Here is a 71,074-nt window from a genome sequence, read left to right on the forward strand (position 1 = left end):
TTTAAAAAAGCAGAGACTGAAGAACACCCACCATGGACAAGGGGAAGTTCCCGGAATGGTTTTTCTGCTATGTAGATTCTTAGTTTTTGAGAACTCAAGAGTCTGGAGATAAAATCTCAAAACGTGGAAGTACCTCCTCCTCCAGAACTGTCGGCTGCCGGTCTGGGTCAAACCGCCCACATCTCCCGCTCCTGGGGAATCCAAAACTGGCCTACCCTCCGGACGAAGCCTTGAAGAGCTTTTAGAAGCCACCCGCCCACCTGTCGTTCCTGTGTGCGAGCGTGTGTCAGTAAGTGGTCTAGGCCCAAACTTCTGTTATAGTTTGTTTATCAAAGCCATCCAACCTGGGTTTCCTGAATGAATGACAACATTCTCCAACCTTCTTAGCTCTGACTTCCTCAATCTCTTCTTGATTGTCTTGTCTATTTTAAACCTGTTTATTCTGAAACGTAGCGGCTGGACTTCAGCCCAGCATCTGCCCTGGGGACTGGGTAGAGTGCCGACGGATGCCCACAGGGCTTTTGTGTGTCTGTTTCATTCTAGTTTTATGAAGCTGGTCTCTTCTAAACCCTGTCATGAGAGTACTGCCCAAAACTGTTAATCTGATGGGATTGAGTCTGTCATGCCTTTTCTCATTTGAGTGAGTTTGCTTAAGGCTAGCAAATGTGCCCTTGCCTGGGCTTAGAGCCTGGGGTGGAGTTTTTGGACTGGATGTCTGAACAGGGTAGGGGCCAGGGGTGTGGGTGCTAGCCATAGAAACCAATGAGTTGGTCCATCTCTCACTCTCAGTCTGCCCCCTCCGCACTTTCATTCTTCCCCCACCCTCCCTGCATAAGCTAGTCGCTTACCCAGAGCATACATGTGTGTAAGCATGCTCTCAAGCTTAGAAACTGTCCTTTCCCCTGTCCCTGTCCTTCTCTCTCCCCCGTTAGAAGGTTCATGTCTATAATATCAACCGAAGGGCTTAAGGGTCCACCACTGCTGTCCTGTAGAGCACTTGGGCCACCATTGTCCTGAGGATGCTGAGGGACAGCCACAGTCACTCATGCAGCCCTCTCCCATGGTCACCCATCTTCCTCAGGTGTCTGTCATAGTCTGCCCTTCCCACCCCCACCCCTAATTTCTCCTCCTCCTCACTGCTCCCTACTGAAGCCCAGGCCTGTCTTGCCGTCCTCTTTTCTCCGCCTCCCAAGTTTCCTTGCCTGTCTCCCAGGGCCTACTCCTAAAGGACCAGCTCTCCTGTAGTCTTGCTGGCTGCTCTTCCATGCTGGGCTCTTGCAGGCTGTCTGATAACCTTTCCCAAGGCTCCTGCTGCCCTAGGCTGCCCAGTTCCACCACCTCCCAGCTTCCTTTTGTAACCCAGAAGCCACAGCCCAGCTTCCTTGCTTGAAGGCCTCCGCAGCTTCTGCAGGAGGGGGGAACTCCATGATGGACAGTTCTCACTGTTCCCACTGAGCCCACTGCTGTCTTCCTGGTGCTCAAGCCCGTGTCCAGACAGTCGTGTGTCGACTGACTGCCTGGTGTACCCAGCCTGCACCTTTATAAAAGCCTTGCTTGCATCCTGTCACCATGCCTTTGACCACGTTAGCAGATGTAAATCTCTCTCTCCCTCTCCCTCCCTCCCTCCCTCCCTCCCTCCCTCTCCGTCTCGCTCCCTCCCTCGCTCCCTCTCTCTCTCTCCATCCTGTTTGGCTTTCCTCAGAGCACTTAACCAGATGAGGTCATCTTTTATTTTTGAACACGTTGTGTGTGCAGAGGAATGCTACACACAGGAATGAGAAAAGGCCTTAGTCCACTTTGTTCACCGCCCCTTCCCTGCTCCTAGGACAGGCCCACCACACACCAGGCACCCGTGTGGTCTTGAAAATAAAGAATGTGCAAAACCCACAAAAAGCAAAACAAAACCTTGCTGCTGGTTCTTCTCCGAAGGCAGGCTCAGTCTCCCTGTCTCTTACCTCAGTGGGAGCAAGGCATCTTCTTTCTTTCCCTGTCTGTGGCCTAGCTGGCATCCCCCTGCTGCAGAACTTACTCCCACACTATGTTTTATGCTCACACACCCCCTCCCCCCTAGGTAGACTGCTCTGTAAGGGAGTGAGCTCCCCAGTTCGAGAGTTGTTCATGGAGAAACTGACACGTGTTTTACATTGGGTTCTGTCCATATGATCTGTGGGTTCTGGTGTCTGCTGAAGTACTAAGTACTTCTCTCCCTCTTTGGCCTGACATAGAGCTCAGAGCAGATAGCCAAAGAGAACTTCCCCACACAGGGAAGCCCACTTACTATCCTTCAGTTCCAGGGTCCAAAACAGCTCTGAGCTGTCAGACCCTGTTATCTGGGAGACCTCTGGCCAGACTGAGGGAGTCAGGACCCAGGAGTGAATGACAAAGGACAGACCACAGACCCTAGAGAATGTGACCCTAGCCGGTGCCACATGCCTGTCATCCAAGCACTTGGGGGGCGGAGGCAGGAGGATGGAAGATTAGTGTTAGCCTCAGCAAGTTTGAGGTCAGCCTGGGCTACTTGAGACTCTGTCTCAAAAATAAACTAACTTAAAAACTTGTTTTCGGGTTTTTAAAAAGATGGCTCCTTGGTTAAGAGCACTGGCTGCTCTTCCAGAGGACCTGGGTTTGATTCTCAGCACCCACATGGTGGCTGACAACTGTCTGTCACTATAGTTCCAGGGGATCCAATGTTTTCCTCTGACTTCCGTGGCACTGGGCATGCCTGTGCTACCAGACATACACACAGGCACACAGCCATACACATAAAACAAAGAATAGAGACAATTGTCCAAAGGATTGCCTAACATGTTCTCCAAGTAGGAAAAATTAGAAGAGAGTAGGCCCAGGGCCTCAGGAAGGCCTGAGAGGGCCAGAAGAAAATGGAGAACTCGGTGACTCTCAGGGAGGGAGGGGAAGCGTGGGAGTCTGGCTGGAGTCTTGTCTGAGGCAGTGATGTGAGTGTCGGGCTATTGCCCAGAAGAGCTGGATGGGCTTAGAGGGCCAGCTTGGGACAGAACGGATGGTTTGTTTTCCTTGCCCTAAGGAGGATGTATTCCCATCAGTGGCAACCATAGACTTGGTAAGTGGGGTCCAAATGTCCCCCCAGAAGCATTGTTTGGAGACAGGGAGGTGGCCAAACTGATCTGCTGGAAGCTTTGAGAAAGGCTCCAGGTTTGAACTGACTGGGACTAGCCAGCTCTGCTTTCCGAACATACTGCCTACCTCCCTTCCCCCCCCCCCCATTCAAAGATGAAAACTGAGCCTTTTGTCAGGAGAGAGACCTGTAGGCAACCTCCTCCACCCCCACCTGCCTTGCCTTTTCTCCAGGAGATAACCCCTGAAGAGTTGGGACCAGCTAGCTGGACATGGTGGCACACACCTTTAATCCCAGCACTTAGGAGGCAGAGCAGGCCAAAGTCTGAGTTCAAGGCTAGGCTGGTCTACAGAGCTAGTTCCAGGATAGCCAAAGCTACACAGAAAGGCCCTGTCTTACTGCCCTCCCCCCCACCAAAAAAAAAAAAAAAGAAAAAAAAAAAAGAAAAACAGAGTTGGGACCAGACTGAGCTCCACCTGCCTGGCTGAGCTGCCATAATCCAAAGCCAGTCACACCTGCTTAGCTTTGGCGGCTACCACAGGGGTCCTGCTGATCTTCTGGTAGAATCATCTCCTGGAGCAACATATGTGTACATACTCTCATGCACGCATGTGCACAGACACACAGACACACATACAGACACACATACAGAGATACACACACAGAGACCACAGACACACGCACACACAGAGACACATACACAGACACATACACACCACACACAGACACATACAGAGATACACACAGACACCACACACAGACACATACAGAGATACACACACACAGACACCACACACAGACACATACAGAGATACACACACAGACACTATACACAGACACACACAGAGACACAAACACAGACACACACACAAACAGACACACAGACACATACACAGACACACACACAGACACATACACAGACACACACACAGACACATATACAGTTATACACACAGACACAAACACAGACACACACACAAACAGACACACAGACACACATACATAGGCACATACACAGACACACACAAACACACACATACTTTGCATTGATCTGATTGTCCAGAAGCCTGCCTGTTCCATCCTCTGCAGCACTGGCCGCCTGGCTGCCTGGGTCTTTGGGGATGCTAATTGGAGACTTTCTGTCTCTCACTGTCTCTAGAAGAAGCTAACCTGGAACATTATCTCAGAACCTAGGCAGTTAAAACACAGCTTCGCCCATCCAGCTCTACCGGGCTGAGACTCAGTGGGCTGATTGGCGTTTGCTTTGCTTTGTTTAGAAAGCACGCAGGTTTATTTAATACACTGCAGAGAGCAGCAGGCAGGCCAGCAACAGAAACGCCTGTGAGGTGATTGGCTTTGAGCCTCAGTCAGGCCTGCTGGGGGACCAGCCAGGATGACTGTGTTACACCCTCTAGTTTCCCTCAGGTTGGTTTACTGTCACCGGAATATGGGCCTGCAAGAGTTACTGCAGTAAAATGCCGTGGGCCGGGAACCTAAACAACAGCAATTTCTTTTCTCTCTCTCTCTCTTTTTTTTTTTTTCTGGTCTTTTCCAGACAGGGTTTCTCTGTGTAGCCCTGGCTGTCCTGGAACTCATTCTGTAGACCAGGCTAGCCTCGAACTCTTGAACTCCGAAATCAGCCTGCCTCTGCCTCCCAAGTGCTGGGATTAAAGGCGTGCGCCACCACCGCCTGGCTAGCAATTTCTTTTCTCATAGCTCTGGGGTCCAAAGTTCAAGACCAAGGTGCTGGCAGAGTGCGTCTCTCCTGGAGCCTCTCTTTGGCGTGCACGGGAGCGTTTGTGTGTGCTGGTGTGTCTCTGTGTGTGTGTGTGATAAGGACGGTGGACCTTGGATTAAGACACATCCTAGAGTCTGGGCAGATAGCTCAGTGGCTAAGAGCCTTGCTGCACATGCTTGATTGAGGACCTGAGTTTGAATCCCCAGCATCATGTAAAAACAAAGTGAACACATATACCTGTAACTCTGAAACTGAGGAGATCAGAGGCAGGAGGATCACTGGGGTGTAATGGCTGCCAATCTAGCTCCAGGTTCAGTAAGAGGCTTTGTCTTAAGAGAACAAAGCAGAGTGGTGGGGCACAACACCTGACATGCGTCTTTGACCTCCATGCGCGCGCGCACACACACACACACACACACGCACACACACACAGATGCGCATGCACAGACACGCAGGCATGTGTGCATAGGCACACATGTGCATAGACACACACATACATACACACAGATACATGTGCATAGACACACACACATATATACACACACATACACACACACATAGGCACACCCATGGGCCCACATGTGCATAGATACACACAGACACACAGGCAGACAGACAGACAGACAGACAGACAGACAGACACACATCTATCCTGATGACTTTATTTTATTTTTGAGACAAGAATCTTGCTATGTAGCTCTGGTTGACCTGGAACTCACTAAGTAGATCAGGCTGGCCAAGAACTCATAGCAATCCTCCTGCTTCTGTCTTTCGAGTGCCGGCATTAAAGGCTGTGACTGGATGCCCAGCTCCACCTTCTCTTTTGAGACAGGATCTCTCACTGAATCCAGAGTTCCCAGGTTGCCTAGGCTGGCTAGCTGGTCAACCCTGAGGATCTGCCTCTGTCCAGCCCCCACAAACTCTGCACTAGAGTTACTGACATTGCACAACCATACCCTTCCTTTTCATGGCCGCTGGGGATCCAAACCCAGTTCCTCGGACTTGTGTGCTTTGCCCATCCGCCCAGCTCCTTTATAATCCCTCCTGACCCCTCAGCACAGTCAGCACGTGCACACGCCTCCTCTGGATTCCCTGCGAGGTATACATGCACGTATAGGCACGTGCCCGGTGACTTTGGACTGGTTGACATTATAGCCAGCTGTAGGTAGCTAATAGGTGCTGATGTCACTGCCAGTCTCTAGCACTGTTGTATAGAAGTCCCAGATAGGTGGTTTCAGTCTGGATAACAATCCCTTTGGAAAGAGTCCTCTGCGTCCTTTGTCAACCTGCTCACCTCCCTTAGCCACAAAGATACTACTTTGTTGGGCAAAAATGGAGGTGTGTCTGGTCCCCCAGGACACAGGCTTGTCAGTGCTGGGGAGTGTGGTTTCTAGGCACAAAGTCTTCAAGATGCTAAGTAGTGGGTGCTGGCTCCCATGGGGAGCTCAAGGCCTCAAAATTCACCGCTTGGGACCCCGTTACTTGTGAAAGCTTTGTTTCCAGGCTCAGCTTGCTGTTCTGTTGTAGAGCCTCCCCGCTGTAGAGGCTGGCTGCTTCTCGAGGTATTTGGGGCACCCCAGACCCGCGCCAGTGTTTGTCTCTACTGAGGCAGTTCACTTCCACCCATGCCCTCCCTCCCCCTCAAACCTCAAGCCTCCACTGTGGCCCGCTAGGCTTCCAAGCCAGATCCTCGGGGCCTCTCTTCGCCCGCCCACACCCTCCAGTCCCACATAGCTAGCCGGTCACATGACTCTCTCATCCTCAAACATTCCTGAAGCTGAAGTCACTCCTTCCTTCCACCAAGGCCATCCCAGGACGGGATGCCTCTCTCCAGCCATCTGTTTATTGAATCCATGTGTGGGAGAGACCAGGAGAAGGGGGCAGAGCTCCAGTTTGGGGTAAATGGTCACTAAACTGACTGGAGACAGAAATGATGTTGGAAGAAGCAAGGAAAGGCTCCCATCTTGGAATAGCTGGGCTGTGGAGCTGGCCTTACCTGGGTAGTACATCCAGCTTTCTCAGTGCTGTGGTTTACTTACTAAGAGCGGGAATTCCACTTTCCAAAATGGTACCTGGGGCTGGAGAGATGGCTCAGCGGTTAAGAGCACTGGCTGCTATTCCAGAGGACCTGGGTTCAATTCCCAGCACCCTCATTGTGGCTCGCAACTTCTATCCTCCAGTTCCAGGGGATCTGACACTCTCACACAGACAGATATGCAGGCAAAACTCCAGTGCACATAAAATAAAAATCAGTCATCTTTAAAAAGGTACCTAAAGCTGGGTGGTGGTGGTACCCAAGCTGGGTGGTGGTGGTACACGCCTTTAATCCCAGCAGTTGGGAGGCAGAGGCAGGTGGATTTCTGAGTTCGAGGCCACCCTGGTCTACAGAGTGAGCTCCAGGACAGCCTGGGCTATACCGAGAAACCCTGTCTCAAAAAAACCAAAATAAATAAATAAATTAATTTAATTAAATTAAAAAATAAAAATAAAAAGGTACCTAAATGCCTGGACAGGCGCTACCTGGGAACAGCCAGATTTTGAGGGCTTGCGGTACCCAGAGTTCCCCATCACCTCCTCCTCCTTACCCCTGAGTTTGCCCTGGCATCCAGATTCCTCCATGGCAGCTGGTCATGCCCACATTGGACCTCAGAGATGTTTCAGCTGGTCAAACAGCACTGACCTCTATTCTCCCGCAGGATGAAGACTCAGACAGTGAGATGGGGCCACCCACTGAAGAACCCGAGGAAGAAGATGGTGAGCGTCCCCCTCTCCCTCCTGGGCTGCAATCTTTGTCTTCCCCTGGGCCAGTCTTGGGGCAGTGGTGGGATCTGAGAACTGGGGGACTAAGAGGGTGAGAGGGGCTATGGAGGATGAGATCAAGGCTCTGCTCCCCCTTCCCTTCCCCTCCTCAGCTCCCCCTTCCTTTCCCCCTCATCTCCCTGCCCACCCTCCCCTCTCCTCCCTGCTCCGCCTCCTTCTCCCCTTCCCCTCCCCTCATCTCCCTGCCCACCCTCCCCTCCTCCTCCTTCTCCCCTCCCTCCCCCCCTCCCCCTCCCCTCCCTCCATTCCTTGTTTGAACTTTTGTTCTTTGCTTTTCTGTCTGCAATATAAGTATCTTTGGGTGTGGGAGGACCCCTCCCTCCTTAGAAGTAAAAGCTCCTTAGCTTTCCCTGGCTGCCGGTTGTCTTCTCCCCTCTCCCAACCATATCTGCTGTCTTTCTCTGGTACATTTTGTTGAGGGGCCTTCCGGAACATGGGGCTGCTTCTCCAGAGCCTGGGGTAGCTCAGATGGGGAGCCACAGGAACACAGGAACCAAGAGGCCCCAATGTGTCTTAGACAGACAGACAGACAGACAGACTGGTTGGCTCATCTGCCAGATTTTATTTCCTTCAAAAAGAAACCGGAGCAAAACCAAACCAAAACAACAAAAAAGTAAACAAACAAACAAAAAAAAACAAAAGAAAAAAGGAAGATATTAATATTAATTTAATTAATATTTATTAGATCTGTACAGCTAGTGCCCAGAGATATTCCTTTTTGCGTGTTTTCTTCTTTTTAAGGGAGAACTGGCTGTAGCTTTAAGCCAACGGCTGGCAGGATCCATGGGAAGCAGGGGGTTCAGGAATGTGGTGACTGAGGCTCCTGTGGGTGTCACAGCCAAGAAAGTCCCCAGGCCCTCTAGAGAACAGGGCTAAGGGTTTCTATTGGTGTAGCCTCTGAGGCACAGGCAGTGGTAGGTAGCGATGTCAACCAGGGCCAGCCAGGCCCTTGCTCCCAGCTTCTGGATCGTTGAGTAAGGAGGTAACAGCAGCTGTGGCCCATGAGTCTATCTATCCCTGTTGTCGTGGGTACCAAAGTCCTGCCAGTGACTGCAACATGCAAAGGGAAGTTAAAACTGGGTGCAAACAAAGCAGGCACACCTACAGGCCGCCATTCCTAACTCAGCCAACAGTCTCACCTATGCCAAGCCCTGCACCTAGCCCCATGCCTGCTCCCTGAGTCCTCCCTCTCATCTGAGCTGCTGTCCCTGGACAGCCACAAACGCTCATGGCCTCCCATCTATAACCCGGCAGAGAGGAGAAAGGCCAACGGTCTCAGCTGTTAGAAGAAGGCAAGACTGCCCGCTGCCCCCTTCCCAATAAGCAGCCCAGCCTCCAGGCTAATTGATTAGTGTCGCTAAAATGACTTCCCCAAGCGACTTGATACCTGGAAGAGGAAGCCCCCACCCTGTACGCACTCCCTGGGGACCCTCACACCCGGCCCTCTGGCTCTAACTAAATTGGATTGGGCCCACCGAGTGTGATTAAGTTAAAGCCTGCGTTAGGGCAGCTGTCCTGGCAGGCTGGAAAAGCATCAGGCTAATCAGACTTGTCCCATAAACCAGAACCCAGGCGGGCAACAAGCGGGTGGAAGAAGCCTTTTATGTTTATTTTTCTAGAACAGCAGCACAGCCACCCAGATGTTGAGGTCCGTTGGTTTTGTCAGTACTGTTTCTGGGTCCAACCAGGGGGCTGCTTGCAAGCTGAAGCTCCAGTCGTTGTCCCTGGCGTGCAGGATATTCAGGGATCTGGGACAAACAAAGACCTTCTCTATGAATGCTGCAGCCCCGGGCAGCAGCAGACTGCAGTTGCTCAGGGAAGCTCCCCGATCTCCCGGCCTCTTCTGTCCACACCCTGGACTTGAAAAGCTCTTGGTTCCTATGAACTAGACAAGATGGAGTGGACTGTCCTGTGCCATGCTTATTAGCCTGGTTAGGCCTAAGACTGACATGCTGGGGCACTGCAGAGGAGAGCAGAGGGTTTCTGAGAAGGCAAAGAGCTTCAGACTCCCAGAGGCACCACCTCATCCCAGCAAGAGCCTCGACAGCCAAGCAAACCCCAACTGACCCCAATATGCCTCTGTCCCCAGCCCCATAGTCAGTCTGCTGTCCTGCACCGTCTGTATACCTGGCCTGAAATTTGATGTGGGCCAGGCTGGGCTGGAACTCACAGAGACCTGCCTCTTCCCACCCCAAAGTGCTGGGACTAAAGATGAACACTACCTGTCCCATCCGATCTCTTTCTTTTCTTTTTTTTTTTTTTTTTTTTGGGTTTTTCGAGACAGGGTTTTTCTGTATAGCCCGGGCTGTCCTGGAACTCACTCTGTAGACCAGGCTGGCCTCGAACTCAGAAATCCGCCTGCCTCTGCCTCCCGAGTGCTGGGATTAAAGGCGTGCGCCACCACCGCCCGGCTCATCCGATCTCTTTCAACCCCCTAGCTGACGTCACTCCCCTCTCCGCTACCCTTGCCTGGGCCCAGCTGCTGACTTGAGTCTTCGTTTATTGTACACTTGTCTTCTGGTCACCACAGCCCCAGAGCACCCAGAACTGTGCTCTCTAAATGTGGAATGACTTAGGAGCAAAGCAAGTCCTTGTAAAAGGTGAAGATTGCTTCTCAAGGAAGGCCTCCGGCCCTGGGCGGCTGGCTAGGTAGGACCCCAGTTCTCCTAAGTGAGGCTTGATGAGGGGACAGTCTGGCTCTGTAGAATGTTTAGGTTCTGAGTTCATCTTCAGAACCTCCTTTTTTTTTTTTTTTAGCAAGAAGAGAATCCTAATCCCAGTGGCTTTTCTTCCTTCTTGGCAGCATCTACATATCCGAAGGCATGTGTGAGTGGGGAGCCTGACACACTGTGAGAATGTGTGGAGGTGTCTCAGACTCTCCGGGAGGCAGTAGAAAGTTCTAGAATAGCAGCTGGAAGAGGGGATACCAGGCTCACTGGCTGTCACCATCCCCAGCTGGTCTACCTTGACAGGCATTAGATAGAAGTCAGCCAGCCTGCCCGCCATCCTCAGTCTCGGATACAGGTAGGACTAAGGGACAGTGAAAGCTTTGGTTCCAAGCAGATCATTACCTCAGGATGGCCGCTTTTCCACTCTGCCCTGCCTCCCTCTGCTGAGGCGATGTGTCGAATGCCCTGGCCTTCCTCTGCTCCCCCTCCTCCTGTCAGACCTGCACATCTACCCTTCTAATAGTCTGCAGGACCGGGGGCTGCTCTCAGTCGCTGGCAGTCTGCCAAGCCTGTTCATTTGTGCATCCCACCACCGCCCGACGAATGCCTTCAATTGCTGATAACCTGGGGGGAGGGAGGATGGAGAGACTGGACACGTCTGTCCCAAGCATAGGAGAAAGAAAAGGAAGGTCTGAGTCCCTGGGGCCCAGCATGTGAATGGTATCTGCTACTGGTCTGATCAGCATAGACTGGGGTTGGGGGAGGCCACCGTGGCACTGAGGAAGTCTTGCAGGCAAACAGCTGGACTGTTGACACAGACAGGGAGACAGCTCTGGGCTGGCTTGACCTGGCCTGCAGAGGGAATGTCATCTGGAAGATGGAGTAGCACAGGGGCTGGTTTCTCTCTGGCTGTAGCTTGTTGGCTTCTCTGACATCAGGTCTTTCTTTCTCTTTTCCTCTTTCCATTTCTCTTTCTTTCTGTTTTGTTTTTGGTTTGGTTTGATTGGTTTTTTTTTGGGGGGGGGAGGGCTAGTTTTTTTGTTTGCTTGTTTTTTGAGACAAGGTTGCTTTGTGTATTTCTGGTTGTACTGGAACTCTCTTTGTAGACCAGGCTAGCCTTGAACTCAGAGATTCACCTGCCTCTGCCTCCTGAGTGTTGGGGCTCCAGAGCCGTGTGACACTACCTTCTGGCTCCCCCCCCCCCACCAACTGAGCTATGTTGCTGGACTATTTCTTTGAAAATTAATTAAGGGAGAGCTGACGATGTAGTTCAAGGAAGAACACTTGCCTAGCATGTACAAGGCCCTGAGTTCAATCCCCGGCTACAGACAGACAGACACACACATACACACAGACACACATACCCTACACACACATATCACACATACACACACACTCACACACAGACTCAGAGAGAGACAGAGAGACAGAGACTAAAACTAACCAGGGAAAGGAGATACTGCTGAGCTCTGAGAGGGCCCCCCCAACCCCCATCCCCGAACCCTCCCCCCCCACCCCCCGTCATCAATAAACCTATGGACTGTCTTCCACAGGGTCAGCCTTCTCCTTTAAGTACAGCCCTGGGCAGCTGAGGGGAAGCCAGTACAAGAAGATGATGACCAAAGAAGAATTGGAGGAGGAACAGAGGTAGGCCTGCTCCTGGGACACTAGCAGAAGGGTCCGCCCGGGAGGGCGCCTGCAAGCCCCGCCCATTAAGCCCCCCTCTTTTTTTTTTTTTGCTTATGGGGGGGGGCGTCCTTTCTCGTCCTGGGAATATTCAGCCTGCTTCAACCAAGGGAAGAAGCTCCCCGGGGAGGCAGCAGGGAGGAAGGGCACGAGAGGAGAGGAGAGGAGAGTCCATTTCTTGTATTCTCTCAGCCCGAAGCCTCCCCGACCTGGAAAACAAAGAGTGAGGATGCCAGGAAAGGGCCCGGAGCAGCCTCACTGCTCACTTATGCGTAGAGTCCCTGACAAAACCAATTTGTCACTTGAGGACAGAGCGGGATTCTTGGTGCTCATCCATCTGGCAGCCTCCCTCCTCCCGGCCCCAGCCCGCCCCCACCCACCCCCACCCACCATGTCATTCTCTATCTGTTCCGCTCGCTCTGCGCAGCGCCCGCTCTGCTCTCTGCGCAGCTCCGCTCTGCGCTCCTCTGCACAGCTCCCGGCAGCTGGGTGGCTTCTGGAATCAGGCCATTCTCCCCTCAGCCGCCAGAGCCCCCAGGATGCCGACCAACTTCCCCTCTGTCTGGACTGCATGGGTGGGTGAGGGGTGCTCAAAAGGCAGTAGGATGGCCAACGTGGCCGCAGCCCACTGTACCCCGACCCCTCACCTGCTGCCCCGCCCCCCAGCAGTGTGAGCAGAGCCCCTGCATTATAGCGAAGCCTCATTGAGTCCCAGCACCCAGAAAGGGCTGGTGGGGACTAGGCCTGATTCATGAGGAGTAGAAGGCTCACCCTACCTCTCTAGGCTGTCCCAGGGCCACCAGTATCCCTCCAGTATCACAACTACCCTGCTCGCAAGATCCTGTCTCCCTATCAGGATGCTGAGTGTACCGTCTGGCGCAGAGGGGTGTCAGTGTAGACACAGGCAGGAAGAAGGAAGTCCTTGCTATGGGAGCCCCTGACTCTCTGTATGAGGACGCCGCCTCTCGTTGTGACCCCGTTTGCCACCTTTATATTTCAGGATTGAGCTGACCTCTGACCTCACCTCCCTGTAGCGAGTCCCCTAGTCCCGGGCCACAAATGTTCATGCAAACCCTTGTGGTAAGGAGGTTGGTTTTGTAGACTAGCAGTGCTTCCTTACATTGTCTGCTATGTGTCCCCAAGGCCACGGACCTGGTCTAAACCCCTCCTCCACCGCCTCCATAACCAATGAATGCACTTGTCTCCTCTGAACCCATCTCTTTCTTCCTATGCATGAGGACTCCCAGACACACAAAGAACCTTTCCCAGGGGAAAGGTTCCCCGAGGGAGGTCAGCTGATAGAGGGGCAGGTGTACTAAGTGGGGACCGTCCTCTTTGAGACCGGGGCTGCCATGGGGATGTGCATACATCTTGTGTGGTGCCCGGTGTAGCTCTGTCTCGCCCAGAGAAGAGGCAGTTGGCTCTACAGTGAAGGACAGAGACCCTGAGAGGGCCTGCATTCCTTCCCACGGTGCAGGACAGTCAGGGCTGTTGATCTTCAGAGCTGGGCCTTCAGACCTAGGCTGAGGCCTCCTGTGGTCCACCCCCTGCTGGTGTTAATCCAGAGGACAGACAAGGTCATTTTTCCTGAGGCTGTTTCAGGACTTCAGTGCCAGAGCTAAAGTGTTGCCACAGATCCAGCCCTGGCTGGAGAGGAGAGAGAGGGCAGGACACCCCTGCCATCCTAAAGGCCCCTGGGGGCGGGGCCTTGGCAGCACTGTGGCCCTATTCTATCCACTCAGGTTAATGTACAGTAGGCCTTGGGGGGGGTGCTGTCATAGTAGGAGAGCAGTTAGATCTCAAGTTTGGGGTCTGCCACTGTTCCCTCTCAGAGCTGATGCCAGGAAATGAAAAAGGCGAAGTTGCCTCTATGTCATTTTCAAAGACAGCAGACCGGAGGGCCTTCTGCTCCAAGTCTCTGGGAGTCTCCAGATCACCCATGATGCACTCGGGGCTGTTCTGTGAGCTGGAGAGTATGCCAAGGAGCTGCACCTGGAGTGACCCCTCCTTTGCACAGGGAAGTCCTCACTGTGTGCAGGAGGGGCCGGGAGAGGTCTCAGCAGGGTCTGAGTTCATGTTCATTCCACTGCCCTACCCAGCATGCTTCCTGTGGCTCTCCCGGCTCACCCGACATCTGCTCGCTCCCGTCCCTGCATGCAGGCCCAGCCGCAGGGCCCACCCCTGGTCACACTTCTGTGCCATGTCTGATGCTGGGGGTTGCAGAGGCTGCTCAGGTTGGCTTCGCCCTTCTGTCTCTGGGTTTTGAAGAGGAGATAGCTACAAGACAGATCCAGACTCAACTGAATTTGGGGAACATCTCTAGAACTATCCCCTGCAAAACAGCACAAGCGTATTTGCTGGCTTGGCAGATAAAGGTGCCCGCTACTGCCTGCCGACCTGAGTCTGATCCTCAGACTAACTTGATAAAAGGGGAGAAGCAAGTGGTATGGCATGTCCCCTGAGTTCCACATGCACACAAAACATAATAATAACAACAATAATATTAATAATAATACTCAACCTTGTTATCATCGAACTAATGAATTACTCTCTCAAGCCGGCAGGGCGCCTGTCAGACCTGTTCCTACCAGGCTGCCTCTTTCTGCTTCTAGACTGATAAACAGGCAAGCACCTTGTTAGCAGGTAGATGGTGCACTGTCCCCCTCTCACTGTGAGTCATTAGCTGGGCCACCGCAGCTGCGCCTAGAACCCAGCTCTGTGGCGGTTCCCTGTTCTGTTCTCCTCAGGCTTGATCACAGGTCGTCAGGGAGTCGCACTTAGGAGACTTGATGTCCCCACTGAGTTCCCTTACGATCTCAATTGAGACTTTCTGCCCCTGGATCTGCTCAGACAAAACTCCTGTCCAGGGCCTGGGAAGAGAGAAGGCAGTAACTGCTTAAGTCTCAACCGCTCCGCACGCTAACCTTTTTGAATTCCCTCTGGGTGGAATTGCACACCCCTCCCCTGCTCCTCACATTGGCTCTGTCCCTGCCTCTTACCGGAAGCTTCTCTTGGGGGTGCCACCTCCCTCAGTGTGGCTGGGATCATTGGCTAGCAGGCTTTTGCTCTCCCAGGCCAAGAAGCCTGGTTGGCTTCAGTTCTTAGCAGGATATCCCACCTTCTGGTCCCAGAGAGAAAGAGGAACCCAGCTTGTACACGAACTAAGCTGATGCTGACAGGCCAAGCCAGGCCTCTCGCTGCTGTGGCTCACCAGCTGTGGGTCTGTTACCTTTCCGCTCATGGAAATAGACAGGACCCAAGAAAAGGGTTTCATGTGGTATATTAGGCCAGTTAGGGAAGTGGGACCCCATCCCCCACCCCCACCCCCAGCCTTACCCTACAGTTCAGCTCCTCTTGCATGAGTCCAACAGCAGAAAGTATGCATTGACTCCTGCTTCCAGGAGAGGGCACCAAAGGCACACAATCAGACCTCTTGCCTTTAGAGCCGTGTCCAGGCTTTTGGTCCTTCTGGGGAACCTACAGGCTTAGGTCCAGAGCCCTCACAGCAGACGAAGACCCAGGCAGCAGGAAACAAAAATTATCTAAGGCAATAGGAATACCGTCAGTGGAACCACACTGCGTGGTGGTGGTGGGGACTAACAAAGCTGTATCACTGCCAGGTATGAGGAGCAAACTGCTGGTCTAAGAAAGCGGCAGAGTCCACCATGGCCTCTGCAATTTCCAAACGTCCTCCTTCTCGTCCCTGCGCCCACTCTCCTGTCCTGTGCTGCTTCTAAAGTCAACTGAGCAAGCAAGATACATGATCTTTCTCTCCCTGTTTCTCTTTACAGAACCGAAGAATAATGAAGGTGTCCTTAGCCTCCTCCTGAAGGCTTTCTTTCCTTTTGACATCCTAAAAGCTTGAGAGATTAAAAAAAACAAACAAACTGCCCCTCCCCCCCCCCCAAGGGAGGAGCCAGTGCAGGCTGGGTTGGGGAAGGGTTGCAGGTTGCAGGTTGACCAACCCCTCCTTGGGTTCCCCTGGGCTAGCAAGATCCTGGGAATGGCATTGTCTGTGTCCTTCTCAGAGGTGTTTATGAGGAGGAAACTTGCCAACAGTATGGGTTCAGGCCTTGGGCTTTTCTTACCAGCCACGTTTACTCCCCACACAGCCTTCGTGCCCCCACCACCCCGACACACCCTGTTCCCATAATTCCTCTGTGCTTTGTTCTCACTGAAGCCAAACCACCAGATCTGAGAAGTAACAGACAAAGGAAGTGAAGCCCACTGGTGCTCACTTGTGGTCAGGGGTGGTTACCCTGAGATGGTCACCCACACACGCATACAGGGTGGGGGCACTTTCCTCTCTGGCTGGAATGATTTATGCCAGATACTAGCTTTAATATGGCCTCCCCTTTTGCTCCCAGCCACACCCCAGGAGTCTCAGGTCCAACCCTCTCACTACTAGGAAGCCTTCCCGATAGTGTTCTTATCGGCTCAGCCAAGACTCCACTTCTGCCTGCAGAAGCAATAAGTATCAGCTTCCAATAGACTTCTGGATTGTGCATTTTCTAAGGCTTTTTTTTCTTCTAGATGACTTAGAACCTCAGTAGATAACCACCCACGGGCCCCAGGTTAGTTTTTTAGAATTTTATATTTGACAGTATTTATACCAAACGACTTGGAAGTCATAGACTTGTTGGCGAAAACATTTTTGTCTAAAGCACTAGGTTTTTTTAGAAGACTTCCCATTTAACGGAAGCCTGGAAAATTCCAGCACTGACTGCTAAGCCGAGGATTCCTGGCGGTCTTCTCCCTGATAACTCCGGTTCCAGGCTTAGGGCTGAACAGGCGACAAAACAGCAGCAGACACACACTGCCTTAGTTAGACACAGAGCCACAGTCACACTCACCTGTCCCTAAACAGCAATAGCGAAGTCCCTGCCTAAGCCAGGACTTCCTCCACATAAAATAGCGACTTCCTCTGGATATGGTTAGCTAGGCCCATGTGGAACCTGAGCGTGGCTTACCGGTAACAAGCCTCTCCCACTGCTGACAGCTTGCTCTCTGTGTTCAGCCTGTGTTCAGGCCAATAAACATTGAGTAGAGAACCTTGGTTACTGTGTGTTTCTTCAGTTTGCTTTATTTTTATTTTTTTTGAAATCTTTAGAAACAAGAGGCTTACGCCTACTCTCATTTTTGATGCCCTTGACGATCCCAGCAGAGTATAGAGCCATCCGTATGCACACCTGATTGAAAATACATCCCAGGGCTGGAGAGATGGCTCTTTGGCTAAGAGCATTTGCTCTTGCAGAGGGTATGGGTTCAACTCCCAGCACCCAGATGGTGGTTCACAACCACCCATAACTCTAGTCTCAGGGGATCCAGTTCCCTCTTCTGACCTCTGAGGGCACTAGGCAAACACATGCTACATATACATGCATGTAGGTGAAACTCCCATACAAATAAAAATAAGAATGATGGATAAATAAATAAATAAATAAATACCGCAGCCCCATAGGTTTGGAATGGTGGTGGTACCAGCTGTGATCCCAGTATCTGCACGCAGATTTTACATAATGAATTCCAGGCTAACAAAGTCTATATAGTTAGACCCTGTCTCAACACTCCTACCTCCAAAAATAGTTCTAATAATAATAATTATTATTATTGGGACATCGGTACTCCAACTGCTAGATGCCACTATAGGCAGAAAACCATTTGTTGAGTGGAAGGTGTGAGGTGGGGGTGGGGGTGAAAACTCACAGAAGAAGGAATGTCAATGAAATCACAAGAGCCAGCCTGGCATGCTGGCACATGCCTTTGATCCCAGCACTCAGGAGGCAGAGGCGGGTGATCTCTGCGAGTTTGAGGCCAGCCTGGTCTACAAAATGAGTTCCGGGATAGCCAGGGTTACGAAGTGAAAACTGTAGCCTAAGACCTGACACATCAGGACCACCCCTCCAGACAATCCAGTGGGCAAACGCTTTGCTGAGATCCGCTCAGTTATGGCAGACCTCCATGTAGCATAGCTGCAGTGGGCGTGGCCCCGGGGAGGGAGATCTGAGCTGCACTGTAGCTCCAGTTCGTTCTAAGTCCCAAAGCAGTGGTGTGTGTCATGGAGGGACAGGAACTGCAGAATCCATGCTATCAGGGCACACACTGTTCCTGGCTTCAGCTGCTCAGTGCACCCTTGATGTTAGCTATGGAAGTCCTTCTGCGCTGGTCAGATGGTGTGGCCAGAATCTCACAAACCACGAGGCAGCCACGCAAACCATGTGGTCAACACTGAGGCATCTACATCCACACCTACTTTGTACACATAAGGAAAGGCCCCTTTCTCTAGGCAGCAGAACCCCAGGGGCTACCCTCCCCATTGCTCAGCACTCTGGCCTGCACATCTGTATACCCACATCTGTATGCCTCCATTTCCTTCTCCTTCCCCTTCTGGTACATCCTCTAAACCGAGGTTATTCCTAACCTATTTTTTCTCAGCACCTCAAGCCACTTACCAACACAGGGGTCCTTCCTCCTTACCCCACTGTGACGTGCAGATTGGCTTTAGACCCGTGCAGAAAGTGAGGCACCTGAGACCAAGGGTTCAGGGCTAGGTGTGTTAGAGCAAACCGCCTCCTGCAGTTTAAGTGGGGCTTACACAGGAAAGCACAAGTAGTTAGAAAAGAGGAGAGTCAGCACCTGGCTGCCAGCACAGGCCCCACCCACCCCACTCCTGCCCTGGATCAGGAACACCCTCTTCCTCTCATCCTCTCTTCTCAACAGAGTTCAGAAAGAACAGCTGGCTGCCATCTTCAAGCTCATGAAGGACAACAAGGACACGTTTGGTGAGATGTCGGATGGGGACGTGCAGGAACAACTCCGACTCTATGACATGTAGGCCCGTCACCCGGCAAGACGTGACCCAGGACATCCTGACAACCCTGAGAGACTTGGTCTGGGCAGTTGTGACTCCCAGAATTTATTTGAAAGACAGTCTTACAAAAAAAACAGACAGACAGACAGACCTGTGTTATCTAAGGATCTTCTTGGTCCCTGCAATTTAAATATCGTGTTATCTGCGTTAATTTCTTCAGATGAGGAAACCCCTGATCCCTCTGGCTTCAGGTTGCTGGTGAGGGTCCAGCTGTGCCGTGTTCTACAGACTCAGGGCGGGTGGGCCAGGATAGGTGATGGGGGCTTGGTGCTTGGAACCTAAGTACTCAGTGTAGACAAAATATGGGGTGCTATAGGGTGATAGGCATTATTTAGTAACACCACACTCTTCATTCTGCCCTAGGGGTATTTCTGGAAGCATCTGGGCCTGGTGGCTGAAGTAAGCAGCAGGGGAGTAATATTTTAGTAAAAGTCTGAGTGAAAGGCTCAGACGTCACCCTGGGGCAGAACAGTGGCTCACTGCTGAAGCTTGTCTTCGGTACAGTCACACCTTGAGCCTGTTTGGCACACAGAGGATTATGCTGGACACACAGCAGGAGCTCTGGGTAGGGCATGTGTGTCCTAAGTTCAAGGCCCCTGAGTTCCATTCCCAGCACTAGACACCCTCCTCCCCACACCCCACCCCAACTCCAAAAGAACAGACAACGTGACCATTATCTTTGGTGAGACTAACAGCCTTCAGAGAGTGAGAAACTACCAGAAAGCATTCAAAAAAGTGCCCCAGTGTCCTCTAGAATAAGTGCCGAGGTAGAACACTCAGTGACGGTGGGGGTGGGGACCACAGCAACTCCTTCAAGCCCACATCTCCTATCTATTGTCACCCCATTTGCCAGAAAGTTCATAGCCTGAGCAGACTGAATCAAGGGTATCCTAAGGACAGAAGGAGGAAAGTTTTTTTTGTCTTTGTTTTTCCATAAAGGGTTTGTTTTTCTGTGTAGCCCTGGCTGTCCTGGAACTCACACTGTAGACCAGGCTGGATCACAGAGATCCACCTGCCTCTGCCTCCGAAGTTCTGGGATTAAAAGCTTTGGGCCACCACCGCCCGGCTAGTAGGAAAGCTCTTAAGGTCTGGTTTTATTTGCTAAAATAAAACTAAATCGATATAGAGACACAGCTCAAAGCATGGAGACCGGAGTTAACTTTTTAAAGATTTACTTTCTTTTTAACTCTGTGTGTGTGTGTGTGTGTGTGTGTGTGTGTGTGTGTGTGTGTGTGTATTGTGCATGTGAGTGCAGGTGTCTGGAGAGAGGGCTCAGCAGTTAAGGGTGCTTGCTGCTCTCCCACAGGACCTCAGTGCAGTCCCCACAGCCCATGGCAGGAGGCTCACAGCCTCCTGTTACTCCAGCTACAGAGCTTAGGAACCTCCTCCTCTTCTTACCTCCACAGGTACCACACACATGTACACACTTGTGCACAAATGATAAAATAAATGTATCTGCAGACTCAGAAGCCGTTCTTAACCATTCCCGGCATCACTGGTAAGATTGAACACAGAGCATTCGCTCCACCCTGTGAGCTGGAATCAAGAGGAACCCCTATTCACTCACAAATGTCAAAAGAAAGAAAACTCAATTCCACAAGGGCTGCTGACAAGCTAAGGCAGGTGCGATGGTTAGCACTGAGTGTCAACTTGACAAGACCTAGAATCACCTAGGAGACACAGCCCTGGATATGTCTGGGAGGCTGTTTCTGGGCAGGTTTAACTGAAGAGGGACGGCCCATGCTGAAGGGGGCAGCAAGGTTCCATGGGTTACCATCCTGACTGGATAGCAAAGGGAAAGTGAGCTGAACCCGGGTATCCCTTCCTGCTTCCTGGCTGTGACACACTGTGGCCAGCAGTACCACACTCCTGCTGGGACCTCCTCACAGAACAGCTTCTGCCCCAGCACTATGGGCAGAATCAGCCCTCCTCCCTTAATTTGCACCTTGTCAGACACTTGGTCCCAGCAGTGAGAAGTGTTATTGACGGTACAGAGATGCAGGCATGGGCTTCAGACAGAGCAACTTGCTACACAGTCGTGAGGATGGAAGTCTGAATCCCAGCATATCCGTGTCACAAGATGGGTATCCCCACAAATACCTGTAACCTCAGTTCTGATGGGGGTGGATGCAGAAGGATTGCTGGGGCTTGTTGTCTTCCCCCTTGGCTGAAAAGGTACAGGCTATTGTTTCTGAGAGAGAGAGAGAGAGAGAGAGAGAGAGAGAGAGAGAGAGAGAGAGAGAGGGAGAGACCCTGAGTCAGTGGAACAGGGGAAAATGATAACGGATGCCTGACTCTCTCCTTTGGCCTCATGTGCACATGCAGGCATGAGTACATATGTGTGTGTGTGTGTGTGCACGCACACACACGCACACACACGCACACACACACACACGTACAGTAAAATAATCTTTTTTTTTTTAAAGAAAAAAACATTGATGTTGGTACATAGGAGGTGAGGATCTCTAAGTTTGAGGCCAGCCTGATCAACATGGTGAGTTCCAGGATACCCAGGATGACATAGAGAGACCTTGTGATGATGATGATGGTGATGGTGGTGATGATGATGATGATAGAAGAAGAGGGGGAGGAGGAGGAAGAGGAGGAGAAGGCAGCAGGAGAGTTGGCTCAGCCAAAGTGCCTACTACCAAGCTCAATGCTGAGCTCTGTCCCTGGCACCCACATGGTGGAAGAAGAGGACCGATTGCCCATTGGTTGTCCTCTGACCCCCACATGACTGCTGCGTGTGCCCTCCCCACACGAACACACACAATTTAAGATAAATGTAAAGCAATGTTTTAAAAAGTGGGATGGGTAATCCCAGCACTTGGGGGGCAGAGGCAGGCGGATTTCTGAGTTCGAGGCCAGCCTGGTCTACAGAGTGAGTTCCAGGACAGCCAGGGCTATAAAGAGAAATCCTGTCTTGAAAAACCAAAAACCAAAAAAAAAAAAAAAAAAAAAAAAAGTGGGGCAGGGCAGAGAGGTGACTCAGCAGTAAAGAGCACTGGCTCTTTCAGAGGACCCAAAGTGGCTAGCCAGCACCCGTCTTGGCCCAAAACTGCCTGTAACTTCATCTCCATGGGATCTGACAGTTTCTTCTGTTCTTTGTAGGTACCTGAAACACTCACACACACACACACACACACACACACACACACACACACACACACACAATAAATCTTAAAAATCAGCCGGGCAGTGGTAGCACACGCTTTTAATCCCAGAGCTTGGGAAGCAGAGGCAGGAGGATTTCTGAGTTCAAGGCCAGTCTGGTCTACAGAGTGAGTTCCAGGACAGTCAGGGCTATACAGAGAAACTCTGTCTCAAAAAACAAAACAAAACAAAAAACCCAAAACAAACAAACAAACAAAAATACGGGCAGGAAGGAGACTGCAAGCAGAGAGGACAGACTACAGGAAAGCCCTCATCAGGGATTCTAGCTCCTGGGCTAGAGCCACAGCAGTTGAAGAAAACAACCCCAGTGGAATGTTCTTTTGATTGAGAGGACCTCTCGGACTCTGAGCTTCTGTCCAGCCATGGGAACCAGCCCCAAAGCCTTTGGCTCCCGCACTGTACTGGCCCAACACACCACTCTGGAACCCTGGTCAGCCCATGTAACACACACAACAGTGGCTTGTCACTCCTGACACGCTTGTATTGGTTCAAATCCAAGACATTTACGTCCACTTATCGAGCCCTCCTTTTTTAGAACAGTTTCGAGCTCTTTCCTTAAAACCCGTGCACCTCCACATCTGGACAGCATTAGCTGGCGCCAGGCTTCCTGTACCAAAAGTAACTGCTGCTTTCAGGGTGGGCCATGCTGAAGAAAATCTGTAACCTTGGCAGCACGAGACATTACCCAAGCAGATGGCAGCTCTGCTTGGACCTACGTGGACCGTCTATACTGGTTTTTACTTTCTCTTAAATCTAAAAATGTAATTTCTTTTTTTTTTTTTTTTGAAATAGGACCTCTCTATTATGGAGCGCTGGGTGTCCTAGAACTCACTCTGTAGACCAGGCTGGTGTGCAACTCACAGATATCCACCTGCCTCTGCTTCCCAAGTACAGGATTAAAAGATGTGCACCACCACACCTGGCCTCATAATTTTTATTAAAGATGAGTTACTTTGTTTTATCCCAATGTGGTTACTAATAAACATTTTTTAGTATTTTTAATTATGTATGTGCACATGAGCACAGGTGGCTATGGAGACCAGAAGGCTTCAGATCCCTTTGAGGTGGAGTTACAGGCAACTGTGCGACAGCCAGTGTGGGTGTTGAGGAGGGCACTTGGGTCCTCGAACTCAAGAGATCCACCTGACTCTGTGTCCTGAGTGCTAAGATTAAAGCTCTGTGCCACCACTGCCTGGCCCTCAGTGTAATCTTTTTAAAAATATATTTTTTTACTCTTATTTTCACGTGTATGAGTGTTTTGCCTGCATGCATGTATATATATGCACATATATTTGCCTGGTACCAACAAAGGCCAGACAAGGGCATCTGATTCCCTGGAACTGGAATTACAGTTACGGATAGTTGTGAGCCACCATGTGGGTGCTGGAAACCAAACCCAGGTCCTCTGCAAGGGTGGCCAGTGCTCTAACCTGTTGAGCCATCTTTCCCGCCCCAGCAGATTGTTTTTAGCAAAGCTTTCCCCGAGGATTATTAGCCATCCCATTCTCTGAGTTCTTTCTCTTAATAAACTATCTATTTTAAGCCATCCATCCCCATCCAATTCTTTGCCAGAACCTGAACACTTCAACAGGTGCCCGGACTGGGATCAGGTCCAGTTACATTTTAATTAGCATCGTTTGTTCTGTGAAAAGGGCTGTGAGCTCTCCGATGTTACAGCTTCCTAATGCCTCTCCACCTCACCCAGACTGCTCATCTCCTGTGTTCCCTTAACTACTGCGTATCTGATGCAGCTTTAGTTTGATCAAGCTTATTTTAACCCTGACAAGGCTGTGGGTAAAGGCACTTGCTACCAAGTCTGATGGCTGGGGTCGGGTCCCTACGAGCCACACAGTGAAGGGAGAGAACGGACTCCTGCAAGTTGTCCTCTGCCCTTCACATACATACATACTAAATAAATAAAAGTATTTAAAAATATTATTTTAGCCCTAGGAATAGTTCACACCTGTAATCCCAGCACCCAAGAGGCAGAAGGAAGTGGACTTCTATGGGTTCGCAGCCAGCCTAGTCTACACAGCGAGTTCTAGGCTAGCCAGAGTGATATAGTGAGCCGTCCCCCACCCCAAAAGAAATGTATGCATCTTAGTTATGCTTCCGCCTCCATTTTACGCACCATGGAGAAACCGGCTACAGGAAACCAAACCGTGATGGCGCTTCCTGACGGATGTGGATCGCTCTCCACCATGCAGGACCCTATGTAGCACTTCAGTGATTCCAGCTTTTGCCAATCTTCCACCCACTCTTCCAACTAACTCTCTCTATCTCAACTCTTCACGTGTAGTTAGAAGTCCCGGACTAGCCCAAGGTCTAGTGTTCTCAGTGATTGACGGCTCCCATTCCTCAATGAGGGGCAAGGCTTGACCCGCCCACCACAGAAAGAGCCTCCCTAACCCAACCACTGAGGTTGGGGAAGCACTGAAGGTTGGGGCGGCTCTTAGTGGCTCTGGGGTGGACAGGGTGTCACATCCCACGGGGTGTCTGAAAGACTGGTTTCTAAACTCATCAAACTATATTGTCTTAATGTACCCAACGCCAAGAAGATTGGAGCCATTCTGGCCAGCCCATCACCCAGCTTTCTCCCCTAAGTGGACTCTAGAGCTCGGGACACAGACGTCGATCCTGCAGCCAACATACACTCCCATCACACCCAGCCTTGTGAACTCCAGCTAGTCCTGTGCACAGCCATGTCCTCAGGAGGTACCAGGCCAGATGTGTGCGCCACCATATCATCCGCACCTGAGCCTGACCATTGGTGCTGTGCCCTGGCCCCTCCACCCGGGTTTAAAAAAGCAGCGCTCAGTGTGAAATCTGGGGCTGGGGGTGGGGGGGCAGAGTTTCCATCCCCCAACTCACCGGCAACCCTCGGAGCCCTTGGGACGCCACACCACCAGGGCAGACTGGAGTCTGGATCCAGGTGGCAGCTTGGGTACTTTCCAAGTCTTCTCCTCCAGGCTAGGTTCGCTGAATTACATTGAATTCTGTCTGCAATCAAGGATTTTGAAGTCTTTTTCTCACTCCTTTTATGCTCTTTCATCCCTTTGTGCCAAGCTCTCCAAAAAACGGTAGCTGTGTACTGACAGGCTGTCAGACAGCTAGCGGATTTAATAATCGATCACACTCACCTGCGAGACGGTGGCTGCCTCCCTCACGCTCGACTCAGCAGAGGAAGCGGCTGACAACATTAAGAAAATTGTTCTAGAAAGAAAAGAAGTGATGAGAGAAGCGGGATGGGCACGGAGGATTCAACTTTGAATACTCGAGCGCAAATCTCACCTTCAGACGTTGATTGATACTGTCTGCAGGCACACTGAGCCAGGCGACATAATGCAAAACCATTAGACTGGGTTTCGACCTTCTGGGCTTGGTGAATCCAGAGTCCGATCAGTGTGTAGTCTGTGCTAAACCCAGAGTCCAGACCAGAGGACAGTGTCAGATTTGCAGAAGCTGAAGTTACTGGCTACCTGAGTTACCCTGGGGGTGCTGGGAATAGACCTCAGTCCCCAGTCGGAGAAGTCAGTTCTCTTAACTGCTGAACCATCTCTCCAGTCCCAAGAAACAAGATCTGGCTGATGACGTTATTTTTCTCCCTCTTCTGTTCGTTATACATTTTTCACACTTAGAATGAAAGACTGTATTCACCCAGGTGCGCTTTTAGCCAGAATTCTTTCCATTTGTTTGTTTTGAAACAAACTCTCTGTGTAGCTCTGGCCACCCTGGAATTCACTATGTAGACCAGGTCATCCTCAAACTCACAGAGAACTGTTGGCCTCTGCATCTTCCTGTACCTCCATGCCCAGATCTTAACCGAATTCTGTAAATAATTTTCCTTTATCAGTTATGTAGTCTCCTTTGATAATTTTTTAAAAATTGGAAATAATGTTAAACTTATAGAAAAGCTACAAAACAGTATCCAGGATTCCCATGTACCCTCCTTCCAGGCCCCTCAGTGTTCTATACTGTATCATATTAATTTACACACACTCTCTCTCTGTCTCTGTCTGTCACACAAACACACACACACACAATTTAAAAATATCTGACAGTGCCAGGCTGTCTGTTAACAGATTGTTGGTAGAGTGTTTGCCTAGCACACACAAGGACCTGGGTTTGACTTCAGTACTACTGGCTGAGGTGGCGGACACCTTGATCTCAGAACTTGAGAGGTAGGAGGAGGGTCAGGAGGTAGGGTGCCCTTCACCACATCCCAAGTGGGCTACAGTCAGCAAAAGAGAGGAAGGGAGGGGGGAGAAGAAGGTGGGGAGAGGAGGAGGAGAGGAATGGAAGGGAGAGAAGATAGAAGGACACAATGTAAATGCCACAGTGCACAGAGGTGGAACCACTGAGAGATGCTCAGGTCAAAGGGCTTCGCCTCCGTGAATGGTTAACACCATTGTCTTAGCTGGTTTGCTCTCACCAGAGCTGATTCCTGACAGGCCCCTTCTTTCTCCCTCTCATGCATGTAAGCTTTTGGCCTTTTTTTTTTCTTTCTTTAAACAGACGGTGGTCTGCACTAGATGTGGCCACTCCAAGCTGAAATTGCAAATCAACTTCCCTTGTTTGTAAACTACCTGGTCTGGGATACTTTGTTACAGCAACACAAAGGAAATTGAAGGCAAAAGCATAGAACTTTACCAATGGGTAGTTTGGGATATGTGTGTGCCCGGAACAGAACAAATACTCTGACATACTCAGTCAAAACTTTTTTTAGAGGCAGAGGCAGGAAGATTTCTGAGTTTGAGGCCATCCTGGTCTACAGAGTGAGTTCCAGGACAGCCAGGGCTACACAGAGAAACCCTGTCTCGAAAAACCGAAACAAAACAAAACAAAGCACCTCTTTTAGAATACTTGTCACCTGGCAGAGGTGACAGCATAGTCACAGAGGGGGTTTTCCCAGGGTGAGGCTTAGCCATTTCTCTCTGGATGTGCTGACTCCTGCAGTTTCCTTGGGGCCAGGAAACCGCATAGTTTGTGGGAGTGCGGGACTATGCTCATTCTCTCCCCTGTTAAAGGGGGCGGGGCTGAATTTCATTAGAAAATGGAAAATTGTGTAATTTTACCATTTAATCTATGACAATCCTTTAGTATTTGTCCTTTATTTTAAAAGCAGTCTGTTTTAGGGTCCTATCCAGGATGAAACACCAAGTTCGCTTGTCTCTTTACTCTCAGTGAATGACTGAGTATCTCTGCCTTGGAAACCATGATACTCCTAAAGAGTACCAGTGGCTGAGGAGAGACTTGTGTGGTCTTTGAAAGCCTCCTTGCTCTCTGATGTGACACGGTGCCCTGTGGTCAGCTGTGTGTCTCTTGTTTTAGATTCCCCCGAGCTATTTCTCCAAATGGCTTGCTTTCCTGCCTCTTAGCATTGGAAATGCTGGAATGGTGTTCAGAGGTGAGACCTGTCCCCTGGCAGCCATGCTGCTGGCTGAGAGGAGACAGTGAGATGGATGGTGGCCACAGATGGATGGTACCCATGGAAGCCCCAGGCCTGGATGCTCTTTGTGGCTCAGTTTTTAATGACATGAACACAGAGGTGAACCCAGGGAGCTTGTGGGCATCTTCCACTTGAACATCTCTGGACACAGATCACTCAACATAACTTTGCCATTTGTCCTTTATTTTAAAAAACTTATCTTTCCTACCTATGTTTTTATGTATATGTGTCATGTATGTATGTGCATGTGTGTACATGTGTATATGCATGTGCGTGTGAGTGTGCGTGTGTATGTGTACCCTCAGAGGCCAGAAGAAGACATCAGACCCCCTGGAGGCAGAGTAAACAGATGGTTGTGAGTTGCCCAGAACCAAACTCAGGTCTTGTGGAAGAACAGAAACCACTCCTAATCACTGAGCCATCTCTTTAGCCTTCATTAACAATGTACTTTTTTGAGACAGGGTCTCTCACTAACTGGGAGCTTGTCTGTATGGCCAGGCTGGCTGGCTAGCAAGCCCAGGGATCCCCCTGCCTCAACTCCTCAGCTCTGTAATCACAGACACTCTATGTAGCAGGCACTTGACTGACCAAGCCATATCTTCAACCCAGAGCGATGCCTTCAAATGACAGGGTGTCTTTTGCTTTAGGTATTGCCATTCTTATCTAATATTCTGATTTACTGTCAACACTCATAACACGAGCAGAGAGTTACGGCATCGACAGATGTCCAGGAAGTATTTTTTTTTTTTTTTTTTTTTTTTGGTTTTTCGAGACAGGGTTTCTCTGTGTAGCCCGGGCTGTCCTGGAACTCACTCTGTAGACCAGGCTGGCCTCGAACTCAGAAATCCTCCTGCCTCTGCCTCCCAAGTGCTGGGATTAAAGGCGTGCGCCACCACTGCCCGGCTGTCCAGGAAGTATTAAGTGTATAAGCAGGAGGGGACTGGGCCAAACACCTCGGATTATAATTATGCAATAAATATTCAGAGGGACAAAGGCTTCTTTCTGTCCAGGCAGCCCAGCGAGCCTGCTCAGTTCTGGAAGTTACTATTCTTAGATACATGCTTCCAGCATGGATGAGGAGGCTCAGAGGGTCAGTGAATTGTGGGAACAGCTGCTCTCTCTCTCTCTCTCTCTCTCTCTCTCTCCCTTCATCTTATTTTTATGAATTTTTTTTTAATACAACCAACATCCTCAGAGATATGCAAACTTGGGTGTCTTAGATTCCTACCATTGTACCATCTCTCAGGTCACAAACTCTCTGGGGACTGGGACAACACTTTTTCTTTTTTTTTTTTAATTTTGTTTTTTCAAGACAGGGTTTCTCTGTATAGCCTGAGCTGTCCTGGAACTCACTCTGTAGACCAAGCTGGCCTCGAACTCAGAAATCTGCCTGCCTCTGCCTCCCAAGTGCTGAGATTAAAGACGTGCACCACCACCACCCAGTGACAACACCTTTTCTTGCTGTTCTGATTTGGATAAAAATAGTCCCTCTGCACTGGGCAGTGGTGTCTCATGCCTTTGGTCCCAGCACTGGGGAGGGAGGGGGAGAGGCTGGGCATCAGTGAGTCTCCACAGCTAACATGTTAGCCACTCACTGAACTGACGTCACGGAAACCATGTCAGGCAGCTTCTCCGCTTTGCCTTTGCCCTGCAGTACTCTCCTGCTCAGTCAGTACTCTCCTGCTCAGTCAGTACTCTCCTGCTCAGTCACAAAGGGGTGCAGCGCCAGAGGAGCACCAGAGGAGAAAGGAGGCTCTCGCTGGGTTGTGGCTACCCCTTTCCTTAGTCTCCTCTCTGTGTTCTAGTGAGATCCTGTGAGTGTGTGTGTGAGTGTGTCTGTGTGTGTCTGGTGTGTATCTGAGTATATGTTGCATATGTTAGTATTTGTGAATCTGTGCACTCCAGTACGGTACATAGTCCCCTGTATAGAAGCCTAAGGTTAACCTCAGGCTTGTTTTTTAAGACAAAGTCCCTCACTGAGACCAAGTTTGCTAAGAAGCCTGGGCTGGCTGGCAAACCCAAGAGATCTCTGTGTGTTCAGGCCAGCCTGGTCTACGGAGTGAGTTCCAGATCTGCCAGAGATACACCAAGAAACCCTGCCTCAAAGAATTAAATTAAATTAAATTAAATTAAATTAAATTAAATTAAAAAGTAAGTACTGCTTTATTTTAATATAAATTAAATCAGTAGTGTTACTTCCCAGGAGTAGGGAGAGATTCCCAAAGGGCCAGCACCACCCAGAAAGACATTGAATCTTGGTCCTCTATACCTCACAAGGCATTCTGGGAGAGAAGACCGAACACATGCAAGGCACTGTAGGATTTCACAGGGGGATCCTGCTGAGGTGCTACATGGCTGTCATCTCTTCTGTGAGAGTGTGTCTTGCCCCATAGATGGCCAGAGCACAGGAGACACCCACACTTCTTGGTTTTGCTATTCTGTATTTTTCAGCGTCCTTAATATTTTTTTTTTCTGTTGTTTTTCGAGACAGGGTTTCTCTGTGTAGCCCTGGCTGTCCTGGAACTCACTCTGTAGACCAGGCTGGCCTCGAACTCAGAAATCTGCCTGCCTCTGCCTCCCAAGTGCTGGGATTAAAGGTGTGCGCCACCACTGCCCGGCAACAATTTTTTTTATTTAGACTTCGTGGTGGCTACTCCTGGTTGTCAACTCGACTACATCTGGAATGAGCTACAATCCAGAATTGGAAGGCTCGCCTGGGACCCTGATCTTGAGGCACAGTAGCTATGAAAATCTTCGGCCCAGACAAGTTAGTATACACCTTTAATCCAGATCCAGGCGTGTTGGTACACACCTTTAATCTGGGCCACACCTTCTGCTGGAGACCTACATAAGGACATGGGAAGAAGGAAGACCCCTTTTCTTCTTTGCCTGCCTGCCTTGTGGGGCTGAGCAACTGCTAGATGCTCAGACTTCCAGTCACAGCTGCTGCTGACCATTGTTGGGGAGTTGACTACAGACTGTGAGTCATCAACAAATTCCCTTACTATATAGAGACTACCCATAAGTTCTGTGACTCTATAGAACCCTGGCTAACACAGAAGTTTATATCTTGTGTATGAGGTCCCCGCCCTCCCCAATCTGTATGTCTATGTACAGTGCACGCCTATGCCCCGTGCCACAGTTGAGAAGACAGCATCAGATCTCTTGGTAACAGAGATGCAGATAACTGTAGGCTTGGGGAACCGAACCCAGGCCCTGTCTGAGAGCAACAGGTGTTCCTAGTGGCTGAGCTCCTTCTCCAGACCCCTGATCTTGAACTTTTGACAATCCTCCTGTTTCTTGTCAATTCCATTAAGCAGAGTAAAGACCATGTCTTAGTTAGGGTTTCCATGGCTGTGAAGAGACACCGTGACCAAGGCAGTTCATATAAAGGACAGCATTAAATTGCTGCTGGCTTACAGGTTCAGAGGCTCAGTCCATTATCATCAAGGCAGGAAGCATGACAGTGTCCAGGCAGGCATGTCACTGGAGAATGAGCTGAGAGTTCTATATCTTGTTTCAAAGGCAAACAGAAGACTACTATCTTCCAGGCAGCTAGGAGGAGGGTCTCAAAGGCCACCCCGACAGTGACACACCTCCTCCAACAAGGTCACACCTACTAATAGTGCCACTCCCTGGGTTAAGCATATTCAAACCACCACAGACCATTACTCAAATTCTTTGGTCAAATTAAGCAAGCTTTATTTTCTGTCAGATGGGGATCTCTCCCTAAAGCAGGGTTTGAGGAAATACATTAAACATAGGAAAAGCTGGGACTTATACAGGCCCAAATTTTGCAAAGCTAGAGGGTTTCCAAAGTTTTCTGGTTATGTAGGAACTTGGTAGATCATTTCAAAATTACTTGGCAGAACATATTATCAAGGTGGAGGTCGAGGTATAGGGTGTGGAACATAGCAAATTTCAGAAAATGGGTCAAGACCTGGTCAGATGCAAGTTTTACAGAAACCATCACTGACTCCAGACTGCTAGGATTCTAGACACGAGCCACCATACCACCACATCCTTCTCGAGGCCATCCTGGTCGGGAAAGGGCCTGGCCGCCGCCCACTTCGAGATCTCTGCCTTCTCTAGAAGAGCAAGACTTCCCTCCCTCTTTGCCTTCTCTCAGAGTACACATGCAAGTTCACTCAGCAAATGGGTGTTCTTTCTCTTCCTCCCCTGTGGAGAGGTTTTCTGGGTCAGGAGGAGATTTTAATTACAAGACCCCTCCCATATCCTGTCTGGGTCAGTCACCTGGCTTCTTGTTAATCTCCAAAGCAGGAAGCATGCTCCTGCCAGGCCTGATTCCTTATGCTTCACCTCGCTTCCACCCTGGGCTGCTTCCTTCTCCACCTGGCCTCCTCTGCACAGCCCTTCCCTGACCACGAGGAAGCCCTCGCCTGGCTCTTGGTCTTGCTTCTAAGCCCAGAGCACGATCTATATGATTGATTCTCTCTTTGTCTCTGGTCTACAAGTCTTGATAAGGAAGGACCAGGTTGTCTGTCTACAGCACCCCTGGGAACTGCTGTCAGGGAATTGAGTAAACTCTCCAGTCAGCTCTGAGAACCCCTCTGGCAAAGCAGTTGTCAGCACCGAACCTTGTCGACTGTGCGACTTTGTGATTCCAGTGTTCTCTTCCAGCCCCTCTCTGTCATGATGGGTATCTGGACCACATTGGACTAGGGCTGACTCCTGACTGACTCTCAACCTCTCCCTCCTGTGTATATATAGACCCATGCCGTTATTCCACAGGCCTCATTAGAATGGGAACAGGGGATGAAGTGCCCTTCTGTGCTTGGGCTGAACTCATTAACTGCGTCCCTCCTGTGTTGCTCTGGAGGCCCTGTATATTTCCTATTTTTGTTTGTTTGTTTGTTTGTTTTTTGGTTTTTCGAGACAGAGTTTCTCTGTGTAGCCCTGGCTGTCCTGGAACTCACTCTGTAGACCAGGCTGGCCTCGAACTCAGAAATCCGCCTGCCTCTGCCTCCCAAGTGCTGCGATTAAAGGCATGTGCCACCACTGCCCGGCTTTCCTGTTGTATATTTACACACCAATTTATAGCGCTCCTTTCAAAACCTAAGGTGTATGTTTCTCTTAATAAATATGGAATCAACTCACAAGCAGAAAGCTTAGCTTTTAAGGGTTTGTTGTTTAGTATTTTTTGTTCGATTAATTTTGTTTTGTTTGTTTTTTGTTTTTGTTTTGTTTTTAAGACAGAGTGTCTCTGTGTAATCTTGGCAGGCCTGGAACTCCCAAAGTAGACCAGGCTAGCCTGAAAATTACAGAGATCTCCTGCCTCTACTTCTCAAATCTTGGGATTAAGGGAGTGCATCACTATGTGTTTGTCTGTTTGTTTTGTTTTTTTGAGATTTTACTTATGGGGCTGAGGATAGGGCTGAGTAGTTAAGAACACTTGTTCTAACAAAAGAACCAGGGTCTGATTCCCAGCACCTACCAGGCTGCTCACAACTGGCCCTAATTCAATTCCAGGGGATCTGACATTCTTTTCTTACCTTCAAGGGTACCAAACATGCACATGGTGCCCAGACAGACTCGAAACAAAACATTCATACACATAAAATAAACCTTTTTGCCCCCCTCGACTCTGTTTCTTGACTCTGTGTTTCCTTTTCTTTTACTTTTTTTTTTTAAATTCTTGAGATTATAATAAATTTACATCAAAGTGACTGAGTTGAGAAGACCCATCCTGAGTGTGGATGCCACTATTTTGTGGGCGGGGCTCTGGACTAAATAAGGAGGAGGGCAAGTAGGGCATGGCCACGCATGGACTCGTCCGTCCTCGGCCATGAAAGAATTCATTCGTCCTTCCGCTCTTAACTCTGCAGGAGGAACCTAGCCTAGGATGCATGAGATGGTGTCTCCAAAAACAAACAAACAGGAACGTAAAACACAAAGGATCCCAAATGCAAAGAGGAAATCGCAGGTACCAGTTACTCGTTTGTGGTCTGTGATGGCAAACGGGACTTCATTTTGTGATAGGGGCCCATCTTAATACCTAATAACTGTTTGTCCCAGATTCGGATTCCTAGAAGACAAGTTCTCAACAATCCTGACAGATGGCTCCACCCAGAAATGTGCGGCCATGACCATTTGCATGGTCACGTTAAGGATATGACTGGCTGCTTTACGATCTCTGTAACTTACTTACACAGACATTCAAGGATTACTTCGGGTCACTCCGACCACCTAATCTGGACAAAATAGACCAGTTCTTTGCTTATCAAAAATTCAAGGTGCTTTTCACAGTTTTAGCCTTTAAAAAAAAAAACTTCCTAAAACCCACTCTGGGCAGCACACCTTCAGTTTGGCTTTACAGCTGCTGCAGTTAAAGCAGTTTAAGTAAATTCATCCAACTATAATTTGGATTGAGTCTGGTCATCCCACCTCACCCGCCAGGGTCTTGAACTCCATAACATTTCACATATGTAAGTGCAGGCAAGGCATTCATATACATAAAAATCAAAGTAAATAAAATCTTTTTTAAAAATGAATTCCAGTCTGGGGCTGGGGAGATGCCCAGTTGGTAAAGTGCTTTCCTTGTAAGAACAAAGACCTGAATTCAACACCCTGAACTCATAAAAACACAGACATGATAATGTAATGGCTCAAGTTATGCTTTCAGTTTAAATTACTCTGCTTAAGAGATTTATAAGACGACGGGCGGTGGTGACGCATGCCTTTAATCCCAGCACTTGGGAGGCAGAGACAGGTGGATTTCTGAGTTTGAGGCCAGCCTGGTCTACAGAGTGAGTTCCAGGACAGCCAGGGCTACACAGAGAAACCCTGTTTTGAAAAAAAATGAAAAAAAAAAAAAGAAAAGAAAGAAAGAAAAGAAAAAAGAAAAATCATACACATTAATTAAAAAGAAGAGAGAGAGAGATTTATAAGACAAAAATGCCTCTAATCTGCAAGCCCCACTTGCTGAAGGACAGACAACATCCTGGAATGCTGACAGCGTACATAAGATAACAGGCCAAGTGTTTTTGTTATGTCCAGATCCCAAAGAATTGTCATATCCTCTGTAGAGATACAGAAGAGCCTTTTATTTCAAACCCAGGTTTGGACCAAAAATCACAATAAGTGAAGTTGTGGGTGTCAGGGAGTGTAGGGAATATATACAAGCAGGTTACACAGGGGGAGGGAAGCGGCGGATAAGAGAAGCTTTTATGTTTTTGCAAGCCGGTTGCAGCTGCCTGGGAACTCTTTTTTTTTTTTTTTTTGGTTTTTCGACACAGGGTTTCTCTGTGAAGCCCTGGCTGTCCTGGAACTCACTCTGTGGACCAGGCTGGCCTCGAACTCAGAAATCTGCCTGCCTCTGCCTCCCAAGTGCTGGGATTAAAGGGGTGCGCCACCACTGCCCGGCTTGCCTGGGAACTCTTAATTGGTACGATTTCTCTCTAAGGATGTATGATTTTTGCTTTTTCCCAAGGCCATAAGCCACCCGAGTTGGGGAGTGTTTGGCCATCCATCAGAGAGGGTGCCAGCTTCAGGCGGCATGGAGGCTGCTGGGCTGTTTTTGTTTATCTGTTCTCAAACTGATATCATCGGTTCCCAGGATGTGCGTGCTATTAGAATAAGGATTTGTGGCCTCTGGCGCTGGTCTTTTCAGGAGGGGTCAGGTGGTGGGAAAGGGGATTTCTATGTGTGCGGGGCTGAGGGGGGAGGGGGAAGTGCTGCGGCTGCGCTGAGGCCAGCCTGCTAGGCTGCTGGGGATTTCACTCAGCTCCTTCCTTAATCCCCGTAATTGATGGTTCACACCCCCAGGAGGCACAGTAAAACTGTTCTGCTCCCTTCCTCCCCACCCCCACCCCCCACCCCGCAGTTAACAGTCTTTCTCTCCTCAGGAGATATATAAAATGTTCTCTACCTACACTGAGAATACGAATGTCTCAAAGTTTTCTGGGTATCAGGGCACGAATTATCTCCTAGCCAGCACACATCGAATATCAAGTTTGGAAACCAGGGGGTCCTGAGGGTTTGTGTGTGTGTGTGTGTGTGTGTGTGTGTGTGTGAGCTAGCTGATCCCAATAACCAGTTTCAGGATTTTCAATTGTCCAAGTCAGGTCAAAGGGCTGGTGTGAGTTTCTGGCCTCCGAATGGAGATTTGGGCTGGAATCAGCAATGCACACAGTTAGCAGAAACAGCAAGAATAAGACCGAGTTAATTTTAACTTGAAGGAATTGGTGTTCCTTTGAACTCTCCACAGCCTTCCTCTGGGGAGAGGGGACTTGCTGGTTTCACGTGAGTGCAGCTTATCCAAGCAGCAATCCCGTCCACTTTAACAGCAGTTGGCAGCAGTTGGCGTGGTCAGCAAGACGTAAGGTCCCTTCCACCTGGTAAGGTCCCTTCCACCTGGGTTCCAGCACTTCACTGCGAAACCTCTTTATGTAGACCTAGTCTCCAGGTTGGAACCGGTTTTGGGACCGGGCCTGTTTCATAGAGGGCACAGAGTTTAGGCAAAACCTACTCATGAACCCACTGTGTTGCTCTGACTTTAGTTATTAACTCATCATCATCTAGTCCTGCAATAGCTGCTGACTGGAGGCAAGGTATGATGGGAGAGGGAGTACCATACATGATATAAAAAGGTGTTAACCCCATCTGGTAAGGAGAGCTCCTTACCCGGTACAAGGCAAAGGGAAGGAGAGCAATCCAGTTTCCACCGGTTTCCAAGGCTAATTTGGTCAAGGTCTCCTTTAAAGTTCAGTTCATTCTCTCTACCTGTCCTGAATTTTGGGGTCTATATGCACAATGTAATTTCCAATCTGTCCCAATAAATCTCACTACATCTTGGCTTACCTTGGACACAAATGCTGGTCCATTGTCAGATCCTATCATATGAGGGAATCCATACCTGGGCAGGATCTCCTCCAGTAACTTCTTAGCCACTATCTTTGCAGTTTCAGTTTTGTTGGGAATGCTTCCGTCCATCCAGAGAAGGTGTCCTCAAACACTAGAAGATACTTGTATTTCCCTGGCTTTGATCTCTGTAAAATCAACTTTGCAGTAGCCCCCCCCCCCCCCATCTCTTACCTCGAAGCCGAGAGCCTAGATGTTTAGCTGTGTTGTGGGCGTTGGTTAATTGGCAAGATTTGCAGCTTGACACTATGCCCTGGATGACATCCTACATGTCTGTGAAAGTCACCTTTGATTGTCTCACTGTGTCAGTCGTTTGTCTCACTCCCATGTGAGTGACTCTGTGGATTTTCCTGAGGATAGACCTTGCCACTGAAGTGGGTAATATTAGTTTACCTTCAGCTGTTTGCCACCAACCGTCTGAATACTGGCTCATGGGCTGATTTTTGGCCCATTTAATCTCTTCTTCTGTATAGGCTGGATGTTCTGGCAGGTTGGGATTGTGTGGTTCTGGTAGGGTCGCAGCCAACACAGAACCTCTGTTTCCTCTAATGCCACCTCTCTGGCAGCTTTATCAGCTAGGTTGTTGCCTCCAGCCACCGCAGTTGCCCCCTTCTGATGGCCTGGACAGTGTATGATTGCCACTCTCTTTGGTAGCCAGAGGGCTTCAAGTAATTGTAGGATCTCTTCTTTATTTTTGATAGCTTTTCCTTCCGAAGTCAGGAGTCCTCTCTCTTGGTATATGGCTCTGTGCACATGAGCAGTGGCAAATGCATACTGGCTGTCCGTGTAGATGTTGAAAGCCAGCCCTTTTCCCATGGTAAGGGCCTTGGACAGTGCTATCAGTTCAGCCCTTTGAGCTGAGGTGCCTGGGGGAAGAGACTGAGCCCAAATTACCTCTGTTTCCGTGGTTACCGCTGTTCCTCTCCTCTGACCCTCTCAAATGAAACTGCTTCCATCCGTGAACCAAGTCCACTCTGCTCCTGGCAAAGGGGAGTCCTTTAAATCAGGTCGAATGCTGTGTACTTGGGCCAGAATTTCACTGCATCAGTGAAGTGGGTGATCCAGATCAGGGTCAGGTAGAAGAAGTAGGCGGCTGGAAAGTAACTCGGCCAGGGTTAATTAGTAAAGTCTGGTAATGTGTCATGCGGGCATTACTGAGCCATCGGTCAGGCGGCTGTTTGAGTACTCCCTCAATTGCATGGGGGGGGGGGGGTGTAGTCACAGCTGAATTTTGTCCTAAAGTCAGTTTGTCAGCATCTTTGACCAGTAATGCTGGGGCTGCAATAATGCATAAACAAGGTGGCCATCCTGCTGCCACTGGGTCCAATTTCTTTGATAGGTAATACACAGGCCATTTTCATGGCCCCAAAGTTTGAGTCAGGACCCCTTTGGCTATCCCCTTCCGTTCATCTACATATAAGTGAAATGGCTTGGTGATATCAGGCAACCCCAAAGCAGGAGCTGACAGCAGGGCCTGTTTTATTTTCTCAAAAGCCCTCTGATGGTCTTGGGTCCAAACAAAGTCCTTGGTTTCTCTGGTGGCTTCATATAAAGGTTTGGCTATTTCAGCAAAGCCTGGAATCCATCGTCTGCAAAAGCCTGCAGACCCTAGAAATTCTCTTACCTGTTGTGATCTCTGGGGGGAGGTGGGGAATGCTGAAAACCATCTCTTTTCTTGCCATGGACAGCCACCGTTGGCCTTCCTTCAGGATACAGCCAAGCTAGGTGACCTCAGTCTTACAAAGTTGTGCTTTCCTGGTAGATGCCCGATTCCCCATGTCTCCCAGAGCCTGTAAGAGATTCTGGGTCCGTTTCTGACACCCCTCTTTTGTTTCTGCTGCAATAAGAAGGTCATCAACTTACTGTACCAGGGTTATGTCTGGGTTATTAACTATGTACCCACCAAGTCTTCATGTAGAGCTTCATCAAAGATAGTGGGTGAATTTTTGTAGCCTTGAGGTAGACGGGTCCACGTGAGTTGCCCATTAATTCCTCTCTCAGGATCATGCCATTCGAAGGCAAAGTACTTTTGGCTTTTGGGGGCCAGAGGCAAGCTGAAGAAAGCATCTTTCAGGTCTAGGACAGAATATCATCTCTGGTCTGGGGGCAGAGAGCTTAATAGAGTGTAAGGATTAGGCACTGTAGTGTGTATGTCTATCACTCTGTGGTTAACTTTCCACAGGTCCTGAACAGGACAGTAGTCATTTGACTTTGTTTTTTTTTTTCATGGGCAACAATGGAGTGTTCCAGGCTGACTGGCATGACCTGAGAACTCCCAAGGCCAGTAATTTCCAGATCTGTGGAGTAATCCCCTTCTGTGCCTCCTATGACATGGGGTATTGGCAGACTCTTACAGGGTCTGTACCTGGTTTGAGTTCCACAAACACAGGGGTGGGGAGGGGGGGGTCGATGTTTTGCCAACCCCATACCTGCTGTTTCTGCCCACACCTGGGGAAATTTTGCCAGCCAAACCTCCAGATCCTGTTCAGGGGTTGCTCGTGGCTCGTATAGTCTATATTTAGTCTCAGAGGCTAAATCAAGCGTTAGCACTTGGATCGGGTTACCGTTCTGATCTGTAAGCTGGATTTCCCCAGGATTAAAATGAATCTGAACTCTCATCTTGGCTAGCAAGTCTCTCCCCAGTAAGGGGTAGGGACATTCAGGAATGACAATGAATGAATGGGTTACCCTTCCTATTCCCAAATCCACTGTCCTTCCAGAAGTCCATGGATATTGTTTGGCGTCAGTGGCCCCTTGGACCCAGGATTTTTTTTACTAGACAATGGTCCTTCAGCCTTCACAAGCACTGAATGTTGAACTCCTGTATCTACCAGGAAGTCTAAGGGCTTTCCCCCTACTCTAAGGGTTACCCTGGGTTTGGGGAGGGGTTCCGAATCCTGACTTTCTCAGTTGTCTTCTTCCTTGGTGATCATGGTCTTGTTTGTGGGCTTTTCCCGTGGGCATTCTTTGGCCCAAATGCCCTTCTTCTTTACAATAGGAACATTGATTTTTACCTAGGGCTGGTCGGCGACCTTCTCCAGGGGCTAGCCAATGGCCTTCTCCGGGCTCCTTCCCTTCTGCGATGTTCGGAGCTGCTGCATTTTCTCTTTCGGGTCTGGGATCTTGGCCAGGTCCCTGTTTACTATCTTTCCTGTTTTAATCTTTTTTTTTTTTATTTAGTTGTTGTGTCACGGAACACTTTCTCTGCAACCTCTACTAAAAATCTCTCAATGGCTCTTCTCCTAATCCTTCTAACCTTTGTAACTTTCTCTTAATGTCACACACACATATGACCACATACTACACATACATACTCTCTCTGTCTCTCTCTCTCTCTGTCTCTCTCTCTCCCCCCTCTCTCTCTCCCTCTCTCTCTCTCTCTCTCTCTCTCTCTCTCTCTCTCTCACACACACACACACACACACACACACACAGAGTCACATACACACATTCCAATCTCAGAGGGAGTTCAAGGCTTGCTCACTCTAGAAAGCTGTGGAAAGGCAGGCTGCTAGAGGATAGCCCTCCTGATTGGCTTCAAAGAATTTTATCATCAAAACAGTAGGTAGTGAATAGAGACAAAAAATAATTCTCCCCTCTCTGATTTCCCTTTTTCTTTGGAAAAACCAGTTTTGCCCCAACTTGTATAGTCGTTTTGTTTCTGAATTCTGAATTAATTTGAGTTTCTGCTCACCTCTCTTGACCTGGCTGTTTCCAGTGCCTAGTTCTGTCTGGGACAGAATGAAGTATTACTAGATTTTTATGTCTTAAAACTATAAATGTGGGCTGGTGAGATGGCTCAGTGGTTAAGAGCACTGACTGCTCTTCCAGAGGTCATGAGTTCAAATCCCAGCAACCACATGGTGGCTCACAACCATCTGCAATGATATCTGATGCCCTCTTGTGGGGTGTCTGAAGACAGCTACAGTGTACTTACATATAATAAATAAATAAAAAAAAAAATTAAAAAAAAAACTATAAATGTGACACACATTTTAAAATTATTTTATGTGTTTGCCTGTATGTATGTGCAACACATACATGCCTGGTACTCTCAGTGGTCAGAAGAGGGCGTTGGATCCCCTGGAATTGGAGTTACAGACTGTTGTGAGCCATCTTATGGCTGCTGAAACCCAAACCTGGGTCCACTGCAAGAGCAACATGTGCTCTTAACTGCTGAGCCAACTATCCAGCCCCAAGAGGGACACATTTCGTGTCCTAATACACGGCATCTTCTTGTGTCCCTTATATGTGAGCAGGTCCTCACATGTCTCATCCGTGAAGAAGGCAGATGTCTGAGTTTAAAGGGAGCAAAAAGCAGCTGAGACCAAGCATGGACCTTGACAGTGTTTTAAATCAGTTTTCCCTGAAACGTGTGCTCCTCTGCCCAGGCTAGAGCAGCCTCGGGCTGGAATTTGAGAACCAGGAAATGGCCTAGGGAGAATATTGGATCTCCACAGCTGTCTGTCAGATGTCCAAGTTTAATCTGCTTTCAAACAGTGTGAGGTGAAGCACAACCTAATCTGTGAGCACTTCCCAGTGACTCCATGAGCTCAGCTCAGTTTCCACACCAGCTCGAGGCAGAGGGCACTGCCAGCCAGGGCCTTCTTCAGAGAGCAGGTGATGTATGCACAGAGGACACGACCCCTCCAAGGTGTGGCTGAGAGAAAGTTTGTAAGCATGAGTGAGAGTACAGCCTGGGGCCCAGAGAGGAAGACAAAGGAGTTATCAAGGCAGAAATGACAGGCTTGTATGGGAAAGAGAAGCTGGCGGAAGACTAGCGCACGAGCTGGAGAAGCGTAGTGTATTTATAACAAGTGCTTATGATACTTACCCTGGAGGCCAGCATGCACTTTGGCATGCTAATAGGCCCCACAGCTAGCCTTTGGGTCTGATGGGTGAGACAAATGGGCAGGATGGATGGGCAGATGGATGTAGGGACTCAATTGAAAGTGCCAGCAGTTGAAGGAGATGTCAGCATACAGGGCTTGCTCCTCTGTGTGCTTGCACACCTTGTGTTCCTCTTGATAAGCGGAAATGAAAAGCTCATCCAGCCTGCCTTCAGTGACTCAGCGCCTGTGGCCACATCATCACCAGTCACCAAATGTCACATTTCCATTCCATCACATTGTATATTCTTCCTTGTGGGACCACAAAAGGCAGCCTGGTTCCTGGTTGAACTAAGGCTAGAAACTCCAAAGACCCTGAAGGGACAGTAGGCGCTTCACCTGACTCCCAGGCACCAGGCCCCTGTCACTAGCTGCAGGCCCCCATAGATTTGTGGCCATCAGTCACATAAGGACAACGCCTCAAGCCCTTCCACTTGTAGAAGACATGACCTGTGGTCACATAGGCTCAAGACAGATCTCCATTTTAACGAGGTACTTAAAGGCTTGGAGGACGTAGCCAATAAGCTTTCCCTCCCAGACACTCCTCCTTGCAAAAGGTATGTAACCTCAGGCCCACCCTGAAATGGGGTACAATTTTACTCATCCACTTTCTCCATGACAATAAATGCCTTAAAACCATGGACTGCCTCTTTCCATTGGGATCTGCAGTGGGGAGCCATGGAGAGGCCTTCACCCATAGAGCTGCTGTCTAATCTGTAGAAGGTTCTCTGTGCTCCCAGCCATGACCATCAAGCCCACTGCCACCACCAAGCCAAGAACTCTCCCCAAGGGACCAGCTGGAGATCCCCCCTCATCGCCCCCATCCAGCCTGCGGGGGCGCTCCACTGCTTTCTCACCTCTTCTGCAGCTCCCAGCGGTGCCTGGGTGCTTGAGAGCCTGAGGACCAGATGGCCTGGGCCTCGTTACAGGACCGGGGACCCACGAACCAGCTCCGGCTGTCCTGCGCCTCGGACTGTGCTTCCCGACCCCAGGAACGGTGTTCTGGTGCTGCCCTACGTTCCAACACCCGCCCCAGCGACCTCGACAGCACGGGGTAAGCTCGGTCAAACTTCTCGCGACAGCACCGCCCCTGCATCCACCTACATGGCGTATTCTAACACCTTGGCCTTTTGATCACCAAAAAAAACACTTACAGCTTCTGTGTGTGTGCATGCATTTTCGTGTGTGTGTGTGTGTGTGTAGCAAGTGTGAGCATATGCAGGTGGAGACTAAAGATAACTTTGGTTGTCATTCCCATGAGCCATCCCCTTTTGTTGAGACAGAAACTCCCACTGGCTGGGTACCCACTGTCAGACCTGAGAACTGTAAGGACCAAACCCACGATTGTTCAATTAAAGCAAGCTGTGTTTTGCAGTGCACCTGAGACTTGCCAGCCGGCTCTTTCACCCTAAGTTGGGATTTGTGAAAGCAGCACCTGCTGGCCTTTTGAAGTCCCTTTTCTAGGAGAGATAAGGTGTTCATAGGGGAGAGTTGGGTGTTATAGTTGTTAGCTCCAAGGAACAAGGATAACCGTATACACCATGTGGTCGCAAACAGTTTACATCAGATTTTTGTTTTTTTTGTTTTTGTTTTGTATTGTTTTTCAAGACAGGGTTTCTCTGTGTAGCCTTGGCTGTCCTGGAAGTCACTCTGTAGACCAGGCTGGCCTCGAACTCAGAAATCCGCCTGCCTCTGCCTCCCAAGTGCTAGGATTAAAGGCGTGCGCCACCACCGCCCAGCTAATGAGCAGGATCTTAATAAGAAATAGAATCCTTAACTTGCATGGGCTTAACATAGAACAAATGGGAACTTCTTTTGAACTGTCTTAACTGCAAACAGAACCCTTACCCTGAAAGGTGCACTCTCCTGTTTTGGTCTCCCACCACCAAGTAGCCCATGCTAGTCAGTGACCCCAGAGACCTGCCTGTCTCTGACTCCCCATTGCTAGAATTATAAGCATGTAGCACCGTTTGATGTGACTTTATTATTATTGGAGCTGAGGCACTCGTGTCAGAGGACAACCCTGGGGAGTTGGTTCTCTCCTTCCACCTGTGCATGAGTTCTGGGGATCACCAGGGTTGAATAGCAAGGACCTTAGCCTGCTGAGCCAGCATTCCTGCTCCTGGTGCTTCCCCCAACCCCTGGCCTCTGTTTTATTTCATGTGGCTTTTGAGGCTTGAACTAATTAGGTCTTCAGCCTTGCAAAACACTTTCCCAACTGAGCATCACCCCAAGAGTAATGAGTAGGCACGAGCCTATTCAGAAAGTGCTTCTAGAGTTGCACAGAGACAGAAGGCAGAGAGACAGTGAGACAGACACAGAACACACACACACACACACACACACACACACACACACACACACACACACCACCTTGAAAGGGATGGATTCCTTTGTTCTGGTGCCAGGAGCTGCAGTATACACTATGAGATTTAAACCTACCCTTGTCCTGCAAGCCAGGCTTCTTAGGTACCTGCTCATGTTCTCTCATCCCTAGGAGGGTGGTTGAGGCACACACTGGTACGTGCTGTGGACGAAGGCCAAGGGCTTTCAGGGCAGAAACAAAGGCAATGAGATATGAGCAATGAACCCAGGGCTTCACTGTCAGAACCCCACCTTCAAGTGACACCTTTGGTCTCTCGAGTACTCGTACCATACAGCGTCCCAGAAGCAAGATCCTTGAACCAACAATCCATAATACTTCTGTTTTTTGAAAATCTGATTTTATTGCTTTATGCCAATTTTTATTGCTTTATGCCATATTGTTTTACCCAAAAGTTATATTTGTGTTTGTGTGTGTGTGTGTGTGCACACATGCGTGTTTATGTGCATGTTTCCGTGTGTGTGTGTGTGTGTGTGTGTGTGTTTGCAGAATACCACCTCCAGTATTGGGTTACACCTCCCACCTTGTCTAAAGCAGGACCACTTCTGATGTATACCAGTCTAGCTGGCCTGTGAGGCTCTTGGAGTCTTCTGTCTCCACCTTCCATCCTGCTACAGAATCACTGGGTATGCTGTCATGTGCTACCATGCCTGGCTTGGCATGGGGGCTGGGACTCCTGAACTCAGGTCCTTGTGGCTGTGCAGGGAGCATTTCATCCACTGAGGTGTCACCCCAGCGAGTATCTCACACACTGAGGTGTCACTCCGGACCTCATGATTCTTTTCTCTCTTCTTTAAACTCAAATAGAATGAATGATTTCTTGGAGCATTCTGTGCAGAGGCTGAGAAGGCCATCTCTGGACCAATCTATCTGGACCCTCACCAGCAGTGTGCTCTGCAGTCTTGAGCCACCTGGTACACAGAGGCTGTTTTCTCCACTGTGACATGGGGGTGAGAATTGTTTATAGAACCTTTAGGGGCAGGTTCCATAAGCACCTTTAAATATGCATATATATGTATAATGTATACCCACACAATATATATATATATATAAAGAGATACATATATATATATATATATATGCACATAGTGTGTGTGTCTGTGTCTGTGCACAAATGTGCAGGAATGTACAGAGGTCAGAAGAGGGCAGCAGATCCCCTGGAGCTGGAGTTATACATGGTTGTGGGCTATCATGTGGGTGTTGGGAACTGAACCTGAATCCTCTGCAAAAGCAGCCTGAGTTCTCACACATGGAGTCTCCTCAGCCCTCTATAGGAAGCTTTGGTAAAGCCTTTAAAGGTCCCTGGATGAGACCAAGTGTCAGACATGCTGCTTCCTGGTGAGATTCCAGTCACAACCTCAGAGAGGCTAACATCCAAAATGACTGTGCGGGGTTTCTCCCATGAGCACACGAGTGTGCTGGATGCATCTGCTTCTCCCACTTATGGATGAGTCTGGGAGAGGAAAAGACTAGATAAAATTGAGGGTGTTTATGACAGATATATGGTCTCATATAGTTTCTGGAATTTGGCTTCAGAGACAAAAATCAAAACAAAACTTGTTTGAATAGGAGTTTCTCTTCCTTCCATCATGTCAGCTTAAAACACTACTCCACCCCTCATTTATGACCTGTCCTCTTCAGAGCAGCTCAGTGACATGCAGGAGGGCAGGGCTCCCTCACCCTCACCTGAATGAGGAAGTGATGTAACTGCTGCTTCAAGAGGCTCGCTCTCATCATACATGCTTTTAGGGACCAGCCATCCACCATGAAGAGCTACTGTGGAGGACTGTCCCAGAAGCAAGGTTTCCTGTTTTTGGCTGTGTTGACACTGATCTTTATTCTGCTCACCTTTGTTAAGGAGCCAAGCACAAAGGATTCCAGGTAAGAAGATGCCAATCCTGTGATTCCCAGAAAAAACACCTGAGGGGAGGCCTGGGGAACTCAGAACCACCTATGGGTTCCACGGGTGTTAAGGTCAGGAGTCTTATAAAGAATCTGAAAGGAGCTGGTGGTGTTGACCAAGGTGCCAGGGATAGCAGGAGGATTGTACAAAAAGGCAAGCCAGAGTTGGAGGGGTGGGATGGGAAGCAGGCAGGAGCTGGAGACTCATGGACTGAGTCTGCAGAGGGCAGGCAGACACAGCACAAGGGAAGTTACCCCCAGGGGCTGGTGAGTACTAGGGCAGCTGAAGTGCTGGCTCTTACAGTCGACACCATGAGAGTCAGAGCACATTCCTGGCTGGGGGCTTCCCATGTCTCAGAGACTTTGCACACTGAAAAGTGAGTCACAAAAGTCAAGGCTGCACACAGGTCGGGATAAGCCGAGCCTCTGAATCCGTGCCCACGTGAGATCTCCACAAGAACTTCTAGACCATTTCGCACATCTCCAGCAGTGACACCTTTTTCACAGACGCAGTGAAAAAGCTTCTTTTTGTTTTTTGTTTTATTGCTGTAGACATTTGGTAACAATACATTCATTCTCTAATAAGATAGGGAAAAAGTACAGAGAAGTTGGGTCTTAACCAAAGGCCAAGTAGGTAGAGCGCTTGCCCAGCATAAACAAAGTCTGATTCCTGATATCAAACTAGGATGATGGCACATCTCAGTACTTGGGAGCCAGAGGCAGGAGGATCAGAAGTTCAAGTTCTGTGCCTTTCTTTTATTGTCATTGCATTGTGACTTGGGAGAAAAGTTGGTTCAACACTCCCCCCAAATATGCAAAACTTCCTCTATGTCTGCTGCTAACGTCTCAGTCCTTTGGTTCACTAAGCTTCAAGAATTGATTTAGAAGGTATTTATTTTGGCTTGTGGTATTGTTAGAGCCTAATCATCTAAAGCAACCCAAGCATGCACACGAGTCCAGCAAAGTAAGACCTTTATGTGAATTAGGCAGCAAAACCTGACCAGTCAGGGAGAACAGCACAGACTCCAGAGCTGACTGCGTATTTGAAGGTTCGTTTAGTAAGTATGGAAGCAGAGGGCAAAACTGTATTGTGTTCAGACAACTACTGTGGTCAGGGATGCAGAACAGATGCAGGAGATGAGATGTGACCTCAGGCCAGAATGGTACAAAGGTTTTACGCTCCAAAACTACAATCATCTGTGCCACGTTTTCCCACCCATCAGGATTTAGGGATGGGGACTTCCTTTGGAACACGTCTTTGTGTTCCCATTATCGTGTTCCCATTGGTTGGGTTATTCAACTCTGACAGGACAACCTGCCAAGCATTTATGTCTCAACTTGCCAACCAGGATGTACATTACCCATTTATATGAGTCTCTCTGCAAACACTATATCAGTTACCCAGGGAGGTCTTCGGACTAAAACTTTATTTGAGCCCTACTCAAAATGGAGGTTTTCTTCTAAGCAGCTTCAGTTTGGTTACTTCTTACAGTAAAATGTGTTTGTGTCTGTTTAGACTCTGAGACAAAGTCTCTCTGTGTATTCCTGTCTGTCCTGGATTTGCTATGCAGACCAGGCTAGCCTCAGACTCACAAAGATCTGCTAGCCTCTGCTTCCCAAGTACCAGGATTCCAGGTCTATACACCTCTACCCAGCCATCTTGATCTTGACTGTCTATCTATCTATCTATCTATCTATCTATCTATCTATCTATCTATTATCTATCTATGTCATTTGAGAGATCAGTTTCAAATGTGCATTTCAGATAAGGATGGCTGTCATAGTGTCAAGGCATCCCTAGAACAACATGGGGATGTGGGAGGGGGTTGGAGGACTCCAGGGATGCTAGAAAGAAGCTTCTCTCTCTCTCTCTCTTTTTTTTTTTTTTTTTTTTTTTTTAGTTTTTTTCTGTGTAGCTCTGGCTGTCCTGGAACTAACTCAGTAAACCAGGCTGGCCTCGAACTCAGAAATCCGCCTGTCTCTGCCTCCTAAGTGCTGGGATTAAAGGTGTGCTCCACCACTGCCCCACAGAAAGAAGCTTCAAGTAGGAGTGGCTTCCAGCAGAATCACTCCAGGTCCCCACAACCAGTCAATGCCACATGCCCGTGAGTTAAGGGGTATGGTAAACAGCTAGGTGCCCATTGCTGTCTAGATACTTCTGAAGGCTGAATGTCAATGCAGCTGTCCATTGTGTAACACACAGGAAGAAAACAGAACTGTTTTCTGTTCTGTCCCGGGTCTCCATGGCCTAGGGAGCTGTGGGACAGGTGCTTCTCCTTCACCAGGAGTCAAGGAGTGGAACACACCCTCCCAGATATGTGTCTGTGGACAATGATGTTGTCAGAGCAGTGGGGGGCAGATCCTGAAAAGGAATCGGGTTCTGTAGAGTGGCAGGCTTTCCTCAGGAAGACCTCAGATTTTGACTGTTGAGGGCATGTCAGCAAGATCTGAGACATCCCACAAGGTAACTTCACCTCAGAGCAAGCAGATTGTGACGTATATAACCTGAAGAAAGGCTTGGAGAAGGAGAAAAGACTGGGAAGGAGGTGTGATTCAGTGGTAGAGAGTTTCTCCAGCATCTTTGAGGCCCAGGGTTTTATTCCAGCACTGGAGAGAGGAAGAAGAGGGTGGCTAGAAGGATGGATAGATAGATAGATAGATAGATAGATAGATAGATAGATAGATAGATAGATAGATAGATAGATACATAGATAGATAGATAGATGGATGGATGGATGGATGGATGGATGGATGGATAGTTAGATTTATAGTTAGGTTGATAAATACATAGGTATATTTATAGATATATAGGTTGATAGATTGATTTATAGATAGGTTGATAGATATATAGATAGATTTATAGATACATAGGTTGATAGATTTATAGATAGATTTGTAGATAGTTTTGTTTAAAGAAAAATAGATTTGTAGATAGATAGATAGATAGATAGATAGATAGATAGATAGATAGATACATTGATAGACAGGAAGACAGACAGACAGACAGACAGACAGAAAGGCAGGCAGATAGACAGACAGATTGACCATAGGCAGACACACAGTGTCTCACTTTATAACCCAGGATAGCTGCAGACCCATTGATCCTCCTGCCTTAGCCTCCTAAGTGCTGGGATTATAGGTATGCACTACCACTCAAAACTAGAACGAGTTTTAATCAGCTGAAATTCACTGATTCATGAAGCATGAATTCACTGTTACATGAAGCATGTTCAATACACTGCATATAATTAAGTTCCAAGTGATTGACAGAGGAAACAATTGCCATGGAGAGAGGTCTCTGGAAGAGAGAGAGTCTAGGAGGCTCTGTGGAAAGTTTCAAAGATGGTATGCAGTTGGTTGAGTGCCAGTAAATGGCCTTCAGAGAAGGAGGAGTCTATAGAAAAGGTGACATGAACGATCCGTCAGCCTTCCTCAATGGGGAAGTCTTATGTCACAATGGAGGGCTTCCCTGCTTGCCCAGGAGAAAGGTGGGTCCAGGGTATGGAGGCAAAGGACTCTTAGGGCAGAAAGGCAGCTTCAAGAAGGTGAGGGTGTGGACCATCCAGTGAGATAATCAAGGGCAAGGGGTGGAGAGATTGCCTAAGTAGTTACCTCTGGCAGAAAGTGCTGAAGGAGGAAGCTTCAGCCACTGAAGTCCAGGGAGGATCCAGGACAAGAAAGAAGTGAACTTCAAGAGATATTTTAGCAGGGCATTTGTGGCACATGCCTTTAATCCCAGCACTTGGGAGGCAGAGGCAGGCGGATTTCTGAGTTCGAGACTACCCTGGTCTACAGAGTGAGTTCCAGGACAGCCAGGGCTACACAGAGAAACCCTGTCTCGAAAAACCAAAAATAAAATAAAATAAAATAAAATAAAATAAAATAAAATAAAATCCTGAAAGGGAGCTGTGAAAGGTTTACCTTGCTTTGTGAGGCTCATTGTGAAGGTGGCGACCCCCTCTTTTCTGACACATCAATTCACAACTGGAGTCACTCTGTGTGTGACTTTGATCTTTACAACTGTGTAAGACGGATGCTTGCATAATTTTCAAGGGTGATGGGTATGAGATTCATAAAGGTCAATAATGGTCCTACCCAACCTGGCGCCAAAAACCTCAGGGACTGGGCCCTGGGGGCCATTTTACCCACTCTTTCTGACTAGCTCTCAAGAGGTACAAAGTTTAACAGAAGAGAGCAAGACATATAGCTGGAGTCTGAGGGACTTGTGTGTTTGTTAGTCTGCTGTTGTTATCAGTAATGAGGTTAAGCTGGTCAGTTGTTACAGAAGAAAGGAGGATAGTTTCAGCAAGTAAGGGGCATGCCAGAAGATCTTGGGGACAGGAGGATTTCTCCAGTGTCCAGAGGCCACTTCAGCAAGGAGGGATACTCCAGTCTAAGGAGACAACAAGCCAGAATCCACTCAGAAACATGAGACTCACGGGGGACTGAGCAGTCCTGAACCCAAGAACTACTGAACTTCTTAGATTTACTCTGTTTGTGTGTAAGACGTATGCAGACAGTAAAGGTATTGGAGCACAAACATGAGGACCTGAGTTCAAGTCTAAGCACCAACAGGCATTAGCCTGAAATCCCAATGTTCAAAGGCAGAGGATCTGTAGGGTTTGGTTGGCCAACCACACTACCCAAATCAGTGAGCATCAAGTTCAGTGAGAAACTCTGTCTCGTAAAATAATGTGAAGGATAAAACAGGAAAACATGTGGGCTTGCAGGCACCTGCATGCCTGTATTTGTGGTGTTTTGTTTTTTAATATAAAAGCTGAGGATTCAAACCCATGTGCTCATGCTTGCAGAGTAAGCGCTCTTACTCACTGAGCCATCTGCTCAGCCTGCTAATGATGTTTGTGGCGGGCTTATGTAACATCCAGCCTTTACCAAGTGTTCTCTGTCCAGGTACCATTTTATACAGAACAATGAATCAAGTCCACAAGAGATTCTACAAAAGGCCAAACCTAAAGGACCCATAATGACACTGCCACCCATAGTTCACAACAAGGAGACAACATCTGTCAGGACAAAGGAGGTGGACCTGAAGAAACAGAAGAGAAAGGCAGCTGGAGGAGAGGGGGAGGAGAAGAGGAAGCTGGATCCCATAAGGCCAGCACCAGAGAATCCTCAGAGCAAGGCAGAGCCTGCTGCAAAGACACCTGTTCCAAAACGTCTGGACAACCTATCGAGAGATACAGGAGCACTGTCAACAAGGAAGCAACCGATGGCCACAGGATCTGTCCCAGTCAAGAAGAAAGTGGTCCAGGCCACCTCATCCCCTGCCTCTTTTCCACACCCCACCACACAAAAAAGCCAAATGCTGAAGGCCTCTAACTTCAAGTCTGAGCCTCGGTGGGATTTTGAGAAGGACTATAGCATGGATGTGGGCAGCCTACAGACGGTGAGTCCGGAACTACACCATGATTCTGCACGCTACCACCAACCCAAGCAGCTCTTTCCTCCTGTGCTCAGCTTTCAGTCATAAGTTTGACCCTTCCTGTACTTGGCCTGATACTTGTTATTGACCCATCCTTCCTTCTTGTAACTGTCTTAGCTATGGAGGAGAAGGCAAGTCCAGAGTCAAGGTCTGGACAACTCAGAAAGGTGAGGCTGCAAGGGATTTGTCTGGGAGTCCTTGAAGAAAGCCCGGGGCAGGTTAACATTATGTGGGAAGGGAGTGTACTCAGTTTTGGGGTACAGTACATGATTTCTCATTCTATATTTGTGTCACTAGCAGACGAGAAGACACAGCCTAGTGCCCAGCTGCTTCCCTTCCAGTAACATTGCCATCCCTGGAAAGCCCACTCAGGAACCTTCACTATCCTCCAGGCTTGAGAAAACCTGCAAGCACTCAACCCCATGTCACCTCCCTAATCCTTCTGAGCCCTGCCTTGATGGAGATACTGAAAATCTATTTGTGTATACACACAGGACAGGGCCATATCCAAATAGAACAGAACATGCATATGTGGCTGACAGAATTGCCAAGTGTAGCTGCTTAGGAGCTTAGGGGACCTGTTTTCTAAGACAAGGTGGATCAGGACATGGAGAGATAGGTAGTCAGACCCTGGGGTCCAGAGTGAAAGAGAGCATAGGGGGCAGAACTTTTGAACTGTACCCCCCAGGCCCAGCCTGTGTGTAATGGAGCCCACCCAGGCCCTGGCTGATGGTTTCCCAGGCCATCCAATTACCTCACCTTTACTTGTCTTTCTGCACATAGACCTGCCCCGACTCTGTGAAGATCAAGGCCTCCAAGTCACCATGGCTACAGAATCTCTTTCTGCCCAACATCACTCTGTTCCTGGACTCTGGACACTTCACCCAGAGCGAGTGGAGCCGTCTAGAGCACTTTGCACCGCCCTTTGGCTTCATGGAGCTCAATCAGTCCCGTGAGTCCTTACTTCAGGGCAAAGAGTGGCTGGCTTCCTGTCTTGGGTTGGTCTCCTTTCCGGGCTCTGAATGGAGCCATGGTCTGTTCCAGTGGTACAGAAGGTGCTGACCCGCTTCCCTCCGGTACTCCAGCAGCAGCTCCTCCTGGCAAGCCTCCCCACTGGGTACCTCACATGTATCACCTGTGCTGTAGTGGGCAATGGGGGCATCCTGAATGATTCTCGTATGGGCCAAGAGATAGACAGCCATGACTATGTTTTCCGGTATGTTCTCCCTCCATTGCCTGTAGAGATGGGCTCTCCTGGGAGACCTGATAAGTGTCCTGTGGTGGTTTGAATAGGAATGGCCCTTACAGACTCACCTAGGTGAATGCTTGGCCCATGAGGAGTGGCCTGGTTAAGAGGCGTGGTCTTGTTGGAGGAAGTCTGTCACTGTGGGGATAGGTTTGGAGGTCTATGCTCAAGCTCTGTCCAGTGTGGCACAGAGTCCCCTTCTGCTGTCTGTGGATCAAGATGTAGCAGTCTCAGCTCCTCCAGCACCATGCCTGCCTGTGATCCACATATTCCTCTCCATGATGATGACGGACTAAACCTCTCAAACTGTAAACCAGCCCCAATTAAATGTTTTCCTTTATAAGGGTTGGCATAGCGGTCACAGTGTCTCTTAACAGCTATAAAACCCTACCTAAGACATGTCCCCTACCTTATCTAGGAAATGGAGTGTGTCTACAACTCCTGCCAGGCTGCTTCATGTTTCTCACCCCACCCCTAAATGTCTCTCCTCCATCATCGTTATCTGGTTTGATCTTTCTGTACAGACTGAGTGGAGCCGTTGTCAAAGGATATGAACAGGATGTGGGGACCCGCACGTCCTTCTATGGCTTCACTGCCTTCTCCCTGGTCCAGTCTATCCTCAATTTGGGTAGTCGAGGTTTCCAGCATGTGCCTCTGGGGAAGGTGAGAAGAGAGGAATGGGCGTGCCCACACAGCCCCTGGATATGAGAGACCAATGAGTGCATTTGGGCGTGGCTTCACAGTCCCTGGTCAGGGGAGAGATATGAGTGCCTTGTGTATGGATGGAACCTGGCTCCTCACAAGCTCTGTTCACATGAGGGCAAAAGCAGTGACAACAGCCACTCAGGCATTGGGAGAGCCAGGGGACAGTCATGAGTGAGAGGAGGGCCACCCTCATCCCAGGCTCCTCAAGGAAGTTCTCCTGGACTGCTTGCTTTCCTTGGTCTTCAGGACATCAGATATCTACACTTCCTGGAAGGCGCCCGGGACTATGAGTGGCTAGAAGCTATGTTTTTGAATCAGACCATGGCAAAAACCAAACTTTACTGGTTCAGGTACCCACTTCCCTCTTCCTGTCCCTGAAACTCTGGCCTGACTGAACAGTGAGTGACTGACTTCAAAAGGGTTAGTCAGGGGGACTGCCTCTGTGCCACCTGGAGATGGGGTAGCAGTCACAGTATGACCATGACTTGGCCTCCAGCACTCTAGGTAAGAGAGCAGGGCTTGAGTGATCCATCTCTGGCTACAGGCATAGACCTCAGGAAGCCTTCCGGGATGCTTTGGACATGGATCGATACTTGCTGCTGCACCCAGACTTTCTCCGTTACATGAAGAACAGGTAAGGTAGCAAGCCCACAGAGGGGCCATGGGCCTCTGCTCCTTGGGTGGCTCTGGACAGCTGGGAATCTGGGTATTTTGAACAGGTTTCTGAGGTCAAAGACCCTGGACTCTGTCCGCTGGAGAATATACCGCCCCACCACTGGGGCACTCCTGCTGCTTACAGCCCTTCATCTCTGTGACAAGGTGAGGCTGCCAACCTCTGACAGGAGTGGGAGTGACCATGTACTCCCAAGTGACCTGCATCCAGAGCCCTAGGGGCAGGACCAGGATAAAGGGACAGACTGCCCTAGAAGGCAGCCCTTCCTTTTCCAGCTCCTCCTCTATTTTTCGGCAGGTGAGCGCCTATGGATTCATCACCGAGGGCCATGAGCGTTTCTCTGACCACTACTATGACAGAACGTGGAAGCGGCTCATCTTTTACATAAACCATGACTTTACGTTAGAGAGAACAGTCTGGAAGCGTTTGCATGATGAAGGTATCATCTGGCTGTACCAGCGCCCACAAAGTGACAAAGCAAAGAACTGACCAGGGCCTAGAGTCAAGGGTTTCCCTCCATCACTATCAACACAGGATGTAAGGGTTCCTCACACACTCCTTCCTCCCTGTTTTCCCTGATTCAAATCTCCTCCACACCCTTCCAGAGAATAGATCTTCAGAGTAAATTCAAGGTCTCCCAGAGCTATACAGAGAAACCTTGTCTCTAAAGAAAACAAAGCAACAACTAAAAGAAAACACTAAAAAGAAAAGTAAAATTGAAAGCAATACTTTACTTGAAAATAAACATCAGTCAAGTTACTTCCCCAGGAATAGAGAGAGATTCCCAAAGGGCCAGCGTCACCAGCAAAAGCACTGACTTACTCACAATGTGCTCACCTGACATTTTTTTTTTTTAATTTGTTTTTTTGAGACAGGGTTTCTCTGTGTAGCCCTGGCTGTCCTGGAACTCACTCTGTAGACCAGGTTGGCCTCGAACTCAGAAATTCACCTGCCTCTGCCTCCCAAGTGCTGGGATTAAAGGCGTGCGCCACCACCATCCAGCTCCTCCCCTGACATTTTGAGTCAGATTGAACACATGCAAGGCACTGCAGAACTACAGTGAGCCCTCTGTGGCACTAAATGCATGTAATCATTTGTGTGTGTGTGTGTACATACCTGTGTACATGCACAGGATTACAGGTTTTCGGGAGTTCAAGGTCAGCCTGAGTTCAGGTCAGTTCAAGGTCAGACTCTGTCTCACAGCGAAGGACTTCCCATAGTGGAACTTTGTGTTATTTCAGAGAAGATGATGGGGCACCATGCACTGCCACTGAACAAAGGGACTTCCCTTTGACCTCTGCTTGCCTTGCCCCATGGATGGCAAGGGCACAGGAGACATCCACAGCACTTGATATGCTACTCTGTATGTTTTATCATCCTTAACATTTTTATTATTTATTATATATCTTGTGTATGACTCCTCCCCCCCACCCCCCATCTATTTGTATGTGTCTGGTCCATGCCTGCTGCCAGAGTTGAGAATGGAGCATCAGATCCCCTGGCAACAGAGTTGCAGATAACTACAGGCTTGGGGAATGGATCCCTGGTCTTGTCTTGTGGGGAATGATTAGCTCATGTGTGGGCACCGGCATGGGTTCTTGAATCTTTTTGGGCTGTAGGGATTCCTATGGCTCCAAAGAGACTGGAAGTCGGGTATATTGACTGAGTATACACTGTGTACAGGAGGGTGCTATGGGGCCCCGCCCAGTGTGGTGGAGATCTCAGTCTGATGTTCTGCAGGAGTGCAGAGCTCTTGGATTTTGGATCCCCGGGCCAGGTGGCTGCGGGGACCGACTGGTCTCAAGCCCTTGGGCTTTGAGGTGTCGCTGAGAGGCTGTGGAAAGACTGAGACTGGGGGCATGTGGGCGGGAGATCGCTGACCCACAGCCGAGAGAAACTAGGGGGGAAGAGAAGAAAGAGTCTCAACAGCACCCGTGGGAGAGACTCGGTTACTGTATTCGCTTAGCCGACTCAGCAGCCCTACTAGCTTGCTTGAAGATGTGGGTCTCCATGAGGCGTGGCGGCTTCAGCTTCAGTTGCTCATTACAGGCCTTTTCCATGTTTTGCCACAGTGGGCCCCAAAGACAGGAGAAAGTCCATGGTTCCAAAAGGTTTTTTTGCATGGAGGATGGTAGATGGATCTAGATGTACCTCACCCACACCCCAAACTCAGGGCAGACCTGAGTTAAATAAGGAGAGAGAAGCAGGAAGGGTCTGGAGAAGAATGCTTAATTGGCTCCGCCCACTGGCCTCAGGTAACTCATTAGTATGTAAATCTCTCTACAGGCTGAGGACTGTAGTTACACTCTCTTTAACCAAATGTGACTGTAAGGTGCTTTGTAGTGGAGATGTAGGCCACTACATGTGTTGTCAGGCTGGATTCTGGGAGCCTAGGGAAATGTATTCCTTCCCTTGCAGGGTCTCTGGCCATTTCCAAGCCAATGCTCTACCAAAACCCAAGACTCCTTCAAGGTCATACACTGTCTGAGAGCAGCAAGTGCTCTTAGTGGCTGAGCCATCTCTCCAGACCCCTGGTCTTCAACTTTTGACAATTGTCGTATTTTCTTGTCAATGCCACTCAACTGGTACAGACCATTGCTCAAATTCTTTGGTCAAATTAAGCAAGCTTTATTTTCTGTCAGACAGTGTATCTCCCTAAAGCAGGGTTTGAGAAGATGACATTGAACATAGGAAAAGCTGGGACTTATACAGGCCCAAATTTTGCAAAGCTAGGGGGTCTCCGAGGTTTTCTGGTTATGTAGGAACTTGGTAGATCATTTCAAAATTACTTGGCAGAACATATTATCAAGGTGGAGGTCGAGGTATAGGGTGTGGAACATAGCAAATTTCAGAAAATGGGTCAAGACCTGGTCAAATGCAAGTTTTACAGAAAACAGGAATGAAGTTATTTTGACCTTTCATCACTGACTCCATACTGCTAGGATTCTAGACACAAACCACCACACCACATCCTTCTAGAAGCCATCCTGGTCAGGAAAGGGCCTGGCCGCCCACTTCGAGATCTCTGCCTTCTCTAGAAGAGCAAGACTTCCCTCCATCTTTGTCCTCTCTCAGAGTACACATAGGAGTTCACTCAGCAAATTGGTGTTCTTTCTCTTCCTCCTCTGTGGAGAGGTTTTCTGGGTCCAGGAGGAGATTTTGGTGCTATATATACAAATGCTAAATTCTGAGCCCAAAGATCTGGTTGCCCCAAATGAGCAGATTCTCACATACACCAGTGTTTGCTGCATAAACCTTGTTCCCCAGTTTGAAGATAACTAAAAGTGGCTACAGCCAATTACTGGCTACAGCCATGCAGTTTGGCCGGGTTCCGTTACCAGGCTGGGGGTTACAGGCAGGGACCACGAGGAGAAAGAGGAGGAAGAAGAAGGAGAGAGGAGGGAGGAAAAGGGAGGTAGAGAGAACATGAGGACAGGGGTCTCTATTAGATGTGATTGACCAGGAGCATGAGGTCAATTGGAATGCCCCCTGAGGAGGGACTGACAGAGCAGAAATGACCCAAGTGAGACTCACACAGCGAGTGCTTGTTGCTTACGGGTGTCTGTAAAAGAGCAGTCGACTCGCACCTGGGAGTCTTAGCAAAAATACAGCTTTATGTTAAAAATCATGAACATGTTTTACACTCTCTAGAGAGCCAGCTATACAGATTGGATAGAGATGTTTCAGCCCATCGAGAAGCATCTTTAAGTCCATACTTAGAAGACAAGCGAAGGAAATTCAAAATCTTGAGTTTGTGACTAAACAGGAAGCTGTTGGTGCTCTCTCAGCATCAGAATTCCATTAATGAATGTTTAAACTCTGACCCTTTGAAATCTCAGGGTAACAATAGCATAGAAGAAAGAAATCTGAAACATTTTCTTAACCTTTATATACCTTAAGCCATTCTTTTGAGAGCCCCTAGTATTTATTTAACCATTTCTATTCTCAAACTTTTATATATTTTAGAACTTTTTTAATCCAACTCTTTACCAAAGATATGAGTAGTTATTACTGAGAGGTAATTGCAAAACTTATTTCGTTAGTGGAAAGTTATACCTGAAACCTGTTTCTCCTTTAAAATCAAGCCTATGAGCAAAGCAACTCTGTTTGCCTTCTGAAATAAGAGACCTAGTAGGTTTAACTAACTCATAAACTGACAAGAGAATTGGACCCTTGGTAGAAAAAGCTTCTTGCTTGTTGTTCCTTAGCTGATGAAGCTACAGTTAGCTTAGCCGTCAATATGATCAGAGACCTGAGAAGGATAAATTATAATCCAAATGTCCTATGAACCAATTAACATGCCAGAGACTAGTCCACAGTCCATCACCTAGACAGTCATCTCAGGCTCCTGTTGTCTCCATGACATTGAGGGCAGAGGTACCAGGACAACATCGGTGTTTGGTCAGGCCTAGAAGATGAGAGACATTTCTGTGGAGGAGAAACATGGGAAGGACATATTTTGCAGGCAAGACATTGGAGTAGTATTACCCAGTAGTTAGTGTTATTACAATCTAGGTGGGGTTTGTGGTTCTGTCTATTATCTTCCTGTAGGCACTGGGGGTCACTGCTAGGGTCTGAAGCCTGTCTGTCATGGTAATGCCATACTTAGCCGAGCTCTGACAGGCTTGAGGTAGGGCTAGTATCGATTAAGCAATCTGAGTTAAACAATCCTTCTCTGTTCTCAGTTACTTCTTTTAGGCTATACATGGAAAACACATAAAAAAGCTAAATAAAGCTCTTTTTAAAAATTACATTAGTACTTAGCATGATTATAAGCATAGTGATAGCCATCTCAAAGCTAAATCATCTTTAGCAGTTTATTATAAAAATAATAAATTTTGAAGTGAAGCTCTTTTAGTATCAAGATAAGACTTTTAAACCATAAACACAATTTATAAAGAGACTGGGAACTTTCCTGATCCTGACATGCTGTATCATTACAGAACACAAGACTCTCCTGTATGACTCAGTTTACCAAATTAGCTACAACTTAAAAATGCTAGCAAAAAGCAAGGAGGTTAGACAGATATCCAAATCAGACTTTGCTATCCAGAATACACTTTATGTAAGGAGAGACATTCTCTAGGTCAGTGGTTTTGAACTTTCTAATGCTTGATCCTCTAACACTGTTTTTCATGTCATGGTGACCTCCAATCATAAAATTGTTCTCACTGCTAGTTTACAACTGTGATTTTGCCACTGTTACAAATCACAATGTAAACATCTGACATCCTGGTGTCCCTAGGCTACCCCTGTGAAAGGATCTTTCAACTCCCCAAATATCTTGACCTATAGCTTGAAGAGCTGTTTCAAGTTCTTTGCCAGACTACTTAAGGTCATTATCTTCCTGTCACATAAGATAGGAATACTTCCGTCTCTGCTGTTTAGTTGTGGCCTTAATTTTTAGTCCTTTATGTATCTGTTTGTTAAGATCATATTAACAAAGACATTACAATAAAGTAGCCTAGGAACTGTAAAATAGCCTTATAAATTTAAATATGTTTGAAAAGCTGTTTCTTAAAAATATCTAATCATTTAATTTGAATTTTGTGTAAAACTCCAAAAACAATTTTAAAGAAGTTTAAAATGTCTCACCTGCATGTTTTTGTAATATCAAAATAAGTACCTCTTTGAAAGAGTGAAGACAAAGAACACAACCATAACTCTCAGAAGGCAAAACCAAGCTCTAACAGTGCAAACAAGGTAGTATCTCTAAAATCAACTCAAGTGGGTGACTCTTGTGTTACAAGGCTTGGCTCTCAGCTAGGGACGGTCTTGTAGATGGAGACACATGGAAATACAGTTTTTATACCTTCTTAAATAAGCATTGTTTTAGATCCTATCTTTGATGAACCTTCTTTTTAAGGCAGGACAGAAGTTCTACAAAAATCTTTCCCCAATTTAAAAGCATCTCTGGAGATCTGTTTCTCTGGTCAGCTCATATCCCATGGTTGCCCTTAAGTCAAAATGGTGGTAGAGCCCTATGACTTCAATCCTAGCAAAGATGGAGACCAGCCATGTGTTTTTATACCTCAGAATGGAATGATAGCATGTTGTCCCTTTAAGTGTATCTAAGCATATACACTTTGAGTTACCAACCCTGAGTTACAAGTTTTAAGTTAACTTTTTGTTACAGATATTAGATTTTTAACCATATGTGATAACTTATAAGGCAATCATCCTTTTAGTTTTTCACCCTGGACATAGCCACATTCCTTGATACATTGAACTGAGACCAGGAGCACACAGTTCTTGGAGAGGCCTGGCACCCTGTGGTTGTAAGAAGTTCACTATCTAGGAACTACAGGGATATTCCACGAGATTGAGTGTCAAAGCTGAGGAACTGGACAGATCCAGCATGGATTTGAAGGCCAAGGAAGACGTGGAGTGGTGCTGCCTCTGATGGATTGCTAGCGTTTGGGCTGTACAGGGATTGCTGGACCTCTGAATGAGAGGACTCCAATTGTTATGTCTTGTGGTCTCTATTGTCATTGTCTCTATTGTCTATTGTTTTTGCCTTTGCTTTGTGTGTTGTCTGGTCTATCTTTAGTGTTCTGACTTGGAGAGACATGGAGCCCTTCACCCAAGGCTCCTGTAAGCCAGGTGGCTCCTGTGCTGCCCTGCCTCCTGGCTAGACTTTTGAAAAAACCTAGAGCCTCCAACTCCAAAGGGAAGCCAGTAATTAATCCTGCTACAGCACTACTGTGCACACAAAAATGGGGTTCAGCAACTGTAGCGGGGAGTCTAGTAGAATCCTGGTTTCTCGGGTAAACATTAGAAAGAAGAGCTGTTTTCTAGAAGCACTTTGACTTTGAAGAAGTCATTGTAGAAAACAGTGACAGTTTTCTGTTATCTTTACAGTTGCCAACAGGTGTCTGTAAAACAGGTGGACTACCCTCATGACTTCAAGTCATAAAAAAGGGTATGGCTTTGGGTTCAAGATCATGACAATTCTTTTTTTTTTTTTTTTCCAAAGGGGAGGGGGTTTATTCAGGGCAGAGGACAAAGGTAGGGAGAGAAACGTGGAGAGAGGGGGAAGGGAAGGGAGGAAGGGTGAGGAGAAGCTAGAGGCAAGAGAGAAAGAGAAAGAGAGAGAGAGAGAGAGAGAGAGAGAGAGAGAGAGAGAGAGAGAGAGAGGAGCATGACAATTCTTTTCTCTGTCCAGAGGATGTGTAGATTAGACAGATACGAGAAGCACCTTTAACTCTATACTTAGATGACAACCAAGCGAAATTTTAAAATCTTGAGCTTGTGACTGACTCTAGAATTGTCAGTGCCGGCTCTTCAGATCTCCATTGATCAATGTTAAAACTCTCAAGTTTTGAAATCTTAGTGTGACAATAGCATAGAGGAGAAAGAAATCTGAAACACTGTTCCATTATCTTCAATCACTTCCTTACACCTTTACATTTTGCACTTACATACCTTAAAACTCCTTGTAGAGCTTAAGAACTTGCTTCCACTTTCCCACCCTCACACCTTTATGTACCTCAGAACACTTTCTTAGACCCTCGCAACTTATATGAACTTAAAACGTTTTCTTTCCCTCTATTCATTTAGCAGAGACATTAGTAGTTATAACTGAGAGTAGTCCTTGGAGAGTAAGATCTTTTAAATAAAGAGTAGTAACACCTGTTTATCCTTTAACATGAAGCCTGTTAGCAAGGCAATAGCAGGAGATCCCGTATCTCTATAAAAAGCAAGGCCAGATTTTTACATATAAAGTGAACTAACAGGGTAGCTGTAGTCTTGGAGGAGAAGCTGAATGCCTGTTACTGCCAAAGCTATAGTTAGCTGTCAACGTTACCAGAGATCTGAGAATGATAAATTATAGCAGGAATTATAATCCAAATGGCCTGGTTATCAAATAAAATGGCAGAGTCTTACCTACTATCTAGACGGTTACCCTATGCTCCCATGATCTCGATGGCTACGTTGTGAGGATAGATCCCAGGGCAGTGTTAGTCTTCAATGCCAGGTCCAAAGGATGAGAGGCTCTCCTGTGGAGGAGGAACCTGGGGGACCTGGCTAACTTGTCTAGACAAAGTGGGGCAATCAACTCTCCAGGGTTCTGCTTGTTCACATTTTAGGCAGTGTCCTGGTAACAGGTGAGGCATAGAATAATTCTTCCCAGTGGTTAGAATAACCACAACCCAGGTAGTCTGTGACCCATTGTCTTCTTTGGTGACCACCTCTAGGAGGTGACATTTCTGTCTATCACAGCAACCTTTTTTTTTTTTTTTCTTGGTTTTTTCGAGATAGGGTTTCTCTGTGTAGCCCTTGTTGTCCTGGAACTCACTCTGTAGACCAGGCTAACCTCAAAACTCTCGAACTCAGAAATCCACCTGCCTCTGCCTTCCAAGTGCTGCGATTAAAGGTGTGCGCTACCACCGCCTGGCCACAGCAATGTTTTTGATTAAACATTTTAAATACCATATTCAGCGAATCTCTGAAGAGTCTGAGGATCATAATCTACTAAGTACACTTGATGCTTCAGGCTTAACCTTGAAAACACACGGGAGGCTCAATCTAGCTTGTCACTGTAAACAAATTACAGTTGAACTCAGCATGGCTACAAGCATAGTTCTGAGATTACAGTCTTATCCTTTATGAGGTGGCTGACCATTAACTTGCATGTATTAAACATCTTAAAGAGTTCATAATAGGTTAGTAGCTCTTACAAGATTAGGATTTACTTTTTATCCCTGGTAAGTTTTGCCTTAAAAATAATAATTGTTAAATTGAGGCTCCTTTAGTATCAAAATAAAACATTAAATCATGAACACAGCCCGAGGGGATAATGCCAACCTTACTTTCCTGGTGCAACATTACAGATTATGACAGCTTCTTGTATGACTCAGTTTATCAAAATAGCTAAAGTTTAATAAGTTCAGCAAAAATACGAAGTAAGACATATGTTCTTTTATTCATTTTTCCCCCTTCCGTTCTTCCTCTTGCTCCTGTCTTTCTTTCCTTTCTTTCTCTCTTCCATGTAAGTACACTGTAGCTGTCTTCAGACACCCCATAAGAGGGCATCAGATCTCATTTTGGGTGGTTGTGAGTCACCACGTGGTTGCTGGGATTTGAACTCATGACCTCCAGAAGAGCACTCAGTGCTCTTAACCGCTGAGCCCTTTCTCCAGCCCAAGCAATATGTTCTTAAGTCAGTCTCTGTGAGCCTGAATAGTCCTTAGATAAGGAGAGACATTTTATAGGCTGTTTGTCAGGCTTCTTGGGTCACTGTCTTGCTGTATCATAAAATAGGAATACCTGTGTGTCTCGTGTTTAATGTTTGGTGTTTATGGCTGTGGCCCTATTAAAGTGGAAGTTTCTGGTTGTGTTGTGTGATGCAGACTCACGTGGTGTTTAGCTGAGGTAAGACTCATGGGAGGACACATGATTTTTGGAGAGAGTATAAACAGGACTCAACGAACAGTGCCAGGGCACTTGCATAGCCCGCCTTGCAAAACTTTGTTGGCTTCACATCTTCGTTTCCTTGAGAAGGCATGCCAGAGAACTTCTCTGAGCGTCCTGGCTGGTTCTGGTCACTCCCAATGACTTATGCCACTTCAGCAGAGGCCTGGTTGTTTCTGCTGGATTGTACCACCACTGCTGATTGTGTTGGTATCCTGATAACACTAGGCTGGTCTGCTGGTATCCTGACAACAGAGACTGGAATCGCCCCAAAGAACGACTTCTAAGCAGGTCCACATCCCCTTGTCCTACTTACCATCTCTTCTCCCTATCTTTGGATGGTGGGCTAGAATCGGGGGTCCAAGCATTTGAGAACCCATATTAAAAAGTAGTTTTACACCCTGTTTAGCCGTGTATTTATTTGTTTAGATTACATATTAACTAAGACATCATAATATGAAACATTTTATAAACTTAAAATGTCCCAGAACCTTATAAATTTAAATACTTAAAAAAATACCCAGTTTTTTCATTTAAACTTTCTTGTAAAACTCTAAAATTTCCTGTTAAAGACCCTCAACTGTGGGCTCCTGCAATATCAAAAATAAATTAAGTGCCCTTTTGTTACTTCAGGAGAGAAGAAACAGGGCACAATCAAGACAGGGCAAACAACTCAGTGGTTCACCTCTGGGCTTTAATCACAATCCTCTGGTCTTCCTTAAGGAAGTCAGGTAACCTCTCTAGCCCCACCCACAGCAGCACTTGCTGCTCTTTTTTTTTTTTGGCTCCATTTCCTATGCCTGTCACATGGTACCAGCATTTCCTTAACTGCTGGAGTGTCTCCTGGGCTCTCTTTAAAAACTCCAGACCCTAATTTCAGCACTTGGGAGGCAGAGGCAGGTGGATTTCTGAGTTCGAGGCCAGCCTGGTCTACAGAGTGAGTTCCAGGACACCCAGGGCTACACAGAGAAACCCTGTGAAAAACAAAAACAAACAAAAGAACTCCAGACCCGCCACACAGCGCCAAGTCTCAGCCGCTCTATATGACCTCTTCATGACTTTAAAAGCAGAAGCACCAGGTGATCTTTCCATTCCCAACTTTGCCGACCTACGGCACACTCTAGTATAGAAATGCAGGAGGCCTCCGCCCGCCGGCTCAGCGCTCGCTCCGCAGGCCCCAGGCCCGGGCCCACCCCCGGGTCGCCGGCGTCTGCCGCTGTCTGGCCGTGGCCCACTGGCCGGCGAGCTCTGCAGCAGCCACGTAGAGCCACAACCCCCAGGTTGACCGTGCCTCCCTCCGCCAGAGAGCCACGCGCAGCAGGCGCCACGGGGCGACCCCGCCGCCCGGGTCCTCCCTGAGCAGAGGCCGTCGCTATGGAGACGCGTAGCGCGCCGGCGGCCGCTAAGCTGGGGAGGCACAGCCCGCAAGTGATTCCCACCGCAATCGCGGCTCCGGGTGGCCAGGAGCACTGACCGGTGCCCGATGCTCCGGCCAGGTCGCTGCCCCAGCCCTGTTAGCAGTGTGCAGGGTCTAGGAAAGCTAAGAGATCTCCCTCCATAGGCGATGGCGCGGGGAGGGACCAGGGGCTGTCCGTGCGGGTCGGAGACTTCCGCTTCCGGGACCGCGGCCGAAGTGAGGAGCTTGGCTGGTCCGCCTGGCTGCCTTCCGTGTCGTTCCACACAAGCCATACTCCTTAATGATCAGCTACCCTCGTTTCACTGTCGGCATCGGTCTTCGGCCACCATGCTGGAAGACCTGAGTCCGCTGCCCACCCAGATGGATTACAAGGGGCAGAAGCTGGCTGAGCAGATGTTTCAGGGGATTATTCTTTTCTCTGCAATAGTTGGGTTTCCGTAGGGGTACGTGGCTGAACAGTTTGGGTGGGCTGTCTCCAGAGAGTTGCTTTCATAACCAAAACATGAGCTTAAACCACTTACATTCTTTCAGCACAGTTGTGTCAAGATCTAGTTGCCTTGGCTTCATTTCTAATCCAAATGTATTTTAAGTTATAACTTTTATACCGTCCCTTCATACACTTGTTATGGAGAACAGGAGATACATGTATGCAGTGCTTCTTTCAGGTGTGTATAATGAATAAACACCTCATAACTCGAAAAAATGCACGGAGGTACAGCTTTAATACATTATTAAACATTGTTCTTAAATCCTCTTTCTTTCTTTCTTTCTTTCTTTCTTTCTTTCTTTTTTCTTTTTGGTTTTTTGAGACAGGGTTTCTCTGAGTAGCCCTGGCTGTCCTGGAACTCACTCTGTAGACCAGACTAGCCTCGAACTCTCGAACTCAGAAATCTGCCTGCCTCTGCCTCCCAAGTGCTGGGATTAAAGGTGTGTGCCACCACCGCCCGGCAAATCCTATCTTTCATAAACCTTGTTTTTATAGTTTTGTTTTCAGAGCAAGAATTATTTTACAGAAATCCAAACTATCTTGGAGATCTATTGTTAACTCTTGGTTGGTTTATACCATGTGGTTACCTATAATCAATAAGGCAGTGAAGTCATATGACATCCACCCTCTCCAACCCTAGCAAAATGGCTGCCAGCCATGTGGCTGCCTCCATCCTGATAGGGCATAGCCGCTAAGATGATGGCAAGCCACATGTTTGCTTATATCCATGTGGTTCCTCTAAGATTACCTATGCATAGATTTTAACTATCAATCTTCTGTGTCATTAGGGTTAAATCAACTTTTTGTTAGAGACTTTACAGATTTAGCCATACCCAATAGATTTACAAACTTGACATTGAAGTCTTAAAAATCTTGAGTTAAGGTCTTTCTTTTTCTTTCCTTTTTTTCGTTTCTTTTCTTTTTGGCTGGTTTGGTTTGCTCTTTTTCCTGTTAAGAGTCAGAGTCAGGTGGATCTTCTGATACAGGACATAAAGGAAACTTAGATAAACATGCTTGAGTCTAGGGAAGGAAGAGCCATAACCAAACTCCAGAGACTGCTTTTTCAATGAAGTAAATCAACACAAAACAACTTTAATATTATCTATTCCCCCTCCCCCCAAAAACACATTGAATCCCTACAAAAACTGAATCCTAAGACTAGAGAGCTCAGAATTCTGAACCCTGGCCATCAAAGCAGCCATGACAAGTGGCAATAGCTGACTGGCAGGGGTGGAGATAGCAAAAAACAAAATCAATAAACACAGAACACAGCTGGTACACTCAAAGGAGACCCGTCAATACATACCATGTGGTGGCTGCCATCATTGATACTGAGCCTAAGCCAAATCTGTCTCTGATCTCATATTTGCAACATGAAAACACAGACCTGCCGGGCAGTGGTGGTGCATGCCTTTAATCCCAGCACTTGGGAGGCAGAGGCTGGTGGATTTCTGAGTTCGAGGCCAGCCTGGTCTACAGAGTGAGTTCCAGGACAGCCAGAGCTACACAGAGAAATCCTGTCTTGAAAAGAGAGAGAGAGAGAGAGAGAGAGAGAGAGAGAGAGAGAAGAAAACACAGACCCATCCTTATGTATGAAACAGACAGACAAAACTTTCCAAACAAGCAGAAGCAGGTGGACAGGTGATGTCTTGCTTCTTGCTCTGGATGGGAAAATATTTAGGTACCATTAAACCCATCCACATCCCACAACTAGATCCCACAGTACAGAATCAGACAGTTACTTACCAGAGGCATATCTCAACATGGTAGTTCACTCTGATAGTGAAACTGTAAGCCTGTCTCAGAGCTTTGGAACATCTCAATATGTCAACCTCCTGAGGCAAGCCTTGAGTTCGAGAGTCATGGGGTGAAGCTCCAGCTTTAGTAGTTGGGTGGGTGGTCTGATCTCACTGGAGGACTCCAGAAAATGTTAATCCTGCTGGGTGAGAATAAGATCACTACCACAGTTTGTGATCCATATTCTAAGCAAGCTTTATTAAATACTGGCTAGGACGATGTGTTGGGCTTAGGGATCCAAACCAGTGGACGCCCTCCACCAGAAATACTCACTGACAGCCCATACGATGCAATAACATAAGGTGCATTGATGTTAAGATGATACCAGTATATTGGGGCTCTCCTATGCTCAGGTAAGAGGGCCCCGAGCCACAGCTAAAAGCAGCTTTATATACCATTTTTACAGAGGACAGTTAATTACTTCTTAAACAATAACCATAATAGATTTCAAACAGCCGTACCCAGGCCTGGTGTCCATTCTCAGGCCCGGTATATAAGTAACTCAAATTTGTACCACAAAGAGGATTAGCTTAAGTGGCTTTTGTTTACCCACATGTACTTGTGTTAAGGGCTCATCTCCCTGATAAACTCTTATCTTGGGTCCCTTTTCCTGGAATGTTTTTTTGAGTCTTTGGAATGTGCTTCTCCCGGTATATGCCTCGGGAGCAGATAATATTTGAGTATAAACCAAAACTCAGACTTAAGGATCTTTTAAGTTCAAGCTGAAACTTGAAATTGCATTCTTACATTTCCCCCCTTTTTCTTGTGGTTGATTCCAATCTTGGAATCACAAGTCATCATCTGGGTGTACAGTGTGATATTGTTGTCTAAGCATGGGCACTTGTGCAGTACTAATGCACTCTTTAACAAATCTAACCAAGCAATTTAGAATGCAGGGACAAAAGGTGGGCAATAGAAGCAAGAGTATATGGGGTCCCGTAATGGCACACACCAAGGTAGTAAACCAAGGAGATCTATTAAACCATGACACAAACCATCTTATATTCTGCTCTCTCTCTCCCTCCCTCTCTCAGCCTCTTAGCTAGCCTCTCCAGGACATTGGCCCCATGGAATCTTTGATTACTCCTGAATGATCTATATGAAAACATATTTCTTTCAAGGCTGCATACAACCCACCTTGTTGGAGGAAAAGGAGATCTAATCCTCTTCTGTTCTGCATGACTACCTCAGACAGAGAAGCCAAAGACTCCTGTAATTTAGAGATTGAATCTTCCATAGCCTGAGTATCTACATCAATAGCCTGTCTAAGTCCCCAGTAGTACTCAGGCTGTAGGGCTAGGGCTGTTCCTCAGGTAGCTACTCCTGCAGCCACTCCCAAGCCCAAAAGGTCCATGAGAGTCCTGCTAACAGGTTCTCTCTTGGGCCTCAGCGTAATGACCTGTTCTGCCACACGTTTGGGGGCCACTATGTCCCGGCCAGAGCTGTTGCTCTTGTCCGAGGGTCAGGGTCTAGCAAGAGAGAGAGTGGGGATGGAGAGGCAAGAGACGTGAAGAATAGAGACAAGACAGAGGTTCTCATCAAGTCTCTCTTTATTGAAAGGAAATCCTGGATATTTATATGCTTTTCCCCGTAGACGAGCACGGGAACACAGCTGAAGGCACTATGTCACCTGCCTTACACTTGGGCCTTGCAGCTGGGGACACTAAGCAGCAAATCAAGCAGCAATCAAGATATGTGAGAAAAACAAGATGTTTATCAGAGTGTGCTCAGCTGTTGTAGGCTGTTGAAAACAAGTCTCTTGTCAGGGTATATGGCTTGAGATGGCTGCAAAGATGATAGCCACTTTCTGCTAGGAGTCGGCTCCCAACAGGTCCCCCTTTTTAATTTTTTTTAAAAGGCTGGGAAAACTTACAGAAACAGTGCGTGCCTTAGGTCAGAACAAAGGACCCCAGCCTCCCTTTCCTGTCTTTGGATACTCAACAGCCATTGGTTGAGCTCCTGTCTTAGGATAGTGAGGCCTCCCCGTTAGGGGGAAGGATCTTGAGGTGTTCTCTTGCCCATCATTGACTATCTGGCTTAGTGCATAAGTTAGGAGTTAATCCTCGTCAGTCTTGATGACAGAGGTTTTGGAGTCTCCTACTTCCAGCTTGTAATAATGGACCTGTATGGATTTCATTTGAATAGCGTCTATCTGTTGTCTTACAAAAGCCATCAGTCTGTTGAACAGCATGAACCCAAGAGACAAAAGACTTAACAATGCCTGGATGGGTGGTTTAAAAGCAACATTCTTTTTTAAGGGCAGCACACAATTCCCCCTGTTGGAGAAGTTAAAGGTCTTAGCCTTGTACCCACAAATTTTCAATTAATAGAATAAATTATACCAATGAAGTCCTTGAATTTGTATCAAGCTTAGTAACAATTATACAGATTACTACTGATAGATTATGGCTGTGTAATCAATTTTAGCTCTTCCTCCCTTTTCCAATAAAACCATTACTTTTCCCTAGAAAGACAGCCTAATATTAACCACCTTAGTCCCCAGTCCAGGGAATTGTGGCGCCAACTCTTCATTAACGTCTTCAAGCTGAATATGGGCATCGAGATACTAGAAGAGGGATGAGGGCAAGGGTAAATTGATAAGCCTCTGATGTCTGTCTTAACTGCATCCAGCTGGAAATCCAGGACGTCAGTGGACATGCAAGTGTCAAGAAGATTCATTCACCAAGGCTGCGTATTCTGTAATATCCAAATCTCAAAACAAATTTTAGTATCAAGATAATTATTTTGCTTGATTCTCTGGAATCTAGTCTTCTGGAGGCCTACCTCTGTCATGTCTGATCCATATAATTCTGGAAGATATAACTACTACCTTAATGACCTCTTCGGAAAACACATAGAAAACACTTTTTCCCCAAGTCTACCTATCCTTGAGCCAGTAACCAGAAAAGCCTTTTATCCAGAGGAAATATATATCTACACAACTCAGAATCACACCCATTTTGAAAGTTAAATCAATCTAATGTAACTGATTAACAGCATCTTTTTGTTCAGCTTTCTGCCTAGAGCAACCTTCTATCTATTTATCTGTTTGGCTCTCTTGACTCAGAGCAGCGTGCAATGTACTCCTCAATGCACGCTGTTGAGTACAATGAGTCCTTAAAGCTTTTTTCATCTGTTCCGGCTGACTTATTTCTTGCCCAATTTTTGTTATTATGATCTACTGGTCTTGACTTGGCAAGTTTCCACGGCGATCACATTTGTTTCACTACTGAATTTTCAGCAGACCCTTCTTCCAGTAACATCGCTCACTGGGTCTCTCGTTCTTGCTGCCTTGCGTTGAGTGCCAAGCTGAAGCCAGCTCCATCAGTCAACAGGTTCTCCAGCGCAGGAGTGAGGATGCATGCTTCCAATTCCTGAGGTGTCTTTCACTGTATCTCACTTACTGGAGCTCCAATGTTCAGGTGCCACTCTGTAATGACCTATTCTGCCCCACGTTTCGGGGCCACTATGTCCCAGCCCAAGCTGCTGCTCCAGTCCGAGGGTCAGGGTCCAGCAAGAGTGGGGATGGATGGGCAAGAGACACGAAGAATGGAGATAAGACAGAGTGTCTGATCAAGTCTCCCTTTATTGGAAGGAAATCCTGGGTATTTATACACTTTTCCATGTGCCTTGCCCTCGTGGACAAGCAGTGGAACACAGCTGAAGGCACTTTGCCATGTGCCATGCAGCGCAGATACCAACTGCACCTTGCAGCTGGGGGCCCTAAGATATGTAAATCAAGATATGTGAGAAAAACAAGATGTTTATCAGAGTGTGCACAGCTGTTGTGGGCTGTTGAAAACAAGTCTCTTGTCAGGGTCTATGGCTCGAGATGGCTGCCTCTTCCCTCCCAGACATCTAGGAGATCATTCTCAGCATGGTATATCAGCCTAGGCACTAGCTGGACCATGACACAGAAGTCTTGGTTTTGGTGCAGCACCCTGGAGTTAACACAGGGGGTAAGTCCTGTTCCACATGCCCACTAACCATCTTCGGGGGGGGGGTAGATAACTAGCACTGTCTTCTGGTGCTACTTGGATGGTGGCATAACACAGATGAGAATGAGTGTGTGGGACCTTTCCCAGACAGGTCCCTTGTCCTGAGACCAATGTCAATGGTATCTTAGCATCTCCTGAGGTCCAGGGACAGCTTGAGGATGCATTAGAGGATGAGTAATTATTTATGAGAACCACAGCCTCATAATGGGGGGGGAGCTATATTATAACAGAGCCAGCAGGCCTGAGAAGCCTCTGGGTTAGTAGAGTGCAACACTTCAAAAGGCCGCTCTATCATCTGGACCAATCTAGGTTCTGATTTATCTGAATTCAGCTGAGTCC

The 71,074-nt window shown here is 47.9% G+C and overlaps 2 protein-coding genes and 1 non-coding gene across 3 annotated transcripts in view; all 3 read left to right on the plus strand.

Annotated features, from left to right (window-relative positions):
* Mxra7 (matrix remodeling associated 7) overlaps nt 1-20,025 on the plus strand; it is a 24,409-nt gene extending 4,384 nt beyond the window's left edge. Inside the window, exons 2-4 of the mRNA XM_028752954.1 lie at nt 7,529-7,586; nt 11,875-11,968; nt 18,728-20,025. Coding sequence (XP_028608787.1) covers nt 7,529-7,586; nt 11,875-11,968; nt 18,728-18,842 — 267 coding nt within the window. The 3' untranslated portion in view covers nt 18,843-20,025. The remainder of the gene's footprint in view (nt 1-7,528; nt 7,587-11,874; nt 11,969-18,727) is intronic.
* A 6,886-nt stretch (nt 20,026-26,911) lies between these two features.
* LOC114608861 lies at nt 26,912-27,071 on the plus strand. Its single transcript, XR_003709428.1, has one exon. It is a non-coding gene; the product is annotated as a U1 spliceosomal RNA (small nuclear RNA).
* An 18,244-nt stretch (nt 27,072-45,315) lies between these two features.
* LOC114608845 (alpha-N-acetylgalactosaminide alpha-2,6-sialyltransferase 1-like) lies at nt 45,316-54,229 on the plus strand. The gene is made up of 9 exons (XM_028752947.1): nt 45,316-45,534; nt 50,467-50,962; nt 51,782-51,950; nt 52,043-52,214; nt 52,769-52,907; nt 53,196-53,299; nt 53,494-53,583; nt 53,669-53,768; nt 53,920-54,229. Exons 1-9 carry the CDS (start codon nt 45,419-45,421, stop codon nt 54,109-54,111), a joined length of 1,578 nt encoding a protein of 525 aa, XP_028608780.1. The 5' UTR covers nt 45,316-45,418; the 3' UTR covers nt 54,112-54,229.
* The last annotated feature ends 16,845 nt before the right edge of the window (nt 54,230-71,074 follow it).

This window comes from Grammomys surdaster, unplaced genomic scaffold (assembly GCF_004785775.1).
Source record: "Grammomys surdaster isolate TR1022 unplaced genomic scaffold, NIH_TR_1.0 125940, whole genome shotgun sequence".
Classification (NCBI taxonomy): domain Eukaryota; kingdom Metazoa; phylum Chordata; class Mammalia; order Rodentia; family Muridae; genus Grammomys; species Grammomys surdaster.

Bases quoted from the DNA above. Each gene is read 5' to 3' on its own strand.
- LOC114608845 (XM_028752947.1), top strand. From the start codon at position 45,419: ATGAAGAGCTACTGTGGAGGACTGTCCCAGAAGCAAGGTTTCCTGTTT. The intron at 50,963-51,781 runs GTGAGTCCGGAA...TTCTGCACATAG, and splicing joins ATGTGGGCAGCCTACAGACG to ACCTGCCCCGACTCTGTGAA. The intron at 52,908-53,195 runs GTGAGAAGAGAG...CTTGGTCTTCAG, and splicing joins AGCATGTGCCTCTGGGGAAG to GACATCAGATATCTACACTT.